Below are 60,948 nucleotides of genomic sequence, written 5' to 3' on the forward strand. Positions count from 1 at the left end.
TATGTTTTACAACACCCAGCGGCTCATGTCCCGTCTCCCTTTCCAGTCTCTGTGTCTGACCCTGAGACTTTAATGTTGCAGATTGCCTCTCCCTCCTGTTCCCTTATACTGACAGGAGCCAGCTCCAGGCTCTGTTCAGCTGATCAGAGACATTGGAGAAAGTTCCCACCTTTTCCCTGGACAGTCCCCAGCGGCTCCCCGTTCAACTCCTTGGATTTGATTGGGATCTTTCAGCGGGAATAATATCCACCCGATCCCACTGGGAATGACCCCTTCCTGAAATTAGAGGATTTGGGACTCACCTCTTACTTTCCCACAATCTGATCGAACATTTTCCGCCTTTTCCTGACAGATGTGTAAAGAGTAAAATGGAAGGTGACAGCTCCCTCCCACACGGAGAGCTTTCACTTTCAGCTTTCAGAGTTCACTCACTGAGGGCTGCTCCCTCCGATCCAGGGGGTTGGTGCTCGGCTCCTCCCGAGTCTCTGACCTTGAGATAGGAACGATTCTCCCCAGGGTCAGAAAGCCATCCTGGGGAATGGTGCTGTGTCTCCACAAAGGTCTCACACTCCCCTGTCCCTCACAATCCATGTCCCTCCCTTTCCTTCTCTCCCATCTCACCTCATCCCCCTTTCCTTCACTTTCCACAGCCCTCTCCTCTCTCAACACCCCACCCCACTCATCTTTACCCCATTCCCACTTCCCCACCCCATTCCCACTTCCCCAACTTACCCCATTCCCACTTCCCCACTCATCCTTACCCCGTTCCCACTTCCCCACCCCACCCCATTCCCACTTCCCCACTCATCCTTACCCCACTCCCACTTCCCCACCTTACCCCATTCCTAAGTCCTCCCCTCCCTCCTCCTTTCTCACTACCATGTCCTCTCCTCCCCTCTCCTCTCCATCTTGTGCTGCTGTCAGCGGTGGGCTGCACCAACACAACCTTCCCAACGGATGTGGATGAGAATGTGGAATGTCATAACCTTCAGGGCCAGCTGCTGGTTCATGGGACTCCTGTTGATAGGTCAGCACGGACTCAATTGGCCGAAGGGCCTCTTCTGTGCTGTATGACCCAGTGACCAATTAGGCTTCATGTTTAGAAGAATTACTCAGCAGTAGACTTTAATAACATAAAGTAGTTAATCTTTCCATTTAATATGGTACTAAAATTCCACCGTTACATTGAGAGTAGCTGTCCCTGTAATTAATCCACCTCGAGCTGTTCTGTGCCATATTATTGTTTACTCACCTGCAGCTAGTTACCAAATGGAAAAGTTTCATTTTTCTACTTACTGTAAAACTGTTCCAATATAAAAACACTCATGTCGCTGTTTCTCTCTGAGAACACAATAAGGTTTTAACTGATTGCAGTCAGTGGTCTCTCACTGATCTCACTTTCTCTGCGCTCATCCTAACAAGAGACAATTACTCCAGAGGAAATGGAAATATCGGTTTGTTAAAATTATTATTAAATCATTATTTGCAAGCAGCACTTCCAGGTAATGAGAAATCTCATTTCCATCAGGAGGGGAGAGATGTAGCAGTCAGTGATTATTGATTCATTTGAAAACAGGGCCTTCAACCTAAGTACTTGGAGAATGACTTGTCTAACCAGGCACCCAGTGCTGGAAAAGCACAGCCAGTCAGGCAGAATCCAAGGACCAGGAGAGTTGACATTTCGAGCATATGCCCTTCATTAAGAATGTGGTAGTTCACTCACTGAGTGCTGCTCCCTCAGTTCCAGGGGGTTGGTGTTTGGCTGGTCTCGGAGCCTCTCACCTTGAGAAAGTAACGATTGTCCCCAGGGTCCCCTGCTGTGCTTTTCCAGCATCACACTCTCCACTCTGATCTCCAGCATCTGCAGTCCTCACTTTCTCTCAGCCACCCAGTTCTGTCAAACCTTTCCCAATATTTCAACAAGGGGCAAGTCTGGCTGACATCAAATCACTTGTCAGTGATATCCATACCCAAGGATAAGGTGTATGACAGGTCAGGAGAACAGGAAATCAAAGATACATTCCTGATTAGACTGGGTGGGAGCTCAGTGTCAAGCCCATTCTGTCTTTACACCAGTTGCTAACTTTCTAATGTTACTCAGCTCTCGATGCAGTTTATGGAGAGGCAACCAAATGTTTCCAAAGGCTGAAGAAGCAATCTTAGAATCTTTCTTCTTTACTGGGATGTATTTTATCTGAGAGTCAACAATGACCTCCTTCAATGTCTGCCCCTGCTTGCTTCCTGTCATTCTTGCTCATCTATCTGCCCAGTACACTTTAAGTAACTTCATCGGGATTTCATTCTAATTCCTTATATTTAAATTAAACAGAGTTGTTTCCAATCCAAATTTCTCACTCTCGAACTGAATATGAAATTCTATCATGTTAAGATCACAACTTCTGAGGGGATCCTTCACTTGGAGTTCACTTATTAACCTGCATCATTACCCATTGCCAGATCCAAGGTCGCCTGCCCCTTCATTGGCTTTAGGAATACATTGCTCTCGTTACATTTGATGCTGTAGCTTCCTTTTCCAGTGTGTGTAACCCAGTCAACAAGAAGATGAAAGGCACCCATAATTATTGCTGCACTCTGTCGTGGAAATTAAATCGACTTGACTCAATTATTAGCAAGAGCAAAGAAAGGAGCTTTATTCTTAATCCTTTAGGATTGGCCCATTACAGTAAACCAGATGCCTCAATGTAAGGAGTACTGAGCATTATTCAGGTGCTTGCCTTATACTGTTTCTTATCACACTCTCAAGGGCAGAGACTGGGAGAACTCAAGTTATTATTCTCTCATCCCCTGGTCCTAGACATAATAGCTCTTCAGCTTTCGCTGGGTTTGACTATCGTAAGGTCAAGTCGAATGTTTACAGAATTCAAACTGAGATAAGCTAACTACAGACTTTCATCAAAGTATCGTTTACAAAGCTCAGTACAGCATTGAATTGAAGAAAAGCATTCTCTTTTAAATTTCACAGTAAATGGATAATTTTCCATTACACACTCCTTTTCCTTGCTGCTGATGGCCCACAGCCCTCATGGGTAATCTGGTCCCAGCCTGTCTCATTCAGCACAGTGATACTCCCACTCAACATCGTGAAGGGTGTCCTCAGTGGGAAGGAAGGACTTCATCTCACACATGACTGCTCCTCAGACCAATATTGTCACCGACAAACGTGCCTGCCCATTGGATTGGTGAGAGCAATGTGAAGTAGATATATCCCTTTAGTTCCCCCTGTTTGCTGCAGATCCCACTGAGCAGCTGTGTCCCTGAGGACCTAGCCAGCTTGGTCAGTCATGGAGCTGCTGAGCCGCTCTTGGTGATGGGTAATGAAGCCCCCCCATCCACCACACCCCCCCACCAACCCCTCCCCACTCTCCGGCCAGCACGCACCCAGGGACGGTGATGGTGTTGTCTGAGACATCCTGAGGTGCAATTCCGTGATTATGACTCTGTCCAACTTTTGCTGGAATAGTTTTTGAGACCGTTCTCCCAACTTTGGCACAAGCTCCCAGATGGTTGTGAGCTGCCAGAGGAGGTGGTGAAGGCTGGCACAATTCCAATATTTAAAAGGCATCTGGATGGGTTTATGAACAGGAAGGGTTCAGAGGGATATGGGCCAAGTGCTGGCAAATGGGACAAGATTAGGTTAGGATATCTGGTCAGCATGGACGAGTTGGACCGAAGGGTCTGTTTCCATGCTGTACGTCTCTATGACTGTGTTAGTAGAAGGGAGACTTGGCAGAGGCAGGGCTGAGTTTCCTGCTGTCGTTTCTAGTGCCTTGTTGCGTCCAGTCTCATTTCTGAGTTAGAGTTTCTCTGGGGTCGATACAACTGAGTGACTGACAGGAACCCTCCTCAGAAAATTGTCCAGAGTCACATGTAGGTCAGGCTAAGGAAGGACAGCAGATTTCCTTCCCTAAAGGATATTAGTGAACCAGATGATTTTTATGACAATCAACAATGGTTAGTTTTTAATTAAAAATTCTTTGAATTTAAACCAATGCCTCCCGACCCTTGAGCTGGGGCTCTGGATCCCTGGTCTAATGACATTACTGCTCCACCATCACAGAGATTATGGGCAGATCCTCTGGTCTGCTCTTTAGTCATTAACAAGTCCAGGCAGTGGGATGTGGATGGGGCTGTTGTGCCTGACTATCAGCTTCTCCTTTGTGGTTATGTCCATGCCCTGGTTTGCTTGGAGACAGAGCACACCGTGTCCATTGGGATGGGTCAGGCCTTCCATTAATGGTGGGAGCTGCAGGCTGGTGTACCTCATCACTCTGACTTCACCGTCGTTTAAATGTTTACGGTTCCTTTGGAATGTTAATTTTTCCTGAAGTGTCCCTTCGGGACTGTCTGACGTCATCTTTTTTCGAACCCATGATTTATTCAAACTAATCGATCCTGTTCTGGTGATGGGCATTTCACTAATACCATGTGGAATGTTTGTGTTCTCCTGTGTATGGTGAGGGAGTAGGGGTGAGACTGTACAGATCCCCCAGCCTGTCGGAACTCAATGTAAAAATGGTGTGTCCCTTCCAAAATTAATTTCCTGTTTTGGGAAAACCTTGTGTTATTTTAGTTGATTCAAAGTTTGGTCTATTTTAAATATTGTGAGGTTGTTTGCTGCTTTATCGATCTCCTGTAAATGTTTATATCTCTCATTAAATTCACTTTTTTCCTGTTAACCAAACCAACCTGATTTGTCAGCGAGCTGTGTTCCTTTTCAGTGAAACTCCCAGGAGCCTACAGTGAGATTCCTGTAGATAGTGCATTGGTCAGTGCCACTCTGGGCTGAGATACATCTCCATCGATGGGATTGATATCATTCCCAGTTTACAGGGTCTGTTACATTTCCAATGAATCAAAGACTTGCATTTATGTCTCAACTCTCATGTGCACAAGGCATCCAAAGGCCTTTTAAAGGTATTTTCACCTTTCCACACCTGAACTTACACCAATCTAACATCACCACTTCTCCTTCACAAAGTTATTAGCAATAGCTTTGTCCTTGCAGTGACCTCCACAGCATCTGTTCCTTTTGACCCTCCTCCACCTCAAAAATATAAAAACCACCATTTACCAGCCCCCTTCCATTGTGAAGAAGAAGCACATTAGACTCAAAACACTAACTTGTTTTCTCTCCTCACAGATGCTGCCAGACCTGCTGAGTTTCTCCAGCATCCTGTGTTTCTCATGAAATGTCTTTTGAAGTCACTGTTGTGGGAAATCTGGCAGCCAAACCTTGCTCAGCAAACCTCAGGAGACCGTCTGAGGGAAGGGATAATATAATCTTGAAACAGAAAGTGCTGGAGAAAATCTGCAGGGTCTGGCAATGTCTGTACCCAGGGCAGCAGAGTTAAGGTTCCAAGACAAGGACATTTCCCCAGTTCCAAGTAGATTAGAATCCCTACAGTGTGAATGCAGGCCATTCAGCCCATTGAGTCCACACCTACCCTCTGAACAGCATACCACATTAATAACCTTAAATTTGCCATGGCCAATCTATATAACCTGCACAACTTTGGACGGTGGGAGAAAACCCATGCAGACACAGGGAGAAAATGCAAACTCCACACAGATATTGTGGGAAACCCAGTCACTGTCTGTGGCTGGAATCAAACCCAGGTCCCTGGTACTGGGAGGCAGAGGTGCTAACCACTGAGCTACCACCTGCCCCAAGTACATTGGATTGAGATCAAGCTTTAGTGTCTCACCATCCATTTTGATACAAATTAGTTTTTGGCATTGGCATTATGGGTATTGCTTTCGAGGGACTGTGTGTGAAAAGCCATGCGCTGCAGTCATCAGCCAACTTGGTCACATCACCATGGAAGGTCGAGTCCAGCTGCAGATGAATGGAGCTTGTGTGGCACAACAGATATCATCAACAAAGATGACCTTGTGAGACGTGGTTGTTCACTCGACATTTGTATAAATGTTGAAAACTCTTGGGGCTAGCACTGACTCCTGTAGTAATCCATCGGTCCATCTTCACCAGACACATCTCTCTTGTCCGAAGGAGAGTCTGAATCACCTGTCCTGACAGAGTGTGTAAAAACTGTCGCGATGGAGTTTGGAAGAATGCTGGAACAGAAGGGGATCTAATCTAATCTGATTGGAACAGGCCCACAGGCTGCCCTGTGAGGACCAGCAGCAGCAGCAGAGGAAGCACCAGCAGCATCACCAGCAGCAGCTGAGGGAGCACCAGCAGCATCACCAGCAGTAGCTGAGGGAGCACCAGCAGCATTACCAGCAGCAGCTGAGGAAGCACCAGCAGCATCACCAGCAGTAGCTGAGGGAGCACCAGCAGCATCACCAGCAGTAGCTGAGGGAGCACCAGCAGCATTACCAGCAGCAGCTGAGGGAGCACCAGCAGCAACACCAGCAGCAGCTGAGGGAGCACCAGCAGCAGCTGAGGGAGCACCAGTAGCTACACCAGCAGCAGCTGAGGGAGCACCAGCAGCTACACCAGCAGCAGCTGAGGGAGCACCAGCAGCTACACCAGCAGCAGCTGAGGGAGCACCAGCAGCTACACTAGCAGCACTGCCATCTTCAGGTTCTTTTGAATCTGATTTCAATCCAAGCAAGTGCCAGAACTTGACCATGTGTTCACAGAGATCAGCCTCATCACTGTTAGACCCGTCTGCCTGTGACCAGGTGTATCTATCCGCTCAAGAATAGATTACCTGTTTGTGTCCCGAACGCTCTCGGTCAGATCCACCGACGTCAAGCCGGTGTTCTTCTCTGACCACTGCCTCCAGCTGGCCGACTGCCACCTACAGGACGAGCCGCGGGCTGGTAAGGGAACGTGGAAGCTGAACACCAAGCTGTTGACCCCGGGAAACATCAAGGAGCTCCAGAGGGACTACGCAGGTTGAAGAACCGTGAAGCCCCTCTTTGAGTCCCCAGCGGACTGGTGGGAAACAGTAAAAGGGAACATCAAGAGGTTCTTCATCCTCAAAGGTGTTCATGAGGCAAGAGAGAGGCGGGGAAAACTGTCCCAGCTCCAGGAAAGTATGCAGAACCTGCTCCTGCTGCAGACGATGGGGATGGATGTCATGGAGGACCTCAAGGATGTGAAGGGCCAGCAAGCCTCGCTCTTTGCTTCGGAGGCCTCCAAGATGATTTTCCGGTCCAGTGTCCGCTCGGTGGAGCAGGACAAGACGTGCTCACGTTTCTTCTTCCAGAAGGTGCACAAAGAGAGCTCTGTGCTCAGCAGCCTGAAGGAAGAAGATGGCTCGCAACGTCATCTCAGGCTGACGTCATGAGGACGTCATGAGTAAATCCTTCTACGCCAGTCTGTATGACACGAAGCCGACCGACAGCACGGCCTCCCTGAGATATGGAACAAAATTATAAGGCTGCACTCCCATTTCTGGCCAGCTGATGGCAATATTGTACCACGTAAAAGAATCGATTGTGGGAAATTATTACTTGCAATACCATTTAATGTCAGCAAGTGGTAGTATTGCACTATTTGTTCTCCAACCGGGATTTAAAAATTGAACTGGAAACAGTTCGTTGGAGATTAAAGGTTTAGAGTGATCTAAATACTTTGGTCCTTTAAAATATGCAGTCTTGCGGAAGAATACAGTAACACAAAGTAATGGGGAAGGACAGAAAATTGGGAATTCTTTTTTTTATTTCAAAATATACTTTATTCATCGAAATAAATCTTTGGTACTTGTACAATTTGTCATGTCGTTCATAAATATATATACATTGCATGTCTTAACATTACAAAGAACAGATTGAATTACTCGAATTTACAGTTATCCTATTTACAGTTCCCTTTATTAACCATCCAGTCTCTTATTATTTAGCTGTGGCTTCAGCGGAACCCACCTACTGAGTGGGTGCCCTGTTATACGATAGCAAATGCACCTTTTTTAATCCCAGTTTATGGGGTTACCGTGGTCCATTTGACTGTCCTGTCTCTGGGGAAGCCGTCTGCATCCCCATGGTGAGCACGAACTGCTGGACGCTCGCTAGGCTGAGGTAGCTATCCAGCTCCTCACTGGAGTCATTTACCTGCTCTGGAGTCATTGAGCCAAGGCAAGGGTCCGCACTGTCCAGTTCTGTGTCTGACAATGGGACTGTCAGAGGATCACAGCTCTCAGTTACCTGTAGTTGTGGGACAGTGGGTACCCCCTGGTTCTCACTGGGTGGAGGGTGGACTTCGGGGGGTCCGTTGTTTCCTGGTTGGGAGGAAATGCCCTCCTCTTTATCTACGGCGCTCTGTCTCTTCTTCTGGTGGTGATGACATTCTTTGCGCCCGTCTTCCCCATCCGAAGAGCTGGCTGTCCCTCCCTCGTGCAGCTGTCTTTGCTGGGAGGCTTTGGGGGCCTGGCCGGATTTTCTCTTCCTGTTTTTAACAGGTATCCACTCCTCTGCCTGCTCGATTACCTCCTCCTCCATTGCTTCCATCTGCCCAGCGAGAGCTAGGATCAGCTGCTGTGTCTCTCCGCTGGCTGCCACCTCCTCCACTCCAGCCTGTTCTTCTTTCTGGGTGCCACCAGACTCTGTTTCCCTGCTGTCTGGGTGGACGTTACTGGTCTTTGGGGGTCCACGGCTCGCATTGCCACCTCCAGCCATCTGTGTGTAAGTGGGCCCCCCCCCGTCTTGGGCAGGTCTTGTACATGTGGCCCGCCTCTCCGCACAGGTTGCAGCTCTTTGCTTCCTGACAGTCCTTAGTCAGGTGACCCTCCTGTTTTCAGTTCCTGCAGATGGTCACCTTGCAATCTGCCGCCACGTGTCCCGACTTCCCGCAGGCTCGGCACACTTTTGGCTGCCCTGCATCTGTCAGGTAGCCTCTGTTCCCTCCAATTGCGAAGCTCGAGGGTGGGTGGAGGATGTTCCCATTGCCATCGACCCTCAGAGTTACCCTGACCTGCCGCTTACTGGTCCAGATCCCAAAGGGGTCGACCACATCGGTGGCTTCTCCCTCAACTTGGACGTACCTTCCCAGGAAGATCAGAACATCAGCTGCTGGAACATAGAAGTTGTACATGTGGATTGTAACAACCCGACTCCTCTGCGCAGGAAGCACACACAATGGGACCGCCGACAAGATGGAGAACAGCGGCTCCCCTTCCTTCTCCTTGAAGACCTTCAGGAGCTGTTCGCACTGCTTCACATTTCTGAAGGTCTCATCAAAGTAGCCGGCCCCAGGGAAATCCTGCAGTACACGTTTTTTTTTCCAAAAATATACTTTATTCATAAAATAATTTGATGATCTATACAACTGGACATGTCAGACATATGTAAACATTCCATTTGTTTGCATACCGAAACAGAGTAATCATTCCTATTTACAGATCTGTACGATTACATTTTTAGCTGAGGCGTCAGCAGAGCCCAAAAGACTGAGTGGGCCCCTGTTCTTCGTTAGGCAGGCAGACTTTACACAGTGATCTTTCCCCACCGCGCCTTGGCGGCAGCTGCCCCAAGCTTCAGCGCGTCCCTCAACACGTAGTCCTGGACCTTGGAATGTGCCAGTCTGCAACACTCAGTCGGGGTCAACTCCTTCAGCTGGAAGATCAGCAGGTTTCGGACCACCCAGAGAGCGTCCTTCACCGAGTTGATGATCCTCCAGGCACAGTTGATGTTCGTCTCGGTGTGCGTCCCGGGGAACAGACCGTAGAGCACGGAGTCCCGCGTCACGGCGCTGCTCGGGACGAACCTCGACAAACACCACTGCATTCCTCTCCAGACTTCCTCTGCATAGGCACATCCCAGAAGGAGGTGTGTGACAGTCTTGTTTCCCCCCCGCAGCCGCTTCGAGGGCAGCGTGCGGTGCGGCTGAGAGTCCGGGCGTGCATAAAGGATCTCACAGGCAGAGCCCTTCTCACCACCAGCCAAGCCATGTCTTGGTGCTTGTTGGAAAGTTCTGGCGATGAGGCATTCTGCCAAATGGCTTTGACAGTCTGCTCAGGGAACCGCTCGATAGGATCCGCCCTCTCCTTTTACCGAAGGGTGTCAAGGACACTACGTGCTGACCACTTCCTGATTGACTTGTGGTCAAATGTGTTTTTCTTCATAAACGTCTCCACGAAGGACAGGTGATACGGAACGGTCCAACTACTCAGAGCGTTCCGCGGCAGTGAGGCCAGGCCCATCCTGCGCAACACCGGGGACAGGTAGAACCTCAGTACGTAGTGACACTTGGTGTTTGTGTACCGGGGATCCACGCACAGCTTGATGCAGCCACACACAAAGGTGGCCATCAGGGTGAGGGTGGCATTGGGTGTATTTTTCTCCCCGTTGTCCAGATCTTTGTACAGCGAGTCCCTTCGGACCTGGTCCATCTTTGACCTCCATATAAACTGGAAGATGGCCCGGGTGACTGCAGCGGCACAGGTTCTGGGAATAGGCCAGACCTGTGCCACGTATAATAGCAATGACAGTGCCTCACACCTGATGACCAGGTTTTTTCCCGCAATGGAGAGCGACCGTACCTTCCATCTGCCCAGTTTCTGCCTCACTTTGCTGATACGCTCCTCCCAAGACTTGGCGCACACCTCAGCCCCCACCAAACCAAATACCCAGCACCTTCAGGTGGTCGGTCCTGACGGTGAAGGGGCTTGAGGATTGGTCGGTCCAGTTCCCGAAGAGCATGGCCTCGCTCTTGCCTCGGTTTACCTTGGCCCCGAGGCCTGTTCGAACTGGTCACAAATGCACATGAGTCTGCGCACGGACAGCGGATCCGAGCAGAAAACGGCGACGTCATCCATGTACAGGGAGGCCTTAACCTGCAGGCCCCCGCTGCCAGGAATAGTCACCCCTCTCAGGCTCGCATCCTTCCTGATGGACTCGGCAAATGGCTCTATGCAGCACACAAACAAGGCAGGAGAGAGAGGGCAGCCCTGCCTGACTCCAGTTCTGACTGGGAAGCTATCTGATTGTTGTGGTTCTGTTCGCCGAGCTGGAAGTTTTTGTTGCAAACGTTTCGTCCCCTGGCTCGGCGACATCATCAGTGCTTGGGAGTCTCCTGCGAAGCGCTTCTTTGATGTTTCCTCCGGTGTTTATAGTGGTCTGTCCCTGCCGCTTCCGGTTGTCAGTTTCAGCTGTCCGCTGTAGTGGTTGGTATATTGGGTCCAGGACGATAAGAACAGCCAGGGAATTCCGAGAGGCATGGCATTCATCCACAAACTCCATCAACAAACACATCGACCTGGACCCAATATACCAACCACTACAGCGGACAGCTGAAACTGACAACCGGAAGCGGCAGGGACAGACCACTATAAACACCGGAGGAAACATCAAAGAAGCGCTTCACAGGAGACTCCCAAGCACTGATGATGTCGCCTAGCCAGGGGACGAAACGTTTGCAACAAAAACTTCCAGCTTGGCGAACAGAACCACAACAACGAGCACCCGAGCTACAAATCTTTGCACAAACTTTGAGCTATCTGATTCCCACCTGTTGATTGAGACTGCACTGACAACGTTGGTGTAGAGCAGTCTGATCCAATTGCAGATTCCCTCCCCAAAGCCCATTTTGGAGAGAACATCTCTCATATACCTGTGTGATATCCTGTCAAAGGCTTTCTCCTGGTCCAGGCTGATCAGGCAGGTGTCCAACCCTCTGTCCTGCACGTCGGCGATCGTATCCCTGAGGAGTGCGAGACTCTCAGCGATCTTCCTGCCCGGCACAGCACAGGTTTGGTCAGGGTGAATCACCGACCCCAGAGCAGACCTGACCCGGTTGGCGATTACCTTTGACAGAATTTTGTAATCCACATTCAACAGTGAGATTGGTCTCCAATTTTTGAGTTCCTCCCTCTCCCCCTTCCGCTTGTAGACGAGGGTGATGATGCCTTTCCTCATGGATTCACTCATGGTACCTGACGGAAGCATACTGACATACACCTCCAGCAGGTCCCGGCCAATCAAGTCCCACAGAGCGGAATAGTGCTCGACCGGTAAGCCGTCGCTTCCGGGAGTTTTATTCTTTTCGAAGGACTCGAGGGCCTTGGTCAGCTCGTCCAGAGATAGCGGCTGGTCCAGCCTCTCCCGTGTTCTGTCGTCTAAGATCTCCGTGATAGAGGACAGGAACGACTGGGAGGCCGTGCTGTCGGTCGGCTTCGCGTCATACAGACTGGCGTAGAAGGATTTACTGATCCTCATGACGTCAGCCTGAGATGACGTTATCGAGCCATCTTCTTCCTTCAGGCTGCTGAGCATGGAGCTCTCTTTGTGCACCTTCTGGAAGAAGAAACGTGAGCACGTCTCGTCCTGCTCCACCGAGCGGACCCTGGACCGGAAGATTATCTTGGAGGCCTCCGAAGCAAAGAGCGAGGCTTGCTGGCCCTTCACATCCTTGAGGTCCTCCATGACATCCATCCCCATCGTCTGCAGCAGGAGCAGGTTCTGCATACTTTCCTGGAGCTGGGACAGTTTTCCCCGCCTCTCTCTTGCCTCATGAACACCTTTGAGGATGAAGAACCTCTTGATGTTCCCTTTTACTGTTTCCCACCAGTCCGCTGGGGACTCAAAGAGGGGCTTCACGGTTCTCCAACCTGCTTAGTCCCTCTTGAGCTCCTCAATGTTTCCCGGGGTCAACAGCTTGGTGTTCAGCTTCCACGTTCCCTTACCAACCCGCTGCTCGTCCTGTAGGTGACAGTCGGCCAGCAGGAGGCAGTGGTCAGAGAAGAACACCGGCTTGACGTCGGTGAATCTGACCGAGAGCGTTCGGGACACAAACAGATAATCTATCCTTGAGCGGATAGACCCGTCTGCCCGTGACCAGGTGTATCTACGCTGCGCTCCGTCTGCAGGGGTGCTGAAGACGTCGTGCAGTTTGGCATCTTTTACCGTGTCCATCAGGGCTCTGGATGTGGCGTCCAGTTTACTGTCCCCCCCACCAGATCGTCCATCTGCATCAATGATACAGTTGAAGTCTCCGGCCAGAATGACCGGTCTGGACGGAGCCAGCAACAGTGGAAGCTGCTGCAGGACGGCCAACCGTTCCCTCTTACCCACTGGGGCGTACACATTAATCAGTCTCAGGGGAGCATTCCTGTACATGACGTCGGCGACGAGGAGACGCCCGCCCACCACCTCCTTCACCTCGGAGATGGTGAAGTTGCCTCCTCTCAACAGGATACCCAGGCTGGAGGCGCAGCTATTGTTGCCCCCCGACCAAACTGACGGCCCATGGGCCCATAAGCTCGACCATCTCCTGTAGCTGCTGAGGTGCGGTATCCCACACTCCTGCAGAAACAGGACGTCGGCTTTAACGTTGGCCAGGAAGGCCATCGTAGAAACACATCGCGTAGCCCATTTGATGCTACGCACATTGATGCTGGCAATTTTTAACCCAATTTTATCAGTTTACAAGGTGAACAGTGTCCATTTGCTGCTGGTCTTCCCCCTCTGGGGTAGCTGTGTGCATCCCCGTGGTGACGGCAAACTGCTGAACCCTCCCAGGGCTGAGGTAGCTGTCCGGCTCCACGCTGGAGCCATTTCCCCGCTCTGGTGTCTTCGGGTCGGGCCCAGGGTCCGCATGGTCCAGTTCTCCATCTGACAGCGGGGTGGCCTTTACCCGTCCCCTCAGGGGGATCGTCTTTTCCTGCTTGGGCGGTGCTGCCCTCCTTTTTCCCTGCGGCGCTCTGTCTCTTCCTCTGGTGACGACCCTCCTTGCGCCCGTCCTCACCGTCGGAAGAGCTGCCTGTGTCCTCGTCGTGTAGGTGTCGCTTCCCCCTTCGCTGGGTGGCTTTGGGAGGTTTCCTCTTCCTGCTTTTGACAGTAATCCAATCCTCTGCCTCCTTTGATCCCTCCTCTTCCATTTCCTCCGTCTGTCCTGAAGGAGCTTGGATCGGCTGCTGCACCTCCCCGCTGTCTGCCGTCTGCTCCGCTACAGCCTGCCCTTCCTTCTGGGTGCCTCCAGACACCGTTCCCGTGCTGTTTTGTGGTACCTTGCTGGTCTTAGGTGGTCCACGGCTCGTGTTGCCACCTCCGGCCATCTGTGCGTAGGTGGCGGCCCCTCGTCTTGGGCAGGCCTTGTACATGTGGCCCGCCTCTCCGCACAGATTACAGTTCTTGGCCTCTTTACGTTCCTTGGTCGGGTGGCCTTCCTGTTTGCAGTTTCGGCAGACGGTCACCTTACAATCCGCCGCCATGTCGCCTAATCTCCCGCAGGTTCGGCACACTTTCAGCTGCCCTGCGTATGTCAGGTGACCTCTGCTTCCTCCGATGGCAAAGCTGGAGGGTGGGTGGAGGATGTTCCCACTGGCATCGACCCTCAGGGTTACCCTGACCTGCCGTTTGCTGGTCCAGATCCCGAAAGGATCGACCACATCGGTACTCTCTCCCTCGACCTGGACGTAACTTCTCAGTAAGGTCAGGACATCTGCTGCTGGGACGTGAGGGTTGTACATCTGGATTGTCACAACCCGACTCCTCTGCGCAGGAAGCACACACAACGGGACCGCCGACAAGATGGAGAACAGAGGCTCCCCTTCCTTCTCCTTGAAGACCTTCAGGAGCTGCTCGCAATTCTTCATGCTCCTGAAGGTCACGTCGAAATAGCCTGCCACAGGGAAATCCTGCAGGCAGTATACGTCCGCTTTTTTTTAATTTCAAAAATATACTTCATTCATAAAATAATTTGATGGTCTGTACAGTTGGTCATACCATACATATGTAAACATGTACATACAGAGATCAGAATTTATCATTTTTTTCACAGGTCTGTACATTTTTCCATCATATGCCCATATAATTAGCTGAGGCGTCAGCAGAGCCCAAATGACTGCATGGGCCCCTTGTTCTTCGTTAGGCAGGCAGACTTTACACAGTGGTCTTTCCCCACCGCGCCTTGGCGGCAGCTGCCCCAAGCTTCAGCGCGTCCCTCAACACAGAGTCCTGGACCATGGAATGTGCCAATCTGCAACACTCAGTCGGGGTCAACTCCTTCAGTTGGAAGATCAGCAGGTTTCGGACCACCCAGAGAGCGTCCTTCACCGAGTTGATGATCCTCCAGGCACAGTTGATGTTCGTCTCGGTGTGCGTCCTGGGGAACAGGCCGTAGAGCATGGAGTCACGCGTCACGGCGCTGCTCGGGACGAACCTCGACAAACACCACTGCATTCCTCTCCAGACTTCCTCTGCGTAGGCACATTCCAGAAGGAGGTGTGTGACAGTCTCGTCCCCCACCCCGCAGCCGCTTCGAGGGCAGCGTGCAGTGCGGCTGAGAGTCCGGGCGTGCATAAAGGATCTCACAGGCAGAGTCCTTCTCACCACCAGCCAAGCCATGTCTTGGTGCTTGTTGGAAAGTTCTGGCGATGAGGCATTCTGCCAAATGGCTTTGACAGTCTGCTCAGGGAACCGCTCGATAGGATCCGCCCTCTCCTTTTCCCGAAGGGTCTCAAGGACACTACGTGCTGACCACTTCCTGATGGACTTGTGGTCAAATGTGTTTTTTTTCATAAATTTCTCCACGAAGGACAGGTGATATGGAACGGTCCAACTACTCGGAGCGTTCCGCGGCAACGAGGCCAGGTCCATCCTTTGCAACACCGGGGACAGGTAGAACCTCAGTACGTAGTGACACTTGGTGTTTGCGTACCGGGGATCCACGCACAGCTTGATGCAGTCACACACAAAGGTGGCCATCAGGGTGAGGGTGGCATTGGGTGTGTTTTTTCCCCCGTTGCCCAGATCTTTATACAGTGAGTCCCTTCGGACCCGGTCCATCTTTGACCTCCATATAAACTGGAAGATGGCCCGGGTGACTGCAGCGGCACAGGTTCTGGGAATAGACCAGACCTGGGCCTCGTATAATAGCAATGACAGTGCCTCACACCTGATGACCAGGTTTTTTCCCGTGATGGAGAGTGACCGTAACTTCCATCTGCCCAGTTTCTGCCTCACTTTGCTGATACGCTCCTCCCAAGACTTGGCGCACACCTCAGCCCCCCCCGAACCAAATACCCCGCACCTTCAGGTGGTCGGTCCTGATGGTGAAGGGGATCGAGGATTGGTCGGCCCAGTTCCCGAAGAGCATGGCCTCGCTCTTGCCTCGGTTTACCTTGGCCCCCGAGGCCTGTTCGAACTGGTCACAAATGCACATGAGTCTGCGCATGGACAGCGGATCCGAGCAGAAAACGGCGACGTCATCCATGTACAGGGAGGCCTTAACCTGCAGGCCCCAGCTGCCAGGAATAGTCACCCCTCTCAGACTTGCATCCTTCCTGATGGACTCGGCAAATGGCTCTATGCAGCACACAAACAAGGCAGGAGAGAGAGGGCAGCCCTGCCTGACTCCAGATCTGACTGGGAAGCTATCTGATTCCCACCCATTGATTGAGACTGCACTGACAATGTTGGTGTAGAGCAGTCTGATCCAATTGCAGATTCCCTCCCCAAAGCCCATTTTGGAAAGAACATCTCTCATATACCTGTGTGATATCCTGTCAAAGACTTTCTCCTGGTCCAGGCTGATCAGGCAGGTGTCCAACCCTCTGTCCTGCACGTAGGCGATCATATCCCTGAGGAGTGCGAGACTCTCAGCGATCTTCCTGCCCGGTACAGCACAGGTTTGGTCAGGGTGAATCACCGACCCCAGAGCAGACCTGACCCGGTTGGCGATTACCTTTGACAGAATTTTGTAATCTGCATTCAACAGTGAGATTGGTCTCCAATTTTTGAGTTCCTCCCTCTCCCCCTTCCGCTTGTAGATGAGGGTGATGATGCCTTTCCTCATGGATTCACTCATGGTACCTGCCCGAAGCATACTGACAGACACCTCCAGCAGGTACTGGCCAATCAAGTCCCACAGAGCGGAATAGAGCTCAACCGGTAAGCCGTTGCTTCCGGGAGTTTTATTCTTTTCGAAGGACTCGAGGGCCTTGGTCAGCTCGTCCAGAGATAGCGGCTGGTCCAGCCTCTCCCGTGTTCTGTCGTCTAAGACCTCCGTGATAGAGGACAGGAACGACTGGGAGGCCGCGCTGTTGGTCAGCTTCGCGTCATACAGACTGGCGTAGAGGGATTTACTGATCCTCATGACGACAGCCTTCAGGCTGCTGAGCACAGAGCTCTCTTTGTGCACCTTCTGGAAGAAGAAACGTGAGTACTTCTCGTCCTGCTCCACCGAGCGGACCCTGGACCGGAAGATTATCTTGGAGGCCTCCGAAGTAAAGAGCTCCTTGGATGCTGCCTGAACTGCTGTGCTCTTCCAGCACCACTAATCCAGAATCTAGTTTCCAGCAACTGCAGTCATTGTTTTTACCATGTTGTTCAAACTGTCAGGGCCAGTCGCTCTCCCCTCTCTCTCAGGTCAGCTCCCTTGTCCTTATTAGATGAAGGTTTTAATGAGGTCAGCAGCCTTTGGTCTTGGTGGAACCTAAACAGAGTGTCAGTGAGCAACTTATGTTTTAATAGAATCAATCATGGGTGTTGCTCACTGACCAGTATTTATTGGCTGTCCTCAGCTGGCTTTGAGAAGACCATGGTGAGCTGCCTTCTACAACTGCTGCAGTCAGACCCACAGTGTTGTTAGAGAAGGAAGGCTCCATTAACAGTGAAGGAATGGGGATAAATTTCCAAGTCAGGATGGTGAGTGACTTGGTGGGGAACTTGCAGGTAGTGGTGTTCCCATGTCACTGAGTAAGTGCAGCTTGCTAGCTCTGTGAATGCTGACTGTCTGGATGGGATTTGTCATGTTTCTGTTTTATGGACAGCACACACCCGGGCAGGTTTTCCACATTCCAGCGTTGCAGCTTGTTGGAGACTGTGTGTGACAATATACACAGGATCCCTCTGACCAATCCCACATCATTTGGAAGTTGCCTCAGTGCATTCACCTCAAAGGAAGAAATGAAAATGATCGGACAGCTAATGGCTGATATAAACAAATTCCCCATGACAAAGTGATGACTGTTTCCAGCACATGTCTGTCCCAAAGTGACCAGTCAGATAATAATCATTGTTGTGGATTTAAAGAGACAGGTCATTGTGCATTGTACAATTTGTCTCAGTTTGTGGGTCCCAATTGGTGAAGCACATCTTCAGCACCCATTCCTGTGGGAATGCTCACAGTCACTGAGACTGAGAAGTACATGAAGTCACAGAGCTGTGCAGCATGGAAACAGACCCTTCAGTCTAACCCGTCCATGCCGACCAGATATCCCAACCCAATATAGTCCCACCTGCCAGCACCCAGCCCATATCCCTTCAAACTCTTCCTATTCATATACCCATCCAAATGCCTCTTAAATGTTGCAATTGTACCAGTCTCCACACATCCTCCGGCAGCTCATTCCATACACGTACCACCCTCTGCGTGAAAGAGTTGTCCCTTAGGTCTCTTTTATATCTGACCCCTCTCACCCTAAACCTCTGCCCTCTAGTTCTGGACTCCCCAATCCCAGGGAAAAGACTTTGTCTATTTATCCTATCCATGCTCCTCATAATTTTATAAACCTCTATAAGGTCATCCCTCAGCCTCCGATGCTCCAGGGAAAACAGTCCCAGCCTATTCAACCTCTTCCTATAGTTCAAATTCTCCAATCCTGGTAACATCCTTGTGAATATTTTCTGAACCCTTTCAAGTTCCACAACATCTTTCCGATAGGAAGGAGACCAGAATTGCACGCAATATTCCAATAGTGGCCTAATCAATGTCCTGTACAGCTGCAATATGACCTCCCAACTCCTTAATTCAATACTCTGACCAATAAAGGAAAGCAGACCAAACACCTTGTGGGCGGCACGGTGGCACAGTGGTTAGGACTGCTGCCTCACAGCGCCAGAGACCCGGGTTCAATTCCCGCCTCAGGCGACTGACTGTGTGGAGTTTGCATGTTCTCCCCGTGTCTGCGTGGGTTTCCTCCGGGTGCTCCGGTTTCCTCCCACAGTCCAAAGATGTGCAGGTCAGGTGAATTGGCCATGCTAAGTTGCCCATAGTGTTAGGTAAGGGGTAAATGTAGGGGTATGGGTGGGTTGCGCTTCGGCGGGGCGGTGTGGACTTGTTGGGCCGAAGGGCCTGTTTCCACACTGTAAGTAATCTAATCTAATCTAATCTAAAAAAAACCTTCTTCACTATCCTATCTACCTGAGACTCCACTTTCAAGGAGCTATGAATCTGCACTCCAAGGTCTCTTTGTTCAGCAACACTCTCTTGGACCTTACCATTAAGTGTATAAGTGCTGCTAAGATTTGCTTTCGCAAAATGCAGCACCTCACAATTATCTGAATAAAACTCCGTCTGCCACTTCTCAGCCCATTGGCCCATCTAGTCAAGATCCTGTAGTAATCTGAGGTCACCCTCTTCACGATCCACTACACCTCCAATCTACAAATTTACGAATGGTACCTCTTATGCTCACATCCAAATCGTTTATATACATGATGAAAAGAAGTGGACCCAGCACCGGTCCTTGTGGCACTCCACTGGTCACAGGCCTCCAGTCTGACAAACAACCCTCCATCTCCACTCTCTGTCTTCTACCTTTGAGCCAGTTCTGTATCCAAATGGCTAGTTCTCCCTGTATTCCGTGAGATCTAACCTTGCTGACCAGTCTCCCATGGGGAACCTTGTCGAACGCCTTACTGAAGTCCAGGTAGATCACATCTACTGTAACATGAGGATTCCTGTCACTCACAGGGTTAAAAGTTCACCTCTTCCCTTTGCCTTCCAGCCACTCCCTTTGTCAACATTCCTTGGACTTTCACCTCCTTGGACTTTTACCTTCCTCCCCTGCATTCAATTTGTCTCCTTTGGTGCTCTCTGTTTCACCTGGCGCCTGGTCTTGGTTTGGTCTTTTTATGTATAATTGAGTGGGAAATAAATTCATGTCCAAGATTAATTCCCAGTCTTGCAGCGAATGTCTGGAGGTGTTCAGAAGGGAAAGAACATCAAAACTAAAAGCAGTTTGAATCAGGAAGTGCTCGAACATGGCTTCCAGACAGCAGGGAGAGAGTTGGACCAAGGAGGTAATCTGTCCCATTTGTCTGGATTTCTTCACCGATCCGGTTTCACTGGAATGTGAACACAACTTCTGCCGCTCCTGTATCACCCAGAGTTGGGAAAAGCAGGAGATAAACTCCTGCCCGGAATGTAGACAGGAGTTTCCAGAAAGAAACCTCAGAGGCAGCCGGGCCTTAGCGAATCTGGCCGAGAAAGCTCGAACATTAAATCTGAATCCACAAGAGAAGGAAAGTAAACATCACTGTGAGGAACATCAGGAAGAACTGAAGCTGTTTTGTGAAACTGACAAGAAATTGATCTGTCTGGTTTGTAGAGATTCCCGGGAACACAGGGAGCACCACTCCATCCCGATTAAAGAAGCTGTTGGAATCTACAAGGTAAAAGGAAACAGATTCCATCCCCTGATTATTTCATCACATTTTCATGGTCTAACATTTTTATTTTCTGATTAATTTTCTCGGAATCCCAGGATCGGGTGAAATCTTCTTTGGAATCTCTCACAGAAAAGAAATCAGCGGCTCTAGAAATGGAGCGGCAGCAGGAACAGAAGATTTCCCAAATTCAGGTAAAATCTCCCTGGGTTTTCTCTTCAACAATTGATTTGTTCATTTGGTTTTTTTTTGCAGAAACATATTGTGTTTATATTTCCCCTGACAGGAGGAATCCAGCAGCCTGCAGACCCACATCAAATCCGAGTTCACTAAAATGCACCAGATGCTGACTGAGAAAGAGCAGAGTTTACTCCGAGATCTCAGGGAACAAGAGGAAAACATTCTCAAAGCAATGGAGCAAAATCTTTGTAAAATTCAAGAGAATTTAAACACTCTTCAACAGAAACTCTCAAAATTGGACAAAAAGTTGGAACAAAAAGACAGTGTGGAATTTCTGAAGGTGAGGGATTATGTTTCAGTTTAGTTCAGTGAAAGTGTGACTCCTCCTTCATTCCCCCGTCACTATCTCTCTCTGCTGCTTTCTCCATCATGGAATTCTCCACTTTCCTGTTCAATATATTTGTCTCAATCACACTGTGTGACTGTGGGTTCCACATTCTCATCACTTTCTTGATCATGACATTTCTCCTGAACTCCCCAATGAATTGAATTGAAATGAATTTATTGTCACGTGCACCGAGACACAGTGAAAAGCTTTGTCTTGCAAGCAATACAGGCTGATCACAGAGTTAAGTAGCATAGTTTTAAATAATAGGTAAACAGTGGCAAAAACAAAAACTCAGACACAGGCGAATGTTAAGAGTTTATGAGTTCATTCAGTATTCTAACAACAGTAGGGTAGAAAATGTTTTGAAACGCTGGTTTGTGTGTTTAGGCTTCTGTACCATCCCCCCCCCCAACCCTGATGGTAGAGGTTGTAGAAAAGCATTGCCAGAGTGGGATGGATCTTCGAGAATGCTGGTGGCCTTTCCTTGGGCCTGGTGGGTGGATTCTATAGATGGGAGGTTGGCCTTTGTGATTGTCCGGGCCAAGTTCACCACTCTCTGTAACCGCCTCCAATCTTGAATGGTACAGTTGCCATACCAGATAGTGGTACATCCAGACAGAATGTTCTCAATGGCACACCTATAAAAATTGGCAAGGGTATTCGCCGTAATGCCAAATTTCCTTAGCTACCTGAGGAAGAAGAGACATTGTTGGGCTCTTGTAACCAGTGTGTCCACATGAAGAGTCCAAGAAAGCTTGTTGTTGATGACCATTCCCAGGAGCTTGACACTCTCCACTCGTTCCACTTCTGTGCTGTTAATGTGTAGGGGGGGGCATGAGTAACATCCCCCCGAAAGTCAATAATGAGTTCCTTGGTTTTCCTGCATTGAGAGCTAGGTTGTTCTCAGTACACCACTTTTCAGCTCTTCCACCTCCCATCTGTAGTCTGTTTCATCACCATTTGAGATTCAACTGACTATGGTGGTGTCATTTTCAAATTTGTAAATGGCATTAGTCTGGTATTTGGCAATGCAGCCATGGATATACAGTGAGTACAGTAGGGGGCTGAGTACAGTAAGGGGTTGAGTACCCACCACTGGGGGGCTCCAGTGTTGAGTATTAGTGACAATGAAATATTGTCCCCAATCTTCACTGATTATGACCTGTGGGTCAGGAAACTGAGGATCCAGTTGCAGAGAGTGGGCTTAGTCCGAGATCACTAAGTTTAGTAATCAGTCTCGAAGGGATAATACTGTTGTAGGCTGAACTGTACTCAATGAGTAGATTCTTACCTAGCTGTTCTTGGTGTCAAGATGCTCTAGGGAGGAGTGAAGGGCAAGTGATATGGCATCTGACGTGGATCTATTGGTCCAATAGGCAAATTGAAGTGGGTCAAAAGTAGTGAGGAGGCTGGAGTTGATTAATGCCATGACCAGCCTTTCCAAGCACTTCAAGACCATCAAAGTTAGGGCCACTGGGCGGTAGTCATTGAGACATGCTGCACAAGCCTTCTTCGGCACTGGGATGATGTCAGCCCTCTTGAAGCAGGCAGGGACAGTGGCCTGCTGCAGGGAGAGGTTGAAGATGTCCGAAAAGACCTCTGCCAGTTGATCTACACATGCTCTGAGTGCACGGCCTGGTACTCCATCTGGTCCCATCGCTTTCATTGGATTCATAGGAAGGAAAACTGATCTGACCTCTGGTGCAGTGACTGTTGGGATAGGTTCATTAGGACTTGTCAGAATAGGTGTTACCTCTCCATTGAAATTTTGCTCAAAGCGAGCACAGAAGACGTTAAGACGTTCTGGGAGGGATATGTCATCGTCTGCTATCTTGCACAGTCTCTTTTTTGTACCTGTGATGTCAATCAGTCCTTGCCATAGTTGCTGGGTGTCTGTCTGGGTCTCTGGTTTAGATTGGTGTTGGTCCTTGACTGTCTTAATAGCTTTGTGAAGGTCAAACTTGGAATCCTTATATCTGAGTGGGTCTCCTGATCTAAAGGCCTCATGCCTGGTTTTTAGCAGGTTCTGTATTTATTTATTGGATTTATTTATAACTGGATGATGTTCACACACTCATATGTTTAGTTTACTTAGAAGTGAAAATATCTTTACTGAATCTATGGGATCAATATCTTTCTTTATTGTAAATTTAAATATCAAAGTCAGATTTTTATACAGTAAAATATATTTATGTTTCTTTCAATCCTTTGTAATTGTTCAAACTTTTTATTTGTTTTTCTGGTCTTCAATATCCTTGGTGTCACATCCTCTTTCTATTTGATGCCTCCAACAATCAGAATTGGCAATTCTCAGCAGCTTCTAACAATGTGAGTGTAATTAATGCTATCTGTATCTCGACAGTCAGTCTCTGTCAACTCAGATTGTGTTTGGTTTATTTCAGGAGCAAACATCTCGGAAGAGGAGGTAGGACACTTTACTGAAACTCAGTGCAAGTTGGTGAAATTACTCAGGAAAGTGTTTATGCTAAATTTCTAATCAATTAATGTTTAATATTTACAGAATTAGTGATGACCTTAATGTGCTCTCAATAACAGACGGTATCCTCTCCACTCAAACATTCTGCAGTCTCTTCCCATTTCTTGTATGGAAAGAAATGCAGGAAGCCACTCAACCTGGTAAAGCTCAGATAAGTTCCTCCTTTAGTCTGGTTTATATTGTATAATTTGTATTTTTGTTCAAAATATCAAAGTCTGTAATGAGCAAAACTGTAGTTAATAGGAATCAGTGGAAATCTCTCTACCTTTTTGAGTCATACTGAACATCAGGGAAGATGGTTGTGATTGTTCAGGATCAACCATCTCAGCTCCCGGACATTTCTGGAGGAGTTTGTCAGAGTAATGGCTGTGCCTAAACATCTTCAGCTGCTTCATGAATGGACTTCCCTCCATCATAAGGTCAAGTTGGAGGTGATGAGATATTCACTAATGATTGCACAACAATCAGCACCGTTTCCAACCTCTCAGATCCTGAAACAATCCATGTTCAAATACAATGAGGCCATGACTCCGTCCAGCTGTTCAGCTTTGAGCTGACAAGTGACAAGTAACATTCGTGCCACACGAGTGCCAGGCAATGACCGTTTCCAACAAGAGAGAATGTAACCATCAACACTTGATGTTCAGTAACAATTCCATTCATCACTGCATCCTCCACTTGCAACATCCTGGAGGTTACCATTGACCGGAAACTGAACTCATCTGCCAACCACACACTATAGCTACAAGAGCAGGTCAGAGAGTGAAAAGTCTGCAGCCAGCAACTCACCTACTGACTCCTCAGTTACTAGTCCTCCATCTATAAGGCAGAAATTTGGCATATAATAGAGGTCTCTCCACTTGCCTGGATGACTGCAGCCCCAATTGTACTGAAGAAGCTCAACACAATCCAGGACAAAACATGCTGCTTGAATGGCACTCCGTCTAATACCTCTAACATTCACTCCCTGCACCACTGACACACAGTTGCAGAAATGAGTATGAATAAAAAAAAGTATTAGAAAACTCACCAAGCCTCCTCAGACAGCAACTTCCAATTATGCGACCTGAACCAACTGGAAGGGTAAGGATAGCAGATAGACAGGAACACCATTACTTGCAAATTGTCCTGTATGCCATATGCTATGCTGAATTGGGCCAAAATGCTGGAAATCCTCCCCTAACTGCCCAGTGGGTGTCCCTCCTCCACATGAGCGACAGTGGGTTAATGAGCAGCCTCCAGGATAATTAAGGTTGGACAATAAATGCTTGCCATGACAGTGATGCAGACGTCTCCCGAATGTGAAATATCACCTTGAGCTGGTCAGCTGTGACTGTTCAATCCCAAACCCTTTCACCAAGACAGGAACTCTCAGACACTGCTGTGTACGAGTTTTGAGAAGATTTGGAGCTCAGGTTGAGGGTCTGGATGTAGGTTTGCTCACTGAGCTGGGAGCTTCCAGACATTTTATCAACCTAATAGGTAACATCTTCAGTGGGCCTCAGGCGAAGCAGTGTACATGATTCCTGCTTTCTATTTATATGTTTGGATTTCTTTGGTTTGGTGATGTCATTTCATGTGGTGATGTCATTTCCTGTTCTTTTTCTCAGGGGGTGGGTGATGGGGTCTAAGTCGATGTGTTTGTTGATGGAGTTCTGATTGGAATGCCATGCTTCAAGGAACTCTCGTGAATTTCTCTGTTTGCCTTGTCCTAAGATGGATGTGTTGTTCCAGTCGAAGTGGTGTCCTTCCTTATCTGCATCAGATCATCATTTCAATGAGCCAACACACACTACAGCACAGAGGAACTACGGCAGAGCAGAGGAAAATCACCAATACCATGTATTCAAAAAGAATGGATATCCAATGAACACAGTCCACTGATTTCTCAGCAACAAACCCAACCAAGCAGACAAAACACATCCAGAAACCCTAGCCACTCTCCCCTACATCAAAGACATCTCGGAAATGACTGCCAGACTACTCAGACTCCTTGTCATCATGGTAGTCCACCAACCCACCATCACACTAAAACAGCAGCTAATGAACTTGAAAGACCCTATATAGACAACAAGCAAAGCTAATGTTATTTACAAAATACCATGCAAGGATTTAACAAACACTACATTGGACAAACAGGCAGAAAACTAGCCACCAGCATACATGAACATCAACTAGCCACAAAAAGACATGACCCTCTCTCACTATATCCTTACATACAGATAAGGAAGGACACCACTTCGACTGGGACAACACATCCATCTTAGGACAAGCCAGAGACATGCACAAGAATTCCCAGAGGCATGACATTCCAACCGGAACTCCATCAACAAACACATCGAGTTAGAGCACATCTCCCACCCCTGAGAAAAAGAACAGGAAATTATATCACCATGGGAAATGACATCACCACAGGAAATGACATCACCAACTCAAACATATAAATAGAAAGCAGGAATCATGTACACTGCTTCGCCTGAGGCCCACTGAAGATGTTACCTAGTAGGGTGATGAAACGTCTGGAAATGAACCTTCCAGCTCAGCGAGCAAACCTACATCCATACTCCTCTGTCTCCAGTGGCTGAAGAGGGGGGTGATCAGAGTTTGATCACTCTTTGATTTTCTCACAGACCACTTGATGCTCCGTTCTTTGTTTCAATGGTTCTATTCAGGCAAATACAGGGAATAGCTGATTGGTCAGGCTGATGCACAAACTCTGATTTAATGTCAAACAAGGAGTTAATACTTTATTCATTTCATAATCAATAACATTGATTACATTAGCTTTGAGAAGCTGTCCAATCAAGGTGCTGCACACACTTTTGATGCGGTGATCACATGATCACTGGCCAATCTCCTTGATGTTTATGTTGATGACATCACACTGACCAGTTGTAGCAGTGCCCTGTACACCTCAGGGATTTATTGACATCATCAGGTTGAACAGTCTTGTGATGTGACACCTCCCAGGGGTCAGCTGACACTGCCCCATTACCCCAGATAAACCTGGCTCCCTGTCAAACCCACCTATACTTTACAAACTTCATCAAGTGGAAACCTCATTCTTCCCAGCTGAACTGTTCTGTGGAAGGATCACTCAACCCAAAATGTTCACTCTGATTTCTCTCCACGGATGCTGCCAGAACAGCTGAGCTTTTCCAGCAATTTCTGTTTTTGTTTCCAATTTCCAGTCTCATCCCACTGTCCTCAATCACTCCTTATAACATAGTCTGTCAATTCCTGGAATAACCCGAGTGAATCTTCTTTGGACTGCCTCCAATGCCAGTGTCTCTTTTTCCTGATAAAACAGAACTATTTACAGTGTACAGAGCAGAGCCCACTTTGCTGAACACCTACTCTCTGACCATAAAGATGGCCTTGAACTTCCAGGTGCCTGCCAATTCAACATAGGCCCCCTTGTGTTTCCATGCTGAAATTTCCATCTCAGGCCTGTGGCAGCGCTCCAATGAAGCTCATCACAAGCTCATCTTCTGCCTTGGTACCTTGCAGTTACACTGAGTTGAACAATTTCGCATGGTACATTACCCACCCCCACAACCCCAGATCCTGTTCTGTGTTGGTTGTTCCCAGCAAAACCAACCCTTTTGTGAAGGCAAAATCATGTCTGACAACTTCACTCAAAATCTTTGAGAAGGTATTAAGCAGGATAGATGGGGGGAAATATTGGGAAGACATTTGATAAGATATCACACATTTGACTACTTAAAAAGATAAGAGCCAATGGGGGTGGAAGTAGTATATGAAAATTGAGATGATTGCCTAACTAATAAAAGATTGAGAATTGGGATAGTTAGTAGCTAGTGGTGAGCCACAGGGATCAGTGCTGGGTCCACAATTATTTATGAAATACATAAATGACTTGGTTGTGGAAGGTGAAACAAAAAAGTTGGGAAAACAAATTGTGCGGATAACATAAGGAGAAGGATATGGTCAGGTTGAATTAGTGGACAATACTTTTGGCAGATGACATATAATATAAAGGAACTTTAGATTAAGGACATTGGCAGGAAGAATAGAAGAGCTCAATATTAGTTAAATGGATAAAGGCTGCTGGAAGCGATGGAACTGAGGGATCTGGGAATCCTTATCCATGAATCACAAAGAACCAGCATCTGAGTTCAGTGGGTACGCTGGTTTTTATTTCAAAGGGAATGCAATGTAGAAGTAGGAAGCTTTTGCTAAAACTTTACAAGGGACTGGTCACAATTACAATAACAATGAAACGAGGGTAGAGTTATCTGAAGTGAACTGGGTGAATAGATGAGGAGGAATGAGAGTAAACAAGCAGGGGTAGACATTTAAGGAGGTTCACCTCAGCTCTCAGCAAAAATATATCTGAGTAAGAAGAAAGGATCTAAGAGCGAGATAAACTAAGGAAGTTGGGCAGAGTATAATGTTGAAATAATGTGAGACAAACTAATGGGGTTAAAGGCAGAGAGGTTACTTGGCCCTGATGGCTTATATCTGAGGATTCTAAAACAGGTCACTACAGAGATAGTGAAGGCATTTGTTGTAATTCTCCTTAAATTGTTTAATTCTGGAAACATACCAGAGGATTGGAAAACTGCTAATGTGACACCTCTATTTAATAAGAGAAGGAGACGAAAAGCAGGTAACTATAGGCAGATTATCCCATGATCTATTATTGGAAAAGTATTGCAGTTGGTTACTGTGGAAGTAACAGTAGAATATTCAGAAAATAATCATCTCATCAAGCAGAGTCAGCGTGGTTTTATGAAAGGAAATTCCTGAAGAAGGGCTTATGCCCGAAACGTCGATTCTCCTGCTCCTCGCCTGCTGTGTTTTTCCAGCACCACATTTTTCAACACAAGAAAGGAAATTAATATCTGTCTCATTTAGGAAAGCTTTTGAGGAGATCTCAACTAGAGGGAATGGAAGGGAGCCAGTAGAGTTTGATTTGGACTTCTAGAGGCATTCAACAAGATACTTCAAGAAAAACTAAGAGGCCATGGTATTGTAGGCAGGATTATGGGATGGAGAAAGAATTGGCTTATGGGCTGGAAACAGCAGATGGGGATAAGGAGTGCTTTTTCAGGTTGGTGACCTGTGACCAGTGGGGTTCCACAGGGATCAGTGCTGTGACTGCAACTGTTTACAATATACATTAATTATTTGGAGGAAAGAAGTTAATGCCCTGTTACCAAATTTGCAGACAACTCTAAAACAGATGGATATAAGCAATTCACAGAGACATTGATGGTTTAAGTAAATAAAGTTGGCAAACGGAAGATTAATTTGGGAAGGTTATTTATTTTGAAGAGAAAACAAAAGAACAAAGAATTATTTAAATGGAGAAAAACTGCAGAAAGGTGCACTACAAAGGCACTTGAAAGTATTTGTGCATGAAATGCAGAAAGCTAGCACACAGGGACAGCAGGTAATCAGGAAGGGCTATTGGAATGGTGGCCCTTTTTTCAATGTAGTTGGGGAGTAAGAGCAGGGAATTACAAGGCCCTCATAGAGTACTGAACGAGCAGCTGGGATTTAAGGAAGTAATTGAGAGAGCAAAGTAGGTGCATGAGAAAACACTGGTGGCTAAAATGAGGGAGAATCCCAAGATATTTCTTCAGTCTATCAAGGGGAAGAGAATAACCAGCAAAATGTAGGGATCAAGGAGCAATCCAGGTATGGAGCTGGAGGACAGAGACAGGGTGTTAATTTATTACCTTGCTTCTGTCTTCACCTGGGAGAAGGACGATGTAAGTTAGAATTTACAGTCATAGAGTCATAGAGATGTACAGCATGGAAACAGACCCTTCGGTCCAACCCGTCCATGCTGACCAGATATCCCAACCCAATCTGGTCCTACCTGCCAGCACTCAGCCCCCATATTCCTCCAAATCATTCCTATGCATAAACCCATCCAAATGCCTTTTAAATATTGCAATTGTATTAGCCTCCACCACATCCTCTGGCAGCTCATTCCGTATCTGCACCACCCTTTGTGTGAAAAAGTGGCCCCTTAGGTCTCTTTTATATCTTTCCCCTCTCACCCTAAATCTATGCCCTCTAGTTCTGGACACCCCCAACCCAGGGAAAATACTTTTTCTATTTACCCTCTCCATGCCCCTTATAATTTTGTAAACCTGTAATAAGGTCACCCCTCAGCCTCCGACGCTCCAGGGAAAACAGCCGCAGCCTGTTCAGCCTCTCCCTGTAGCTCAAATCCTCCAACCTTGGCAACATCCTTGTAAATCTTTTCTGAACCCTTTCAAGTTTCACACCATCTTTCCAATAGGAAGGAGACTAGAATTGCACGCAGTATTCCAACAGTGGCCTAACCAATGTCCTGTACAGCTGTAACATGACCTCCCAAGTCCTGTACTCAATACTCTGACCAATAAAGGAAAGCTTACCAAACGCCTTCTTTATTATCCTATCTACCTGCAACTCCACTTTCAAGGGGCTATAAACATGCACTCCAAGGTCTCTTTGTTCAGCAACACTCCCTAGGACCTTACCATTAAGTGTCTAAGTCCTGCTAAGATTTGCTTTCCCAAATTGCAGCACCTCGCATTTATCTGAATTAAACTCCATCTGCCACTTCTCAGCCCATTGGCCCATCTGGTCAAGATCCTGTTGTAATCTGAGGTCACCCTCTTCGCTGTCCACTACAGCTCCAATTTTGGGAGTGGTGCCGGTTACTGCCCCTGGTGCTCACCTTCCATCCCACAAACCTTCGCATAAACCAAATCCTCCACTGACATTTCCGCCACCTCCAAACAGACCCCACCACCAGGGATATATTTCCCTCCTCACCCCTTTCCGCCTTCCGCAAAGACCGTTCCCTCCGTGACTACCTGGTCAGGTCCACGCCCCCCTACGACTCACCCTCCCATCCTGGGACTTTCCCCTGCCACTGCAGGAACTGTAAAACCTGTGCCCACATCCCCTCCCTCACCTCTATCCAAGGCCCTAAAGGAGCCTTCCACATCCATCAAAGTTTTACCTGCACATCCACTAATATATTTATTGTATCCGTTGCTCCCGATGCGGTCTCCTCTACATTGGGGAGACTGGGCACCTCCTAGCAGAGCGCTTTAGGGAACATCTCTGGGACACCCACACCAATCAACCAAACCGTCCCGTGGCCCAACATTTCAACTCCCCCTCCCACTCTGCCGAGGACATGGGGGTCATGGGCCTCCTTCACCGCCGCTCCCTCACCACCAGACGCCTGGAGGAAGAACGCCTCATCTTCCGCCTCAGAACACTTCAACCCCAGGGCATCAATGTGGACTTCAACAACTTCCTCATTTCCCCTTCCCCTACCTCATCCTAGTTTCAAACTTCCAGCTCAACACTGTCCCTTTGACTTGTCCGGACTTGTCCGACCTGCCTATCTCCTTTGCCACCTATCCACTCCACCCTCTCCTCCCTGACCTATCACCTTCATCTCCTCCCCCACTCACACATTGTACTCTATGCTACTCTCTCCCCACCCCCACCCCTCTCTAGCTTATCTCTCCACTCTTCAGGCTCTCTGATTTCGCTGCTCATTGGATGCTGCCTGAATTGCTGTGCTCTTCCAGCACCACTAATCCGGAATCTGGTTTCCAGCATCTGCAGTCATTGTTTTTAACTCAAAGCAATGTCCGTGTGAAAATCCCATGTGAACATTGTACATCAGAAACAGGAGCAGGAGTGACCCCGAGAGCTTGCCCTGTCATTCATAAAGATGGCGGCTGATCTGATTGTGACCTTAACTCCATTTTCCTGCCTGACTCTCACAACCTTTAACTCCCTCATTGATCAAAAACCTGTTTAACTCAGCTTCCAATATATTCAATGAACTGGGCTCCACTGCTCTCGAGGGGGGGAGAGAATTCCAAAGATTAATGATCCTGAGACACAAAATCCCTCCCCATCTCCATGTTAATTGTCAGGGCCCTTACTTTGAAACTCTGTCCCTGGTTCCAGGTTCCCCCACGATGGGAAACAGCCTCTCAATGTCTCCTCTGTCAACACCTTCACCATCTTATACATTTCAGTAAGAACCTCTCGTTCCTCTAAACTCCAATGAGTACAGCCCCAGCCTGAATCCTTCCATCACAAGGGAACTGCTTCATCCACCGAGTGAACATTCTCTGACCTGTCCCCACTGTTTCAATAAAGCTCTTTCCCAATGGCCCCTACCTCAGTCTAACCAGGTAGGGGCCATTGATGATTCCTTTCAATGACATTGGATTTCAGGAGATTTAATTGGTAATTTGAGATCAGATTCAGCATTTTCAATTCCAATTTTGTGAAAACCCATTTCACTCCCCCATGATATTGGAAAATAATGAATGACAGTGGGACTCCCACAAACAGGAGCTTGTTCTCACTGAGGCAGCTGGAGCTATATCCCATTGGGTGTAAACTGAGAGGAAAACCCTTGAATAAGGCTGGAATAACATAAAAGCAGTGGATTTAGAAAGGGAGACAGGAAGGATTTAAATTTGAATAATAATTATGTTTTAAAATTTTGCAGGATATGGCGTGAATCCCAATATCCACATTTATTACCTGCCTCAAACTGCACATCACAATGTGATACTTACCCACATTCCTGTGCTCAGTGCACACGTCCCTCTCACACACCACCATCATCGCACCCCTCCACACGCACTAAACCTCACACCCAAAGCTCACACAAACACAGTCCCTCCACACACACCACCCACAATTCCTCCGCACTCTTACACATCCACGATTCACTCCCACATCCTCAAATCACATCAACCCCCACCCCCACACCCACACACACACACACACACACACACTAACCCTGCAGCGTATTCACCCCTGTCCAACATACTCACCACTCCACACACATCCCTCTCCCCACACACATTCCCCACGCTCACACATTTCCTGCATTCTAACACACACAGACACACCTTCACCCCCTCACATTCACCACTTGCCCACACACAACCCCCCCCACACACATACCTCCATTTACTCACACATCCCCATCCACAGACACACACACACATACACACACCCCTCCCCTGATATCGCAGCACAGCCACATCCTCCTATTCACTTATATATCCCTCCCATACACACATCCACCTCCCCTCCACGCACACATCCCCCTCCCCCCCACACACATACACATCCCCCTCCCCCCCCACACACACACACACACATCCCTCTTTCCCCAGACACACAACACCCTCCCCTCCCACACATCTTTCTCCCACCCTCCCACACACATGCCCCTGCCCCCACCACACATCCCATTCACCACCCCCCACACACATATCCCCCTCCCGCCCCACACATACATCCCCCTCCCTCCGCATTCCACTCCCCCCACACACACAACCCCCTCCCCCCTACACACACACACACATCCCCCTCCCCCACATTCCTCTCCCCCCCAAACACATCCCCCTCTCCCCACATTCCTCTCCCCCACACACACATCCCACCCCTACACACACACATCCCCCTCCCCCCCCCACACACACATCCCCCCCCCACACATCCCCCTCTCAGCCCCACACACATCCCCCTACGCCCCACAACCCATTCCCCTCCCCCACCCACACACACACACACATCCCCCTTCCACCAACGACACACACCCCTCCCCCCCACACACATCCCCTCCCCCCCACCACACACACAACCCCCTCTCCCCACCACATACATCCCCCCTCCCCCACCCACACACACACACACCCCTCCCCCCACACACATCTCCCTCTCCCCACACACATATCCCCCTCCCCCCACACACACATCCTCCTCCCCCCACACACACATCCCCCTCTCCCCCCACACACATCCCCCTCACCCCCCCCACACACACCCCTTACTGCCACACACACACACACCCCTCACCCCTCCACACACACATCACCCCATCACCCCCCCCCACACACACACACATCCCCCTCCGCTCCCACACATCCCCCTCCCACCCCACACACACACATGCCCCCCCCACACAGACATCCCCTCACCCCCCCACACACACACATCCCCCTCTCCCCCACACACACCCATCTCCCTCCCCCACACACACCCACATCCCCCTCCACCCCACACACACATCCCCCACCCCCCCACACATACACATCCCCCTCCCCCACCCACACACACACATCCCCTCCTGCCCCACACGCATATCCCCCTCCCTCCCCCACACACACATATTCCCCTCCCCCCCCACACACACACATCCCACCCTCACACACACATCCCCCCCACAAACACACACACACACATCCCCCAACCCCCCATACACACGCATCCCCCACCCCCCCCCACACTCACACATTCCCCACCCCCCACACACACACATCCCCCTCCCACCCGCGCACACATATCCCCCTCCCCCCCACACACATACATATTCCCCCTCCCCCCCCAACACGTCCCCCTCCCACACACATTCCCCCCCACACACACACATTCCTCCCCCCCCACACACACACCCACACACACATCCCCCTCTCCCCACCACACACATGCCCCTCACCCCACACACACACACCCCACCACCCACACACACACATCCCCCTCTCCCCACCACACACATTCCCCTCCCCCCCACACACACATCTCCCTCCCACCCGCACACACTTATTCCCCCTCCCCCCCACACACACACATCCCCCTCCCCCCCCCACACACACACATTCCCCCATACACACACACATTCCCCCCCCACACACACACACACACACCCACACACACATCTCCCTCTCCCCACCACACACATGCCCCTCACCCCACACACACACACACACACACTCCCCCACCACCCACACACACACATCCCCATCTCCCCACCACACACATTCCCCTCCCCCACCACACACACATCCCCCTCCCCCCCACACACACATTCCCCTCCCCCACCCACACACACATCCCCCTGTCCCACCCACACACACATTCCCCACACACATCTCCCTCCCGCCCACACACACATTCATCCCCCTCCACCCCCGGAACACACATCCCCCTCCCTCCCACAGACACAACCCCCTCCCCACCCATACACACATCCCCCTCACACACATCCCTCCCCTCCCCCACAACCTACACGAGTACCCCTCTCCCCCACACAGGCCCCCTCCCACCCACACACCCCCCCTTCCCCCCCACACACATCCCCTCCCCCCACACACACACACACACACACACACATCCCCATCCCCCCCACATTCCTCTACCCCCACCCCCCACACACATCCCCCTTCCCCCTACACACACACATCCCCCTCCCCCCCCCACACACATCCACCTCCCCCGCTCCACACACACATCCGCCTTCCCCCACCACACACACTCCCCATCCCCCCCACACACATCCCCCTCCCCCAACCACACACACACACCTCCTCCACCCACACACACACACACACACACCTCCTCCCCACACACACACACCCCCTCCCCCCCACACACATCCCCCTCCCCCCACACACACACATCCCCCCCACCCACACACCCCACCCACCCCCACACACACACATTCCCCACCCCCATTCACATATCCCCCTCCCCCCGCACACACACATATCCCCCTCCCCCACACACACACACATCCCCCCCCCACACACACATATCCCCCCCCACACCTACCCATCTCCCTCCCCCACACACACATCTCCCTCCACCACCCACACACACACATCCCCCTCCCCCCACACATCCCCCTCTCCCCCACACACATCCCCCTCTCCCCACACACACACACATCCCCCCTGCCCCACCCACACACACATCCCCCACACACATCTCCCTCCCGCCCCCACACACATACATCCCCCTCCACCCCCCTAACACACATCCCCCTCCCTCCCACACACACAACCCCCTCCCACACATCCCCCCTCCCCCCCACCCAGACGCATACCCCTCTCCCCCCACACACGCCTACCCCTCTCCCCCGATACAGGCCCCCTCCCCCCCACACACACATCCCCCTCCCCCCCCCACACAAACATCCCCCTCCCACCACACACACACATCCCCCTCCCCCCACACACATCCCCCTCCCCCCCCACACAAACACATCCCCCTCCCCCCACACACACATATCCCCCTCCCCCCACACACATCCCCCTCCCCTCCCACACACATCCCCCTCCCCTCCCACACACATATCCCCCTTCCCACTCCACACACATACCCCCTCCACCCCCCCACACACACACCCACACAAACACGCATCCCCCCCACACACACCCACCCCCACACACACACCCCCAAAAAAAACACAAACACACTCACACATCCCCCTCCCCCCCACCACACACAATCCCCACACAACCCACACACATCCGCCTCCCCCACCCACACACACACCCCTCCTCCACCCACACACACACCCCTCCTCCCCACACACATACCCCTCCTCCCCACACACACACACACACACACCCCTCCTCCCCACACACACATCCCCATTCCCCCACACATACCCCCCTCCCCCCACACACATCCCCCTCCCCCACACACACAACCCCCTCCCCACCCATACACACATCCCCCTCACACACATCCCTCCCCTCCCCCCCACCCACACGATTACCCCTCTCCCCCCACACAGGCCCCCTCCCACCCACACACCCCCCCTTCCCCCCCCACACACACCCCTCCCCCCCACACACACACACACATCCCCATCCCCCCCACATTCCTCTACCCCCACCCACACACATCCCCCTCCCCCCTACACACACTCATCCCCCTCCCCTCCCACACACACACATGCCCCTCCCTCACCCACCCACACACACACACACCCCTCCCCCCCACACACACCCCCTCCACACACCCATCCCTCCACACCCACACCCCCCCCCACCCACACATCCCCCTCCCAGCCACACAGACACATCCCCCTCCCCCCACATTCCTCTCCCCCCCCTACACACACATCTCCCTCCCCTCCACACACATCCCCTTCCCCCACCCACACACACACACACATCCGTCTCATCCCCCCCTACACACACACACACACATCCCCCTCCCCGCCACACAGACACATCCCACTCCCTCCCCACACACACACATCCCCTTCCCCCACCCACACACATCCACCTCCCCCGCTCCACACACACATCCGCCTTCCCCCACCACACACACTCCCCATCCCCCCCACACACATCCCCCTCCCCCAACCACACACACACACCTCCTCCACCCACACACACACACACACACCTCCTCCCCACACACACACACCCCCTCCCCCCCACACACATCCCCCTCCCCCCACACACACACATCCCCCCCACCCACACACCCCACCCACCCCCACACACACACATTCCCCACCCCCATTCACATATCCCCCTCCCCCCCGCACACACACATATCCCCCTCCCCCACACACACACACATCCCCCCCACACACACACATATCCCCCCCCACACCTACCCATCTCCCTCCCCCACACACACATCTCCCTCCACCACCCACACACACACATCCCCCTCCCCCCACACATCCCCCTCTCCCCCACACACATCCCCCTCTCCCCACACACACACACATCCCCCCTGCCCCACCCACACACACATCCCCCACACACATCTCCCTCCCGCCCCCACACACATGCATCCCCCTCCACCCCCCTAACACACATCCCCCTCCCTCCCACACACACAACCCCCTCCCACACATCCCCCCTCCCCCCCACCCAGACGCATACCCCTCTCCCCCCACACACGCCTACCCCTCTCCCCCGATACAGGCCCCCTCCCCCCCACACACACATCCCCCTCCCCCCCCACACAAACATCCCCCTCCCACCCACACACACACATCCCCCTCCCCCCACACATCCCCCTCTCCCCCACACACATCCCCCTCTCCCCACACACACACACATCCCCCCTGCCCCACCCACACACACATCCCCCACACACATCTCCCTCCCGCCCCCACACACATACATCCCCCTCCACCCCCCTAACACACATCCCCCTCCCTCCCACACACACAACCCCCTCCCACACATCCCCCCTCCCCCCCACCCAGACGCATACCCTCTCCCCCCACACACGCCTACCCCTCTCCCCCGATACAGGCCCCCTCCCCCCCACACACACATCCCCCTCCCCCCCCACACAAACATCCCCCTCCCACCACACACACACATCCCCCTCCCCCCACACACATCCCCCTCCCCTCCCACACACATCCCCCTCCCCTCCCACACACATATCCCCCTTCCCACTCCACACACATATCCCCCTCCACCCCCCCACACACACACCCACACAAACACACATCCCCCACACACACACCCACCCCCACACACACACCCCAAAAAAAACACAAAGACACTCACACATCCCCCTCCCCCCCACCACACACAATCCCCACATCCCCCACACACATCCGCCTCCCCCACCCACACACACACCCCTCCTCCACCCACACACACACCCCTCCTCCCCACACACATACCCTTCCTCCCCACACACACACACACACCCCTCCTCCCCACACACACATCCCCATTCCCCCACACATACCCCCCTCCCCCCACACACATCCCCCTCCCCCCACACACACCCCCCTCCCCCCACACACACAACCCCCTCCCCACCCATACACACATCCCCCTCACACACATCCCTCCCCTCCCCCCCACCCACACGATTACCCCTCTCCCCCCACACAGGCCCCCTCCCACCCACACACCCCCCCTTCCCCCCCCCCACACACACCCCTCCCCCCCACACACACACACACACACATCCCCATCCCCCCCACATTCCTCTCCCCCCCAAACACATCCCCCTCTCCCCACATTCCTCTCCCCCACACACACATCCCACCCCTACACACACACATCCCCCTCCCCCCCCCACACACACATCCCCCCCACACACATCCCCCTCTCAGCCCCACACACATCCCCCTACGCCCCACAACCCATTCCCCTCCCCCACCCACACACACACACCCCCCTCCCACCAACGACACACCCCCCTCCCCCCCCACACACATCCCCTCCCCCCCACCACACACACATCCCCCTCTCCCCACCACATACATCCCCCCTCCCCCACCCACACACACACACACACCCCTCCCCCCACACACATCCCCCTCTCCCCACACACATATCCCCCTCCCCCCACACACACATCCTCCTCCCCCCACACACACATCCCCCTCTCCCCCCACACACATCCCCCTCACCCCCCCCACACACACCCCTTACTGCCACACACACACACACCCCTCACCCCTCCACACACACATCACCCCATCACCCCCCCCCCACACACACACATCCCCCTCCGCTCCCACACATCCCCCTCCCACCCCACACACACACATGCCCCCCCCACACAGACATCCCCTCACCCCCCCACACACACACATCCCCCTCTCCCCCCCACACACCCATCTCCCTGCCCCACACACACCCACATCCCCCTCCACCCCACACACACATCCCCCACCCCCCCACACATACACATCCCCCTCCCCCACCCACACACACACATCCCCTCCTGCCCCACACGCATATCCCCCTCCCTCCCCCACACACACATATTCCCCTCCCCCCCCCACACACACACATCCCCCCCTCATACACACATCCCCCCCACAAACACACACACACACACACACATCCCCCAACCCCCCATACACACGCATCCCCCACCCCCCCCACACTCACACATTCCCCACCCCCCACACACACACATCCCCCTCCCACCCGCGCACACATATCCCCCTCCCCCCCACACACATACATATTCCCCTTCCCCCCCCACACGTCCCCCTCCCACACACATTCCCCCCCACACACACACATTCCTCTCCCCCCACACACACACCCACACACACATCCCCCTCTCCCCACCACACACATGCCCCTCACCCCACACACACACACACACACCCCACCACCCACACACACACATCCCCCTCTCCCCACCACACACATTCCCCTCCCCCCCACACACACATCTCCCTCCCACCCGCACACACTTATTCCCCCTCCCCCCCCACACACACACATCCCCCTCACCCCCCCCACACACACACATTCCCCCATACACACACACATCCCCCCCCCCCACACACACACACACACCCACACACACATCCCCCTCTCCCCACCACACACATGCCGCTCACCCCACACACACACACACACACACTCCCCCACCACCCACACACACACATCCCCATCTCCCCACCACACACATTCCCCTCCCCCACCACACACACATCCCCCTCCCCCCCACACACACATTCCCCTCCCCCAACCACACACACATCCCCCTGTCCCACCCACACACACATTCCCCACACACATCTCCCTCCCGCCCACACACACATTCATCCCCCTCCACCCCCGGAACACACATCCCCCTCCCTCCCACAGACACAACCCCCTCCCCACCCATACACACATCCCCCTCACACACATCCCTCCCCTCCCCCCCACCTACACGAGTACCCCTCTCCCCCCACACAGGCCCCCTCCCACCCACACACGCCCCCTTCCCCCCCACACACATCCCCTCCCCCCACACACACACACACACACATCCCCATCCCCCCCACATTCCTCTACCCCCACCCCCCACACACATCCCCCTTCCCCCTACACACACACATCCCCCTCCCCCCCCCCACACACATCCACCTCCCCCGCTCCACACACACATCCGCCTTCCCCCACCACACACACTCCCCATCCCCCCCACACACATCCCCCTCCCCCAACCACACACACACACCTCCTCCACCCACACACACACACACACACACCTCCTCCCCACACACACACCCCCTCCCCCCCACACACATCCCCCTCCCCCCACACACACACATCCCCCCCACCCACACACCCCACCCACCCCCACACACACACATTCCCCACCCCCCATTCACATATCCCCCTCCCCCCCGCACACACACATATCCCCCTCCCCCCCACACACACACATCCCCCCCCACACACACATATCCCCCCCACACCTACCCATCTCCCTCCCCCACACACACATCTCCCTCCACCATCCACACACACACATCCCCCTCCCCCCACACATCCCCCTCTCCCCCACACACATCCCCCTCTCCCCACACACACACACATCCCCCCTGCCCCACCCACAAACACATCCCCCACACACATCTCCCTCCCGCCCCCACACACATACATCCCCCTCCACCCCCCCTAACACACATCCCCCTCCCTCCCACACACACAACCCCCTCCCACACATACCCCCTCCCCCCCACCCAGACGCATACCCCTCTCCCCCCACACACGCCTACCCCTCTCCCCCGATACAGGCCCCCTCCCCCCCACACACACATCCCCCTCCCCCCCCACACAAACATCCCCCTCCCACCACACACACACATCCCCCTCCCCCCACACACATCCCCCTCCCCCCCCACACAAACACATCCCCCTCCCCCCACACACACATATCCCCCTCCCCCCACACACATCCCCCTCCCCCCCCACACACATCCCCCTCCCCTCCCACACATATCCCCCTCCACCCCCCCACACACACACCCACACAAACACACATCCCCCCCACACACACCCACCCCCACACACACACCCCCAAAAAAAACACAAACACACTCACACATCCCCCTCCCCCCCACCACACACAATCCCCACACCCCCCACACACATCCGCCTCCCCCACCCACACACACACCCCTCCTCCACCCACACACACACCCCTCCTCCCCACACACATACCCCTCCTCCCCACACACACACACACACACCCCTCCTCCCCACACACACATCCCCATTCCCCCACACATACCCCCCTCCCCCCACACACATCCCCCTCCCCCCACACACACAACCCCCTCCCCACCCATACACACATCCCCCTCACACACATCCCTCCCCTCCCCCCCACCCACACGATTACCCCTCTCCCCCCACACAGGCCCCCTCCCACCCACACACCCCCCCTTCCCCCCCCACACACACCCCTCCCCCCCCACACACACACACACATCCCCATCCCCCCCACATTCCTCTACCCCCACCCACACACATCCCCCTCCCCCCTACACACACACATCCCCCTCCCCTCCCACACACACACATGCCCCTCCCTCACCCACCCACACACACACACACACACACACCCCTCCCCCCCACACACACCCCCTCCACACACCCATCCCTCCACACCCACACATCCCCCTCCCAGCCACACAGACACATCCCCCTCCCCCCACATTCCTCTCCCCCCCCTACACACACATCTCCCTCCCCCCCACACACATCCCCTTCCCCCACCCACACACATCCCCCTCGCCCCTCCACACACCCATCCCTCCACACCCACACTCACACATCCCCCTCCCCCCCACCACACACAATCCCCACACCCCCCACACACATCCGCCTCCCCCACCCACACACACACCCCTCCTCCACCCACACACACACCCCTCCTCCCCACACACATACCCCTCCTCCCCACACACACACACACACACCCCTCCTCCCCACACACACATCCCCATTCCCCCACACATACCCCCCTCCCCCCACACACATCCCCCTCCCCCCACACACACATCCCCCTCCGTCCCCCACACACACATCCCCCCCCACACACATCCCCCTCCCCCCACACATTCCCCTCCCCCACCCAAACACACTTCCCTGCCCCACCCCCCCATACACACCCCTCTCCCACCCACCCACACACATTCCCCCGCCCCACCCACACACACATCCCCCTCCCCACATTCACATCCCCCTCCCCCACCCCCACACACACACATCCCCCTCCCCCCACACACACATTCCCTCCCCCCACACACATTCCCCTCCACCCACACATCCCCCTCCACCCACACCCACACACACCCCTTCCCCCACCACACACACACACCCTCCCCCCAACTCAAACACCCCCTCCCCCCCCCACACATCCCCCTCTTCCCACCACACACATCCTCCCCCACACACACCCCACTCACCCCCACACACACACAAATCCCTCACCCCCACACACACATCACCCTCCCCCCCACACACACATCCCCCTCCCCTCCCACACACACACATGCCCCTCCCTCACCCACCCACACACACACACACACCCCTCCCCCCCACACACACCCCCCTCACCCCCACACACACACCTCTCCCTCACCCCCACACACACATCCCGCTGCCCCACCCACACACACACGTCCCCCACCCACACACATCCCCTTCCCTCCCACACACACACATGCCCCTCCCTCACCCACACACACACACACACACACACACACCCCTCCCCCCCGCACACACCCCCTCTCCCACACACACCCCCCTCCCCCCCACACACACCTCTCCCTCCCCCCCACACACACCCCTCCCCCCACACACACCCCTCCCTCCCACACACACATCCCCCTCCCTCACCCATACACACACACATATCCCTCTCCCCCACCCACACAAACACACACACGTCCCCCACCCACACACACATCCCCTCCCCCCCCCCCACACACACACACATCCGTCTCATCCCCCCCTACACACACACACACACATCCCCCTCCCCGCCACACAGACACATCCCACTCCCTCCCCACACACACACATCCCCTTCCCCCACCCACACCCACATCCCCCTCCCCCCCACACACACACCCCCTCCCTCACCCACACACACACACATCCCCTTCCCCACCCACACACACACACGTCCCCCGCCCCCCCCACACACACACCCACACACACATCCCCCTCTCCCCACCACACACATGCCCCTCACCCCACACACACACACTCCCCCACCACCCACACACACACATCCCCCTCTCCCCACCACACACATTCCCCTCCCCCACCACACACACATCCCCCTCCCCCCCACACACACATTCCCCTCCCCCACCCACACACACATCCCCCTTCCCACCCACACACACATTCCCCACACACATCTCCCTCCCGCCCACACACACATTCATCCCCCTCCACCCCCGGAACACACATCCCCCTCCCTCCCACAGACACAACCCCCTCCCCACCCATACACACATCCCCCTCACACACATCCCTCCCCTCCCCCCCACCCACACGATTACCCCTCCCCCCACACAGGCCCCCTCCCACCCACACACCCCCCCTTCCCCCCCCACACACACCCCTCCCCCCCCCCACACACACACACACATCCCCATCCCCCCCACATTCCTCTACCCCCCCCCACACACATCCACCTCCCCCGCTCCACACACACATCCACCTCCCCCCACCACACACACTCCCCATCCCCCCACACACATCCCCCTCCCCCAACCACACACACACCTCCTCCCCACACACACACCCCCTCCCCCCACACACATCCCCCTCCCCCCACACACACACATCCCCCCCACCCACACACCCCACCCACTCCCACACACACATTCCCCTCCCCCCACACATGCCTACCCCTCTCCCCCGACACAGGCCCCCATCCCCACACACACACATCCCCCTCCCACCACACACACACACATCCCCCTCCCCCCACACACATCCCCCTCCCCTCCCACACACATCCCCCTCCCCTCCCACACACATTCCCCTCCCCTCCCACACACATATCCCCCTCCCCCTCCACACACATATCCCCCCCCCCACACACACATCCCCCTCCCCCCCACACAAACACATCCCCCTCCCCCCACACACACACATCCCCCTCCCCCCACACACATCCCCCTCCCCTCCCACACACATCCCCCTCCCCCTCCACACACATATCCCCCTCCACCCCCCCCACACACACCCACACAAACACACATCCCCCCCACACACACACACCGCCCCACACACACACACACCCCAAAAAAACACAAACACGCATCCCCCTCACCCCCCACCCACACATCCCCCTCCCAGCCACACAGACACATCCCCCTCCCCCCACATTCCTCTCCCCCCACACACACATCCCCCTCCCCCCACATTCCTCTACACCCCACACACACATCCCCCTCCCCCCCACACACATCCCCTTCCCCCACCCACACACATCCCCCTCACCCACCCACACACATCCCCCTCCCGCCTCCACACACACACATCCCCCTCGCCCCTCCACACACACACATCCCCCTCCACACACCCATCCCTCCACACCCACACTCACACATCCCCCTCCCCCCCACCACACACAACCCCCACACCCCCCACACACATCCGCCTCCCCCACCCACACACACATCCCTCCTCCACCCACACACACACACCTCCTCCCCACACACACACCCCTCCACCCCACACACACACCCCTCCTCCCCCCACACACATCCCCCTCCCCCCACACACACATCCCCCTCCGCGCCCCCCACACACATCCCCCCCCACACACATCCCCCACCCTCCACACACATCCCCCTCCCCCACCCAAACACACTTCCCCACCCCACCCCCCCCATACACACCCCTCTCCCACCCCCCCAGACACATTCCCCTCTCCCCATACACAAATACATTCCCCCTCCCCCCACACACATATCGCCATCCCCCCTCCACACACCCATCCCCCTCCCCCACCCACACACACACATTCCACCGCCCCACCCACACACACATCCCCCTCCCCCACCCACACACACACAAACCCCTCTCCCACCCCCACACACACACCCCCCTCCCCCCACACACACATTCCCTCCCCCCACACACATTCCCCTCCACCCACACATCCCCTCCACCCACACATACACACACCCCTTCCCCCCACCACACACACACACCCTCCCCCCACCACAAACACCCCCTCCCCCCCACACACATCCCCCTCTCCCCACCACACACATCCTCCCCCACACACACCCCACTCACCCCCACACACACACAAATCCCTCACCCCCACACACACATCACCCTCCCCCCCACACACACATCCCCCTCCCCTCCCACACACACACACATGCCCCTCCCTCACCCACACACACACACACCCCTCCCCCCACACACACCCCCTCCCCCACACCCCCCCCACCCACACACACACCTCTCCCTCACCCCCACACACACATCCCGCTGCCCCACCCACACACACACGTCCCCCACCCACACACATCCCCTTCCCCCCCCACACACACACCCCTTCCCCCCACACACACCCCTCCCCCCACACATACCCCTCCCTCCCACACACACATCCCCCTCCCTCACCCATACACACACACACATATCCCTCTCCCCCACCCACACAAACACACACCCCTCCCCCCCACACACACCCCTCCCCCCACACATCCCCCTCCCTCCCACAGACACAACCCCCTCCCCACCCATACACACATCCCCCTCACACACATCCCTCCCCTCCCCCCCACCCACACGATTACCCCTCTCCCCCCACACAGGCCCCCTCCCACCCACACCCCCCCTTCCCCCCCCACACACACCCCTCCCCCCCCACACACACACACACATCCCCATCCCCCCCCACATTCCTCTACCCCCACCCACACACATCCCCCTCCCCCCTACACACACACATCCCCCTCCCCCCCCACACACATCCACCTCCCCCGCTCCACACACACAACCACCTCCCCCCACCACACACACTCCCCATCCCCCCCACACACATCCCCCTCCCCCAACCACACACACACACCTCCTCCCCACACACACACCCCTCCCCCCACACACATCCCCCTCCCCCCACACACACATCCCCCCCACCCACACACCCCACCCACTCCCACACACACATTCCCCACCCCCATTCACATATCCCCCTCCCCCCCCCGCACACACACATATCCCCCTCCCCCCCACACACACATTCCCCCCACACACACATATCCCCCCCCCCACACCTACCCATCCCCCTCCCCCACACACACATCTCCCTCCACCACCCACACACACACATCCTCCTCCCCCCACACATCCCCCTCTCCCCACACACACACACATCCCCCCTGCCCCCCACACACACATCCCCCACACACATCTCCCTCCCGCCCACACACACATACATCCCCCTCCACCCCCCTAACACACATCCCCCTCCCTCCCACACACACAACCTCCTCCCACACATCCCCCCTCCCCCCCACCCAGACGCATACCCCCTCCCCCCACACACGCCTACCCCTCTCCCCCGACACAGGCCCCCTCCCCCCCACACACACATCCCCCTCCCACCACACACACACACATCCCCCTCCCCCCACACACATCCCCCTCCCCTCCCACACACATCCCCCTCCCCTCCCACACACATCCCCCTCCCCTCCCACACACATATCCCCCTCCCCCTCCACACACATATCCCCATCCCCCCCCCACACACACATCCCCCTCACCCCCACACAAACACATCCCCCTCCCCCCACACACACATCCCCCTCCCCCCACACACATCCCCCTCCCCTCCCACACACATCCCCCTCCCCCTCCACACACATATCCCCCTCAACCCCCCGCACACACACCCACACAAACACACATCCCACACACACACACTCACCCCCCCACACACACACACACCCCAAAAAAACACAAACACACATCCCCCTCACCCCCCACCCACACATCCCCCTCCCAGCCACACAGACACATCCCCCTCCCCCCACATTCCTCTCCCCCCACACACACATCCCCCTCCCCCCACATTCCTCTACACCCCACACACACATCCCCCTCCCCCCTACACACACATCTCCCTCCCCCCCACACACATCCCCTTCCCCCACCCACACACATCCCCCTCACCCACCCACACACATCCCCCTCCCGCCTCCACACACACACATCCCCCTCGCCCCTCCACACACACACATCCCCCTCCACACACCCATCCCTCCACACCCACTCACACATCCCCCTCCCCCCCACCACACACAACCCCCACACCCCCCACACACATCCGCCTCCCCCACCCACACACACATCCCTCCTCCACACACACACACACCCCTCCTCCCCCCACACACATCCCCCTCCCCCCACACACACATCCCCCTCCCCCCACACACATCCCCCTCCCCTCCCACACACATCCCCCTCCCCTCCCACACACATCCCCCTCCCCTCCCACACACATATCCCCCTCCCCCTCCACACACATATCCCCATCCCCCCCCCACACACACATCCCCCTCACCCCCACACAAACACATCCCCCTCCCCCCACACACACATCCCCCTCCCCCCACACACATCCCCCTCCCCTCCCACACACATCCCCCTCCCCCTCCACACACATATCCCCCTCAACCCCCCGCACACACACCCACACAAACACACATCCCCCCCACACACACTCACCCCCCCACACACACACACACCCCAAAAAAACACAAACACACATCCCCCTCACCCCCCACCCACACATCCCCCTCCCAGCCACACAGACACATCCCCCTCCCCCCACATTCCTCTCCCCCCACACACACATCCCCCTCCCCCCACATTCCTCTACACCCCACACACACATCCCCCTCCCCCCTACACACACATCTCCCTCCCCCCCACACACATCCCCTTCCCCCACCCACACACATCCCCCTCACCCACCCACACACATCCCCCTCCCGCCTCCACACACACACATCCCCCTCGCCCCTCCACACACACACATCCCCCTCCACACACCCATCCCTCCACACCCACTCACACATCCCCCTCCCCCCCACCACACACAACCCCCACACCCCCCACACACATCCGCCTCCCCCACCCACACACACATCCCTCCTCCACACACACACACACACCTCCTCCCCACACACACACCCCTCCACCCCACACACACACCCCTCCTCCCCCCACACACATCCCCCTCCCCCCACACACACATCCCCCCCCACACACATCCCCCTCCCTCCACACACATCCCCCTCCCCCACCCAAACACACTTCTCCACCCCACCCCCCCCATACACACCCCTCTCCCACCCCCCCACACACATCCCCCTCTCCCCACACACACATACATTCCCCCTCCCCCCACACACATATCGCCATACCCCCTCCACACACCCATCCCCCTCCCCCACCCACACACACACAGTCCCCCGCCCCACCCACACACACATCCCCCTCCCCCACCCACACACACACAAACCCCTCTCCCACCCCCACACACACCCCCCCTCCCCCCACACACACATTCCCTCCCCCCACACACATTCCCCTCCACCCACACATCCCCCTCCACCCACCACAAACACCCCCTCCCCCCCACACACATCCCCCTCTCCCCACCACACACATCCTCCCCCACACACACCCCACTCACCCCCACACACACACAAATCCCTCACCCCCACACACACATCACCCTCCCCCCCACACATACATCCCCCTCCCCTCCCACACACACACACATGCCCCTCCCTCACCCACACACACACACACACCCCTCCCCCCACACACACCCCCTCCCCCACACACCCCCCCCACCCACACACACACCTCTCCCTCACCCCCACACACACATCCTGCTGCCCCACCCACACACACACGTCCCCCACCCACACACATCCCCTTCCCCCCCACACACACACCCCTCCCCCCACACACACCCCTCCCCCCACACATACCCCTCCCTCCCACACACACATCCCCCTCCCTCACCCATACACACACACACATATCCCTCTCCCCCACCCACACAAACACACACACATCCCCCCCCACACACACACACCCACACACACACACATCCCCCTCCTGCCCCACACACATATCCCCCTCCCCTCCCCACACACACACGTCCCCCTCCCCCACCCACACACACACATTCCCCCCCCACACACATAACCCCCTCCCCCACACACACACACATCGCCCTCCTGCCCCACACACATATACCCTTCCCCCCCACACACACACATATCCCCCTCCCCCCCCACACACATCCCCCTCCTGCCCCACACACATATCCCCCTCCCCCCCACACACACATATCCCCCTCCCCCCCCACACACACACATTCCCCCCCCCCACACACACACACACCCCACCCCACACACACACATCTCCCACCCCCCCACATTCCTCTACCCCCCACACACACATCCCCCTCCCTCCACATTCCTCTACCCCCCACACACACATCCCCCTCCCCCTACACACACACATCCCCCTCTCTCCCGACACACATCCACCTCCCCCAACCACACACACACACATCCCCCTCCCCCCTCCACACACATCCCCCTCCCCCCTCCACACACACACATCCACCTCCCCCCCACACCACACACACTCCCCATCCCCCCCACACACATCCCCCTCCCCCAAACACACACCTCCTCCACACACACACACACACACACACACCCCTCCTCCCCCCCCCCACACACACACCCTCCCCCCACACACACCCCCCTCCCCCCCACACACACACCTCTCCCTCACCCGCACACACACATCCCGCTGCCCCACCCACACACACCCCTCCCCCCCCACACGCACCCCTCCCCCCACACACATCCCTCCCTCCCACACACACATCCCCTTCCCTCACCCATACACACACACACATATCCCTCTCCCCCACCCACACAAACACACACACGTCCCCCACCCACACACATCCCCTCCCCCCCCCCACACACACACATCCGTCTCATCCCCCCCTACACACACACACACATCCCCCTCCCCGCCACACAGACACATCCCACTCCCTCCCCACACACACACATCCCCTTCCCCCACCCACACCCACATCCCCTTCCCCCACCAACACACACATCGCCCTCCCCCCCCACACACACATCCCCTCCCTCACCCACACACACACATCGCCCTCCTGCCCCACACACATATACCCTTCCCCCCCACACACACATATCCCCCTCCCCCCCCACACACACATCCCCCTCCTGCCCCACACACATATCCCCCTCCCCCCCCCACACACACATCCCCCTCCCCACACACACACACACATTCCCCTCCCCCCACACACACATTCCCCTCCCCCCCACACACACTTCCCCCTCCCCCCACACACACATCCCCCTCCACAACCCACACACACACATCCCCCCTGCCCCACGCACACACACATCCCACACACACATCTCCCTCCGCCCACACACACACATACATCCCACTCCAGCCCCCTAACACACATCCCCCTCTCTCCCACACACACAACCCCCTCCCCACCCACACACACATCCCCCTCCGACACATCCCCCTCCCACACATCCCAACTCCCCCCCACCCACTTGCATACCCCTCTCCCCCCACACAGACCCCCTCCCCCACCCACACACACACATCCCCCTCCACCACCCACATACACATCTCCTCCCCCACCCACATACACACATCCCCCTCCCCCCCACACACATATCCCCCTACCCCCCCACACACATATCCCCCTCCCCCCCACACACACACATTCCCACACACACACACACACATCCCCCACCCCACACACACACACATCCCCCACCCCCCCACAGACACACATTGCCAACCCCCCCACACAAACATCCCCCTCCCACCCGCACACACAGAAATCCACCTCCCCACACACACACACATATCCCCCTCCCCTCCACACACATCCCCCCCACACACACACACACACACATTCCCCCCCACGCACACACACACCCCACCACCCACACACACATCCCCCTCCCCCCCCACACACACAACCTCTCTCCCCACACACACACACACCCCCTCCACCACCCACACACACACACATTCCCCTCCCCTCCACACACATCCCCCTCCCCCCACACACACATTCCCCTGTCCCACCCACACACACACATCCCCCACACACACATTCCCCTGGCCCACCCACACACACACACATCCCCCAGACACATCTCCCTCCCGCCCACACACACATCTATCCCCCTCCACCCCCGCAACACACATCCCCCTCCCTCCCACAGACACAATCCCCTCCCCACCCACACACACACATCCCTCCCCTCCCCCCCACCCACACGCATACCCCTCTCCCCCCACACACGCATACCCCTCTCCCCCCACACAGGCCCCCTCCCCCCCCCACACACACCCCTTCCCCCCCACACACATCCCCCTCCCCCCCACACATCCCCCTCCCCCCCACACACCCCCCTCCCCCCCACACACATACCCCTCCCCACCACTCACACATCCCCCTCCCCCCCACACACACATCCCCCTCTCCACACACACATCCCCCTCCCTCCACATTCCTCTACCCCCCACACACACATCCCCCTCCCCCTACACACACACACATCCCCCTCTCCCCCGACACACATCCACCTCCCCCAACCACACACACACATCCCCTCCCCCTCCACACACACAAATCCACCTCCCCCCCACCACACACACTCCCCATCCCCCCCACACACATCCCCCTCCCCCAAACACACACACACACACACCTCCTCCACACACACACACACACACACCCCTCCACCCCCCCCACACACACACCCTCCCCCCCACACACACCCCCCTCCCCCCACACACACACATTCCCCCCCCACACACACACTCACACATCCCCCCCACACACACATCCCCCAGCCACACACACATATCCCACTCCCCCCACACACACATCCCCCACACACACACTCATCCCCCCCACACACACACATCCCCCACACACACACTCATCCCCCCCACACACACACACATCCCCCACACACACACTCATCCCCCCCACACACACACATCCCCCACACACACACACTCTTCCCCCCCACACACACCCATTCCCCTCCCCACACACACGTCCCCCTCCACCACCCACACACACACATCCCCCTCCCCCCCACACATCCCCCTCTCCCCCCCCCCACACACACACACACTCACACATCCCCCACACACATCTCCCTCCCACCCCCACACACATACATCCCCCTCCACCCCCCTAACACACATCCTCCTCCTTCCCACACACACACAACCCCCTCCCATACATCCCTCCCATCCCCCCCACCCTCACGCATACACCTCTCCACCCACACACGCATACCCCTCTCCCCCAACACAGGCGCTCTCCCCCCCACACACACATCCCCCTCCCCCTACACACACACATCCCCTCCCCCCCACACACACATATCCCCCTCCCCCACACACATCCCCTCCGCTCCCACACACATATCTCCCTCCCCCTCCACACACATATCCCCTCCCCCCCACATGCCCACCCCCCCACACACACACACACACCCCACACACACACATCCCCTCACCTTCCACACACACACATACATATCCCCTCCCCCTCCACACACACACATATCCCCCTCACCCCCCCACACACACACATCCCCCTCCCAGCCACACAGACACATCCCCCTCCCTCCACATTCCTCTCCCCCCACACACACACACATCCTCCTCCCCCCACATTCCCCTAACCCCCACAACACATCCCCCTCCCCCCTACACGCACATCCCCCTCCCCCCCACACACATCCCCCTCACCCACCCACACACATCCCCTTCCCGCCTCCACACACACATCCCCCTCCCCCCTCCACACACATATCCCCCACACACACACTCATTCCCCCCCACACACTCATCCCCCCCACACACACACATCCCCCACACACACACTCATCCCCCCCACACACACACATCCCTCACAGACACACTCATCCCCCCACACACATCCATTCCCCTCCCCCCACACACACGTCCCCCTCCACCACCCACACACACACACATCCCCCTCCCCCCCCACACATCCCCCTCTCCGCCACACACACACATCTCCCTCCCACCCCCACCCACATACATCCCCCTCCACCCCCCTAACACACATCCCCCTCCTTCCCACACACACACAACCCCCTCCCATACATCCCTCCCCTCTCCCCCCACACACGCATACCCCTCTCCCCCAACACAGGCACCCTCTCCCACACACACACATCCCCCTCCCCCTACACACACACATCCCCTCCCCCCCAAACACCCATATCCCCCTCCCCACACACATCCCCCTCCGCTCCCACACACATATCTCCCTCCCCCTCCACACACATACCCCTCCCCCCCACACACACATCCCCCCCACACACACATCCCCACCCCCACACACACACACACCCCACACACACACATCCCCTCACCTTCCACACACACACACACATATCCCCTTCCCCTCCACACACACACATCCCCCTCAACCCCCCCCCTTACACACATCGCCCTCCCAGCCACACAGACACATCCCCCTCCCTCCACATTCCTCTCCCCCCACACACACACATCCCCCTACACGCACATCCCCCTCCCCCCCACACACAACCCCCTCACCCACCCACACACATCCCCTTCCCGCCTCCACACACACATCCCCCTCCCCCCTCCACACACACATTCCCCTCCCCCCCAACACACACATCCCCCTCCCCCACCCACACACACCCCTCCTCCACCCACACACACACCCCTCCTCCACCCACACACAAACCCCTCCTCCCCACACACACACATACCCCTCCTCCCCACACACACATCCCCATCCCACCCACACACATCCCCACCCCCCCCACACACATCCCCCTCCCCCCACACACATCCCCCACCCACACACACACACCCCTCCTCCACCCACACACACCCCTCCTCCACCCACACACACACCCCTCCTCCACCCACACACACACCCCTCCTCCCCACACACACACATACCCCTCCTCCCCACACACACATCCCATCCCACCCACACACATCCCCACCCCCCCCACACACATCCCCCTCCCCCCACACACATCCCCCACCCCACACACACACATCCCGCTCCCCCCACACACATTCACCCCCACACACATTCCCCTCCACCTCCCCCACCTACACACCCACTTCCCTCGCCCCACCCCCACACACACACATCCCCCTCCCCCCACCCACACACACACACACACCCCTGCCCCCACACACATATCCCCCTCCCCCCCACAAACACATCCCCTCCACACACCCATCCCCCTCCCCCACCCACCCACCCACATCTCCCCGCCCTACCCACACACACATCCCCCTTCCCCCCCCCCCACACACACACACCCCTCTCCCACCCCCCCACACACATCCCCCTCCCCCACACACATTCCCCTCCCCCCACACATCCCCCTCCACCCCCACACACACCCCCTTTCCCCCACAACACACACCCCCTCACCCAACACACACCCTCCCCCTCACACACACACACACCCTCCCCCCACACACACATCCCCTTCCCGACTCCACACACACATCCCCCTGCCCCCCACACACACACATCCTCCTCCTCGCCACACACACATCCCCCACACACACACATCCTCCCCACACACACACATACATTCCCCTCCCCCACACACACACATCCTCCCCACACACACATCCTCCCCACAAACACACACACAGCCCCCTCCCCCGCCACACACACACACCCCTGCCCCCCACACACACACATCCCCCCCACACACACATTCTCCCCCCACACACACACACATTCCCCTCCCCCCCCACACACACTTCCCCCTCCCCCCCACACACACATCCCCCTCCACAACCCACACACACACATCCCCCCTGCCCCACGCACACACACATCCCCCACACACATCTCCCTCCGCCCACACACACACACATACATCCCACTCCAGCCCCCTAACACACATCCCCCTCTCTCCCACACACACAACCCGCTCCCCACCCACACACACATCCCCCTCCCACACATCCCCACTCCCCCCCCACTTGCATACCCCTCTCCCCCCACACAGACCCCCTCCCCCACCCACACACACACATCCCCCTCCACCACCCACACAGACATCCCCCTCTCCACCCCACATACACATCTCCCTCCCCCCCGCACACACATATCCCCCTCCCCCCACACACTTTACTCCCCCAACACACACATCCCCCCCACACATGCACATCCCCCCCCACACACACATATCTCCCTCCCCCCCACACACACATCCCCCCACACACACCCATTCCCCTTCCCCACACATGCACATCCCCCCCCCCACACACACACATCCCCCTCTCCCCCCCACACGCACACATCCCCCACACACATCTCCCTCCCACCCCCACACACATACATCCCCCTCCACCCCCCTAACACACATCCCCCTCCCTTTCACACACACAACCCCCTCCCATACATCCCTCCCCTCCCCCCCTCAAACGCATACCCCTCTCCCCCAACACATGCGCATCCCCTACACACACACATCCCCTCCCCTCCCACACACACACACCCCCCTCCCCCCACACACATCCCCCTCCCCTCCCACACACATATCCCCCTCCCCCTCCACACATATATCCCCCTCCTCCCCCACACACACATTCCCCCACACACACACATCCCCCCCCCACACACACACACCACACACACACATCCCCTCCCCCTCCACACACACACACACATCCCCTCCCCCTCCACACACACATATCCCCCTCCCAGCCACACAGACACAACCCCCCTCCCCCCACATTCACCTACCCCCCCCCCACACACACACACCCCTCCCCCCTACACGCACATCCCCCCCCGACACATCCTCCTTACCCACCCACACACATCCCCTTCCCACCTCCACACACACACATCCCCCTCCCCCTCCACACACACATCCCCCTACCACCCCCACACACACATCCCCCTCCCCCAGCCACACACACCCCTCCTCCACCCACACACACACCCCTCCTCCACCCACACACACACCTCTCCTCCCCACACACACATCCCCCTCCCCCCCACACACATCCCCCACCCCCCCCACACACACATCCCCCTCCCCCCCCACACACACATCCCCCTCCCCCCCACACACATACCCCCCCCACACACATTCCCCTCCCACACATTCACCTCCCCACCCACACACCCACTTCCCCCGCGCCACCCCCCCACACACACATCCCCCTCCCCCCCCACACACATCCCCCTGCCCCCACACACATATCCCCTTCCCCCCACAAACACATCCCCCTCCCCCCTCCACACACCCATCCCCCTCCCCTTCCTACCCACACACATCCCCCCACCCCACCCACACACACACACACACACCCCTCTCCCACCCCCACACACACATTCCCCTCCCCCACCCACACACACTTCCTCCGCCCCACCCCCCCCCACACACACACACACACACTCCTCTCCCACCCCCACACACATACCCCTCCCCCCCACACACATCCCCTCCCCACACACACATATCCCCCTCCCCCCACACACACATCCCCCTCCCCCAGCCACACACACCCCTCCTCCCCACACACACCCCCTCCTCCCCACACACACATCCCCCACCCCCCCACACACATCCCCCTCCCCCCCACACACATCCCCCTCCCCCCACACACATTCTCTCCCCATACACATCCCCCCCCACATTCCCCTCCCCCACCCACACCCACTTCCCCCGCCCCAACCCCCCCCCACACACACAACCCTCTCCCACCCCCACACACACATCCCCGCCCCCACACACACATCCCCCTGCCCCCACACACATATCCCCTTCCCCCCACAAACACATCCCCCTCCCCCTCCACACACCCATCCCCCTCCCCCACCCACCCACACACATGCCCCACCCCACCCACACACACACACCCCTCTCCCACCCCCACACACACATTCCCCTCCCCCATCCACACACACATCCTCAGCCCCACCCCCCCCCCCCACACACACCCCTCTCCCACCCCCACACACACATCCCCCACCCCCCCCCCACACACACATCCTCCTCCCCACACACACATATCCCCCTCCCCCACAAACACATCCCCTCCCCCTCCACACACCCATCCCCCTCCCCCACCCACCCACACACATCCCCCCACCCCACCCACACAGACATCCCCCTCCCCCACCAACACACACCCCTCTCCCAACCCCACACACACATCCCCCTCCCCCCCACACACACACCCCTCCCCCCACACATCCCCCTCCACCCCCCCACACACCCCCTTCCCCCCACCACACACACCCCCTCCCCCCCCACACACACCCTCCCCCACACACACACATCCTCCCCCCCAACACACATCCCCCTCTCCCCACACACACATCCACCCCCACACACACATCCCCCCCCACACACACATTGCCCTCCCCCCCCACACACATCCCCCTCCCCAACCCACACACACACATCCCCCCTGCCCCACGCACACACACATCACACACACACATACATCCCACTCCAGCCCTCTAACACACATCCCCCTCTCTCTCGCACACACACAATCCCCTCCCCACCCACACACATATCCCACTCCCACAGATCCCCCTCCCACACATCCCCACACACACACACACACCCTACAACCCCAGACACCTCCCGTTCCCTCACCATCCGTCCCTCCCCCCCCCACACACACACACCCCTCCCCCACACACACACCCCCCCTCTCCCCCCCACACACATCCCCTCACCCCCACACACACCCCTCTCCCCCACAAAATCCCCGTCCCCCCACAACCTCTCCCCCCCCTCACTCACACCTCCCTCTCCCCCACACACACCTCCCCCTCCCACCACACACATCCCCCTCCGCCCCACACACACCTCCCCTCCCCCCACACCCACACACACCTCCCCCACCCACACACACACACCCTCCAACCCCAGACACCTCCCGTTCCCTCACCATCCGTCCCTCCCCCCACACACACACACACCCCTCCCCCACACACACACCCCCCCCTCCCCCCCACACACATCCCCTCACCCCCACACACACCCCTCTCCCCCACAACCTCTCCCCCCCTCACTCACACCTCCCTCTCCCCCACACACACCTCCCCCTCCCACCACACACATCCCCCTCCGCCCCACACACACCTCCCCTCCCCCCACACCCACATCCTCCTCCCCCACACACACTTCCCCCTCCCCCACACACACCTCCCCCTCCCCCCACACACACCTCCCCACTCCCCCTCCTCCCCCCCATACCTCCCCCTCCCCCCACACCAACATCCCCCTCCCACACCTCCCCCTCCCCCCTACACCCACATCCCCCTCCCCACCAACACATCCCCCTCCCCCCTACACCCACATCCCCCTCCCCACCAACACATCCCCCTCCCCCACACACACACACACACCTACCCCTCCCCACACACACCCCTCCCCAACACACACCTCTCCCTCCCCCCACACACACCTCCCCCTCCCCATCCACACACACCATCCCCTCCCCCCACACACACCTCCCCCTCCCCCCACACACACCTCCCCCTCCCCCCACACACCTCCCCCTCCAACCCCACACACCTCCCGTTCCCTCTCCACCCTTCCCTCCCCCCACACACTTTCCCCCTCCAATCCCACCACACCTCCCCCTCTCCCCCACACACACTTCCCCCTCCCCCTCACACACACTTCCCCCTCACACTCACACCGCTCCCCTTTGTGGGATATAAATGAATTAATGTTATTTCTGCAAGTATAAATTCTGATACAGAACAGGAATGAGAAAATAGATATTCAGCAAAAAGAAATGATATGTTAGCATGAGACGTGAATACAGAACAATGGTGGATATGTGGGCAAACAGGAAAACATCTGTTTCCCCCTACACGGAGAGACAGGAACAAACCCTAATTAAAGAGGTCAAAGTGGCCTCTGGATGGAAATAGATGCTGATAGAAGAAAAGATATGCCTAATCAATAATCTACAATAGACTGACGTCAAACACCCTTATGGGAGTCAGAGATAAGAGTTTGTCACGGACAAGACAGGATAAACAGAAGTTGTGGGATAAGTCTTAAGGAAATGAGTGACGTAAGCGAAGCAGGGAACAGACAATGGAATAAGGAAAACATATGGGAAAAAACAGTATAAATTGCAAGGGTTTTTTGGGATATACTGTGCATTTTGTCATTGCCTTACCTGGTAATGAGACAAAGCACCCACCTATAGGTGTATAAATAAATGGCTGATTCAGATATTTGACTCGGACTGAAATTATTAAAGTGAGTGAGCTTTTGTTTCTCACACCTTCCACCCTTCCCCCTCACACACACTCCCCCCTCCCCCTCACACACACTTCCCCCCTCCCCCACACACACTCCGCTCCCCTTCCATCCCCACACACACCTCCCTCCTCACATACACCTCCCCCTCCCCTCGAACACACATCCCCCAACCCCCTCACACACCTCCCCCACACCTTACACTGACCTCGTCCACCCCACACCCACAGACCCAGACCCAGACCCAGACCCAGGGACTGTCTTTAACTCTCTGTGTTTCTCTCCCAGTCTCTGTGACCCTGGATGTGGAAACAGCGAATCCTCGGCTCGAGGTCTCTGAGAATCTGAAGAGTTTGAGACGGACCGAGACCCGGAGGAGTCTCCCTGACACCGAGAAGAGGTTTACAGACCATCCCTGTGCCCTGGGATCAGAGGGATTCACATCAGGGAGACATTACTGGGAGGTGGAGGTTGGGGGGAATTGGGACTGGAGTCTGGGAGTAGCCTCAGAGTCTGTGGAGAGGAAGAGACTGCTCAGTCTGATCCCGGAGAATGGATTCTGGACCATGGGCCGGGATGGGGATCAGTTTTATATAAACTCCTCTCCTCAATCCTCTCTCTGTGTCGGTCTGATCCCCAGGAAGGTGGGAGTTTATCTCAGTTATGAATCTGGGACAGTTTCATTTTACAACGTGGACACCAAGTCCCATCTCCACACCTTCATTGGGAATAAATTCACTGGGAAACTTTATCCTTTCTTCGAGGTTTGGGGTTTAAACCTGTTTCTGAGAATCAGCTGTTAAAGGGGCGGGGCCTCCCTGACCTCACAATGACCCCCGGGTTTAGGGTCTGGGTCAGGGATTGGGGTCAGAAACCTCCCATTGACAACAGGATGTTATTGAATGTGTCATTGAATTCTGAGATTATACTTTGTAACATCACAACCAAACTGTCAATAAATCAGATACAAATATAAATGTCAGATGGTGAAAATAAAAAGTAAATTAAATATCTTGTGTCTCTCCTTCCTTCATTTACTCCCTGCTTCAGTCCATCCTCCATCTCTTCACCTGTTTCCCAGTCTGGAGCTGGTATTTCTGTGTTTCCATTTCTCACTCTGCACCCGGAACATGAAATCCTGACAAGTGTGACAAAGCTGCATTTACATAGCATGCTCCACTGAGATGCTTGTATTATTGGGGCGGGGAATTCCACAGAATCCACTCTCTCCCAGGATATGCATTATCCCAAATGTTAAACTGCCCGTTAACTCCGGTTCTCTGTGCACAGATGCTGCCTGACCTGCTGAGGATTTGCAACATTGTCTGATTTTATTTCAGATTTCCAGAATTTGTTTGTGTGTCACCGCCATCTGCTGGATGGAATTGTTACTGAATGATATTGGGCCGCAGTACCGTCTCCCGCCAGGCGGTGGCGGTCTGTACCGTGTGTCTGAAAAGGCTCCGAGCATCATCAATCAATTTGTAAATTGGAGGTCCTGGGTCTCCCTCACCACCAGACGCCTGGAGGAAGAACGCCTCATCTTCC

General features: G+C 55.3%; 1 protein-coding gene across 1 annotated transcript; it reads left to right on the plus strand.

Moving 5' to 3' along the window:
• Positions 1–19,822: 19,822 nt before the first annotated feature.
• On the plus strand, positions 19,823–60,403 carry LOC148140064 (nuclear factor 7, brain-like). The gene is made up of 6 exons (XM_087979239.1): positions 19,823–20,325; positions 20,418–20,513; positions 20,606–20,839; positions 23,290–23,312; positions 23,409–23,524; positions 59,689–60,403. Exons 1-6 carry the CDS (start codon positions 19,915–19,917, stop codon positions 60,201–60,203), a joined length of 1,395 nt encoding a protein of 464 aa, XP_087835365.1. The 5' UTR covers positions 19,823–19,914; the 3' UTR covers positions 60,204–60,403.
• The last annotated feature ends 545 nt before the right edge of the window (positions 60,404–60,948 follow it).

The sequence above is a fragment of the Chiloscyllium plagiosum genome, unplaced genomic scaffold (assembly GCF_037043375.1).
Source record: "Chiloscyllium plagiosum isolate Xiang-an unplaced genomic scaffold, Cpla_swu_hap1 HiC_scaffold_35, whole genome shotgun sequence".
In the NCBI taxonomy this organism is placed as follows: domain Eukaryota; kingdom Metazoa; phylum Chordata; class Chondrichthyes; order Orectolobiformes; family Hemiscylliidae; genus Chiloscyllium; species Chiloscyllium plagiosum.

Coding starts and splice junctions, on each gene's coding strand:
- LOC148140064 (XM_087979239.1), top strand. CDS start 19,915: ATGGCTTCCAGACAGCAGGGAGAGAGTTGGACCAAGGAGGTAATCTGT. Junction 20,326..20,417: donor AAGCTGTTGGAATCTACAAG/GTAAAAGGAAAC, acceptor TCGGAATCCCAG/GATCGGGTGAAATCTTCTTT. Junction 23,313..23,408: donor CAAACATCTCGGAAGAGGAG/GTAGGACACTTT, acceptor TAATATTTACAG/AATTAGTGATGACCTTAATG.